Source organism: Mustela nivalis, assembly GCF_964662115.1.
Source record: "Mustela nivalis genome assembly, chromosome: 1".
NCBI lineage: Eukaryota > Metazoa > Chordata > Mammalia > Carnivora > Mustelidae > Mustela > Mustela nivalis.
Genome location: NC_139020.1, coordinates 134681975 through 134754063, shown reverse-complemented (window position 1 = coordinate 134754063; position 72089 = coordinate 134681975).

The following is a 72089-nucleotide window of genomic DNA, read 5'->3' as shown; positions in this document are numbered from 1 at the left end:
CTCGTGGGAGGAGTATGTGCTATGATATAGCAGCAATCCTTGATGCCTTTGGGAGCTCAGGGACTTCTTTTATCTCTTCTTCTTAATTTGCATTAGTATAAGGACAATGTGCTTTCTGTTTAAGCTGACATACAAGTGTTCCATGAGTCTGTTTGAAGCCTAACATGTGTGATAGCGACCCAGAAGAGACATCAGAATCTGTTGTGTTCCGATCACCATTATTCTCCTACTTAAAATTCTCCGATGTTTTCTTAACTATGGGGAAGTGCTTGTTTCTTTTCTCTCAGCTCTTCTTCTTTCTCTGCTCTGTGAACTTCTACTCTACTGAAACTCAGCTCAGGTATCAACTTCTGCTAAAGTCCTTAATGCTCTTACCGCTCCCTGAACATGCCTGGAATGCGGCACTCATCACTTCATAATGCATTTATTTACATGTATTTTCATTTCACCGAAGCTGAAATCTTCAAGGACAAAAAGGGTCTTATTTGTGGTTGACTCCCTTTCTTAGCACAACACCTGGAACAGGACAGGCACACAAATGTTCACTATAGAAGTGTGTTCTGGCAGGGCAAAGTGATCAGAGTCATAATGGACAGCCTTTATGTTTGAACCACTCCTGAATTATTTTTCTCTCCTCTACTAAGAGAGAAGAATTATTTTTAGGATCTCTAACATGTCTTTAGAAAATCATAGGGAACTTCCAGTCTTAACTGATTTACTAGCCAAAGCAGATTGAACCTGTGCAGGTCGGTCACAGCTTGGGAGGGATTTTTTAATGGCTGGTTAAATGCAAAAGAAGCACACAGGCCCTAAGGCTCTTTGCAGGCAGATATATTTTTAGAAAAGCAATCCTCTTCTGAGGGGATGGCAAGCTTAAATTATAAAAGTCAGAGTATTTGTCTGCTTTTTAGTAGTGCTATTATAGCAGATGGACCTCAGGGGCATATGGATTTATTCTAAAGGTTAGCTTAGTTGCTGACCAAGATTTAACTGATTACAAGTGCAGTACATTGTATTGTGACCACAGTCTAATAGTGAGGTCTCTGCAGCCCAGCAGCAGGGCCTCCACACCACTTTACCTCTCTGCACACCCACTCAGCCAGGCTGAACAGGGACTTGCGGGAGTCTGATGAAAAAGTAATGGGATGGCCTGTAGGCACAAGATATAAACAAGCAATTCAGAGAAAAAACTGGACCAAATAGGACCAACAAGACCAAGGAGAAATACGCATCCTTATAAATAATCAGAACTTAAAACAAGAACAATGACAATATACTATTTTCCCTATCAAAAATGTAATTACTTAGAGAATATACGCTGTAAACGGAGCCCTACCATACAGCACACACACAAGAATAAATTTGAAGGAGACGACAAGAGACTTAGATATTCATGTAACCTTTGGTTCCATAGGTCCGCTTCCCATCATCTAGCCTAAGGAAATAACCAGAGATGAGCTCCCGGGCCTACTCATAGGGTGTTAAGTGTTATTGTAATAATAAAAATTACAAATATGCTACATGCTCACCACAAAGAATTTCCCTAAATAAATGAATAGCTTACAGAAACAGTTTTATAAAAATAAGCCTAAGAAACTGTAAAAAGAAAAACCAAAACCAAATCGATTTGTGAGCAATATATGTAATAGGTTTTCATATGTATACATTCTGCGCATATGTTTTGGTCAAAAGACCTTGGAATAGGACTTCGCATTTCTCTGCATTGCCAAAAAGAAATTTTATTTCGCCAGGAATTTACTGAAACATGAATATTTCACTAAAAATTCATTAAAATGTGTGTTTTGGGGAACAGGTGTACAGTCACACAGAAAACATGATTTTCCTCTGAAGTTCTCCATTACTCACAGTGAAATCTACCTTTTGCTTATGAACCTCCATTTCTACTTTGTTTCTTCGCCCCATTTAAGGAACTGAATCTGCTCAGGCTCTTGTCCTAAGATCTGTGCAATACGGTAACTCCCAGCCACCAATGGCTATTATGCACTTGATACCAAGCTAATGTATCATTAGTATAATGAGCATAAAACACACACCACAATTTAAATATTTAGTACAAATAAAATAGCATAAAATGTCTTATTATTTTTTCTGGAAATCATATTTTTGATATATCGGTTTAAATAAAATATATTAAAATTAATTTCATTTGTTTCTTTTCCTTTGTAACACAGCTCTTAGAAAATTTTAAATTTCATATGTGGCTTGTATTATACAGATGGAAAGGCAAAAATGGAATTTAGATTTTCAGACTCAATTCCTGTTAATCCTCAGGATTATGCTAAACCACTACTACCACTACCAACAACAAAACTTCATTTCCCTTCTTATGCTCAAGATGCTTTCGTCTTTTCCTGAAAAATTCTTAACACTTTACAGGTTTACACAAACATACATGTACCAATTATGAAATACCAAATTATAAAGTATCCTTGTATCAATCATTAAAGAACTCATCTTCTGTTACCAATAATTTAGAGCACCATAAATCATGATCTATTTAGAAAGAAATGTACATGGAATCCAGAGGGATGTGATATGTATAATACACAAATTGGTGGCCACATTAGCAACTTTCAAACCTCTGAAATCTTCCTGTGGCTGAGAATTGTGCAGTATAGGAAAAAAAGCAATGTCAGGGTTAGTGGGCATTTTACAATCCTTGGAATCAAGCTTATTTGGAAAGAAAAGCAGAAGATAAGAGCAGACTCTGAGGGCCACCTGGGTGGCTCAGTGGTTTAAGCCTCTGTCTTCGGCTTAGGTCATGATCTCAGAGTCTTGGGATTGAGCCCCACATCGGGCTCTCCGCTCAACAGAAGCCTGCTTCCCCCTTTCTCTCTGCCTGCCTCTCTGCCTACTTCTGATTTCTCTCTCTCAAATAAATAAATAAAGTCTTTAAAAAAATACTTTAAAAAAAAAGAGTAGACTCTGAGTCTCACTGTGAATAGGACAATTAGCAATTTTTAAAATGCAGATTATACTACCTGGTGTAGGGGCTCTGGAAAGGAGAACACACTGCCAAGTCTTTTACTGCCCTGAAGGCACAAATGTGCAGGGACATGATAGTGCAGAGCCACTCTAACTGGTCTGTGGAGCAGTGGCAGTGTGGGAACTCTTCGTTAGCGGTCTGCAATAGGTCACATGCAGAATCTGACAATAAACATTTAGAAACTTTTACAGAAATTCGTTATTGTCTGTTGAATGTAATAATAAAAAAATAGGTTTATAGTTTTAGGACTTCATTATTTTCTCTAGGAAATCGTTTTTATTATTTTATATAAGCTTCAGACTGCAAAAATGATATCAAAAGGAAAGAAAAGTATGGAAGGAGGGAAGGAAAAGACAGAAAAAGAAAGAAGGAAACTAGTTCTATACCACAGACAGCTAGAGAAAACAGTGCTTTAGCAGACATGTGTCACCATTATCCTTGGGCAAAATGAAGCCAATTCACTCTTCAGTCCCAATCTATTTATTTTTTCTATTCTAAACTCACTAAAAAACCATGAAACATAAAACAAAACTTAAGTCCCCTACCCTTTGGGTAGTTCAACTGAATGAATGGAGGACAAATGGTAGGAGCCACTTTAAAGAGGAAGGATGACTATAAGGGAAAGCAAGCCAAAAGACAAAATAGTAATGACTCAATTAAAAAAAAAAAACTGAGGAAAACAAAACAAAACAAAAAAACCCAACAATGTCTTATTCATATGTATAATGCCAGCAGCTAGCCCAGTGTCCAGTACATAGTTAGCACACAGTAATGGCTGAGTTCTAGAAATGCTGTGTCATTACTGTTGTATTACTCTCTGCAAGTTTCTCTCCCTTTCCCTTGTCCAACCATTTCCCTCTATCACAGTTCAGAACAGAAGAGGAAAGCATAATAATTTTCATATATTTCATTAATTAGGCTACTAGATAAATTTAGGAGTTACGTGAAAGATACTACTTCTTTGTGAGGAGGACCATCTCTGAAATATATATATATCTCATGGCTCCTATCATTTCTGGATTCTTTCCTTCCTACTTCATCATACATTAGATACCCTACATTATGATCTTCTTGATTCCCCCCCGACCCCGGGACCCCTGACACTAGCTGTTGTGTGAGGCAGTTTTTTATTTTTATTGAAGTTTAGGCTAAGGCTGAAGAATTTTATAGTTAAATGATGCAGAAAACCACCTACATTAAACATCATGACCTATAGTATCACTGGTCATTCCTCCCAAAGGGAACGCTCATGCTTTTTCCTCTACTTGGACTCCATCTTACCAACACTCTCTAAGGACTTTTTTATTCCCTGAAGGTTATTTTCCTCAACATTCCTGATGCAATGCAAACCCCCAAATTCCTATTTTATGAAATAATAAAGTTCTTTCTCAACCATCCAGTTATGCCCAGAAGGCCCCACATTTCCCAAACAAAAGTGTCTATTATAGGTCATCATGACTTATCATGAGTCTAACTACCTTACTCCTTAGGATGGGAATAACACCAGCCATTCTGTTTTAAACTCTATAGTTGTCTTTCACTGTTCGGTATTTAAACATCCATCAACGGAAAAGTATGTACTGGCAAGATATGCGCTGTCTAGCACTATAGGAAGTGCTCTGAATTGTATAGCATAACATTTGGTCTTTGACATGAAGTAGAAAGGAAACCTAGATGAATTATCTCTGGCACATCATGAAGTTAAACTTTGTGGTACCTTAGATTCAATACCACTTGACATATTTTATTTTTTTTAAAGACTTAGTTATTTGAGAGAGAGTGCACACAAATACTTGCAAGTGGGGGGAGGGGTAAAGGGAGAGAGGGCCAGAGAAGTGGACTCCCTACTAAGGACGAAGCCTGACTCAGAGCTGAATCCCAGAACCCTGAGATCATGATCCAAGTTGAAACCAAGAATCAAAGGCTTGACCGACTGAGCCACCCAGGCACCCCCAGTGTATTTTAATTGAAACCATCCTATGTTCCCAGCAAGGACAATGAGTCATGGTGGTGGGCAGGGATGAGGGGAGGCATGGATTCATATTCAATTAAATCACAATGCAGCACAATATCGTAATGCAGGCATACATAAGAAACCAAAAAAATACAAAGAAGAGAGGGATTAAATATGGAGAGCAGTGCAAGGCTTATAGAGAATGTGATGATCATACAGAGCTTTAAAAGTTGAATCTTTCTCTGTGTAATTAGAAATGGGCAAAGGGTTGGCATTCCAAATAAAGTAAAGAGTGTGTGCGAAGGTACAGAGAAATAAAACAGCATATGATCAGAGAGCTACAGGAAATTGCCATGGCTGGAAGTTAAAAAATCTAGAGAAATACACAGCTAGATGAGGATCAGAAGAGAAAAAATCATTAAGCTGTGAGTGACAGTCACTGCTGGCTACATACCCAGCAGACATTTACCTCTGACAGATGCCCAATATGTCTAACAGAGGGAATAAGTACTGGTGGGACTAATCCAGTCTGGGAAATTCCATTCCTTGCTGCCAGATATTGATCTTTGGCTTTGCATATGACCCAATTTTAGCCAACAGTCATAAGAGAGAGTCGCTGGCATTTTATAACCCAGAGAAGGCCAAGAGAATGACAGAGATATTGACCCAGAGCCTTGATGGCATTGATTCTGTATGAATCTTGCTACTTCCATATTCCACTTAAATGATATGACTAAACACTGTATTGTTTAAGTCACTTCAGAAAAAATTATCTGGTATTTGCAGCCACAAGCATTTTCTCAGATGCAGCCCATGAAGGTACTAATTATTTAGTAGGGACAAATTACAGATTGCTAGAGAAAAGCCATTTGGAATTACCAAGAATGGCTTTACAAAAGTGGTGTTGCTTCAGCGAGGGTACTCATAACTAATGCCTCTGCAGTGCCTTACAGTCTCCAAAGGAATAAAATATTACATTATCTAGAAGGCAAAATTAGCATATGTGGGGAAAGACAAGTCATTTCAAATAAATAAGTTAGCAGATGGGAGGATCGATGTATACATATGTTGGGTTAGGGGAATCCAACAAGCAGAGGGATTTTTCATATGATAGCTTAAAGAAATGAAACTTAACAGGTGGAGGTGGCAGAAGCAGAAAATATGCTTTTTAGACTAGGCCAGGCTGGCTCTCGAGGTGGAATAAAGGTAATTTAGAAATGTTAACACCCATCAGAAAGTCACAGTGATGATCCAGGATTGGTATTGATGTCTTAATGCCTTTCCCTAACTAAAAAAATAACCACTTTTCTCTTAAACACTCTTGGGAAGTGATACTCTTCCCAATGTTCTACACAGTGTAACCAAACACGTCATGCTCACATTCTCTCTTTTCTTAAAACTCTTCAAATTCTTTGCATTATTCTCAGCTTAAACACAAAACAGCTTAAAACAGTCTTCAAGGCCCTATGGGTGTGGTCTTTTCTTCCAAGGATTCAATCACACTCTCTTTAACTTTGTTCTCTAGTCGCCCTGGGCCTCTTACAACTGTTGCTTATAAGCTTTAGCCCCTGTTTTATCTACTTTCTATGTTCTTTTCTCCTTTCTTTTGCGTTGTTAATCTGTATTCCTTGTTTGTATGCTTTACAGAAAAATGAAGAATAATTTCCCTAGAAAAGGCTGGCCTGAACTCACCAAATATGGCAGAGCCTCAATTACCTATTTGCATAGTAATGCAGCCTAACAAGCAACCTTGAAACTACAGTGGCACACAAGCATGAACATATATGTCTTTGTTCAAGAGCCTCTGGGTGAGCAGGTCAATTCTGCTGATCACAGAGAAGCTTGGCTAGGCACATTCATGTGTCTGTGGTCAGCTGTGTGTTAACTAGGCAGCTTTGCTGATCATCTCTGGGCTCTCTCATGTGTCCAGGGCCTTGGCTGGGACAGCTGGGCTGACTCCACTTCATTCCATGTAGTTCATCCAGCAGATGAGGTCAAGCATGTTCTCATGATGAAGGAAGAGGAACAAGAAGGGAAATCTCACAAAGCCTCTTAAAACCTGGATGAGTAACTATCACAATGTCAAATCTGTCATTGTCTATTGGCCAGAGGAAGTCACAAGCCCAGCACAGGATCAAAGAGTAGGGAAATAGATTTCACCTCTTATTGGGAAGAACTTTCGAGACACATTGCAAAGTATATGGCTATAGTATAGAGGTAGAGAATCAAGATCTTCCTTCAAATCAACCCTTCACAGCCTCAATAGCACCATCTTTCCTTCGTAGCTCTTATTGAAATATTTACGTTTTGCTTTGCTCTTTGGTTAATGTCTGTCTTCCCCACCCCACTAGATTATAAATTCCAAGAAGGCAAATGCTTGGTACTTTCACAGAGAATTTATTCCATAATTACTTTTTTGGAATAAATGAGTACACAAATGAATGAATTTATCTGCTAGGGGAAAGAAAACATCCTAGCTCTGCCACGCCTGAGACACAGCTGTCTCAAACTATCTTTGACAACCATTCAAAGCAATGGCAGACCAAGGTAGGATGAGCAACAGGTACCTCATAGAGTTTCCCCAACTCTGAGGAGGCTGGAGGTGATCTAGGCTTCTTTGGTAACTCTATCAAGAAGCAAAACACATACTTCTATTGAAAAACAAATAGATAAGAACAATAGCATTTTCTGGACCTCTGTTCAGAAAATCATTAATAAATATACTGATCATATGCATTTTACTGATAAAATGATCAGTAAAATAATCTTTTTTGGTCAGCCACAAGTAATGTAATTATTTGATTCATTGATAATTTCATTTTAGCCTCAAAGTAAATTTGAAAACTAGTAAAACTTCATTGCCAATTTGGTTCAATGAATAACAGAAAGAAGAAATAATTATAATAAAAAAAAGTCTTTGTTAAAAACTGAATTTTCCCTACATTCCTTTAAAACATTTGGCTTTATGATTAATGGATAGGCTTTCTGTTTGAAGCTGTGGAATTATAGTAGTTTTCTCATAGAATATAAAGAACCAGGGTTGTTTTGTTTTTTGTTTTTTCCTTTTTTAACAGCAATAGGTTTCAGCTATTTTTTAAAATACAGACTTTCTACCCTTGTAAGAACATTTTTTGATTTTTATTACTCATCAATTATAGGTTGTGCAAAATATGAAACATACTGCTGAACAACATTTATGACCTCTAACTCTAGCCAAGCTTTCTTTGTCATAGTTTTTCATTTCCCAGAGCGGTCACATTTTTTAAGCTCAAAAATCGACTCAATGGAAATTGTTAAATAAAAATAATGTTGCGATTAAACTAGCTTTAAACAGTTGAAAGCACCCTGAAAGATATGCAAAGTTCTTTTCAGTGCTGTGGTAGAAAGGTCTTTCTGACATGTATTTTTTTTTCCATTTTTTTTTTTTTTTTTAACTATGGCTTTTGTGGTTTAGGAATTTATATTCTGTTTTAAAGCTTATCTTTTCAGTGTTCAACTCTCTGTTGAGCTATATTACAATGTGCAATCATGTTGTAGATGGAAATGAAAGTCATTTTTAGAAAACACAGCCAATTTACCTGCCCTTCAGCTGCTTAATAACATTAGGCAGTCACTTGCTTTGCATCAAAGCCTTGTGAAAGTGATTGTGTTTAAAGCCCTTTGTGGAACCCAAAATGGAATGTCAATAGCCAAGAGAACAGCCTGTTCTTACATTTTAGGAAGTGGAATTCATTTGTAGGATGAGCTTCAAAACTAAATTAAAAAAAAAAAAGTCATCATTAACATAAGCATGAAATAAGTTCCCATCTCTCAAGTATTCTTAGATTGAAATAAGTACTATTAGAGGAGTCCGTTACAACTTTTTTAAAAGTTAAACTATCCATGAGACATCAGAAAACAACAGTGGTATAAATGTCACAAGACTCTTCAGTTCTGTCACCGGACCTGCCACAAATTTTGTGGTAGAATATGGTTTGAGCATTGGGAGTTTGGAATCAAAGGATATCGGTTCAAATCCTAACTCTATTACTTCCAGTTGTACAACTTAAATTTAAGCAAATTACTTTACATCTAAAAATCTCATATTCCTCATGTGCAATTTAGTGATAATTATAGATTTTACTTCATAAGATTATTAAGACAATGAAGATATCTGATGCCTGGCATAGCAACTGGCACACAGGACTCAGTAAGTGTTAGTTGACTAATCAGTTGTGTAAACTTGGACAACACATTAGTGTCTTGTAAGTATCAATCACTATGCTAGGTACTCTACACAAAGTATCTCATCTTAGGTGTTCCTCAAGTCTATGAAGTAGATACTAAAAAGACACAGAAAACCATGTTCAAACCCATAAATGGGCAATTCCAAACTCATGTAATAGTTTTTGTGTCTCAGGATTTATTTCAAAACTGAAGAATTCTGGTAAGATGGAATAAACATATACCAATCCAAAGCGAACTATTAAAAAAAGAAAAAAAAAAAGGTAGTCCAGTTCTGACTGAAATACCCTGATACCTTTCTTCCATACTACACAGGTCAACTCTTCCTTTTTATAAATTTGATCAAAGTTAAATCACTGATCTTACTACCTGTCATTTTTTTGCCTTAGAAATAATGAATATGGTAACACACGTCCCAATTTGTAATATCTCCTGTCAAAGTCTCAACAAGAACCTGACCATTCTTGCCAATGCCATAGTCATCAACGCTCTAGCCTGCAGCTTCTAGAAAATAGCCAAAAAATAAAACTTCGTAAGGCTCTTATCTTATCCACTGAATCCTTGCATAGAATTCATTGACTTGAAGGAAAAACAATTTTTACTAACCTGTATTTGATATAGAGCATACCCTTTAATTATAATTATGTTGACAAAATAACATTAGTGTCAAGCAGCATCTGTGTCTTTATCATCAATTAAAGTCACAAATATTCCGTATCACTTTACAATCATTGTAGATACCTCAAATATTACATTTGACTATTTCAAACGTACATTACTTAATAGATCAAGTACTAAATCTTATTACTTAATGTGTTAATAAAGAAGCATAAATATTACAAGATGACAAACTTTAAAATATTTCTACAATTATATTTGAATGATTGGTCTCTTCTATAATGTCATGCATTTTATTGTATGCAATAAAAAGTATTATTCTTAAAAAGATACTTGAGACTCCCAAAGACAATGACAACACTGAAAAAAAACAACAAAAAACAAAAACAAGAATACCCTAATCAAAGGCCAGAGCACCAACCACTGTGAAGTAACAACAATCCTCACCACAAACACTAAACAATGAAATGTTAGTCTTTCAAAAAAGTCAGCATAAGTTATTGGTATATTCTACTCACTGGCTGTATTCTACTGACTTGTTATTTATTTACCAAGCACCCAGAATTGTTCTTATAATTATTAACACTCATGAGGGGTTAAAGCTGCTAGCTATGGACTTGATTTGAGGCAGCAAATAAAATCTAGTATTCCCTTCAGCCATTAACACATTAAGGGCCATTTCATAATTTCAGAAACTAGAGGTGAGGTTGTGTTGTGGAGGAAGAACTTCCTGTGCCCTTCAAGGTCTTTCTAAACTGGACTAAGTATTATATTGACATGAGAGAAATTAATGGGAGAAAAACAAATTTAATAGCATACCCATGAGAAATCCAAACAGACGTGGAAATTCCAGAGAGAGTGAAGCAACAGGACACTTACATAGGCTAAGGAGACAGGCCTAAAGCTACATTGGGGAAAAGAGCTTTTAGCAGGAAGGTGAAAGGAGATGTTCGGAAAACAAAGTTGCTCTATTAAGCACGTAAGTTTCTTAGATAAAGGGGAATCTCTGTTAAAAGCTCTCTTTCTGGTATAAGCAGGCAATTTGGGGGTGGTGGTGGGAATTGGGAAGCTTTTCCTGAATCTGCTAGGTTTTAATTGCTTCTACCTCAAAATAATGTTCATGTCAAAGTGGCCCATCTTAGTGTGTCCTGCCCTTGGCCCCTACAATTGTCAAGAAGTTCTAGGAGATAAAGCAGTCATATCACTTATCTTTTGCTAAAGCCTATTAGGCATGACTCTCTGGCCTCAAAACAAAGACATTTACTTGGCAAAACTTTGAACCCTGAATGATCTTGCTTCTTTCTCATGTCTTGCCACTGCATAGAACAGGGTAAAAATTCATTCGTAGGATTTTTAAACAAGGCAGGAAAATACACTTTAAACTGTGAATATTTACAACCCTTTCACTTTTCCATTTCCACAAAGAGAAAGGATCCTTTGTTTGAGGCACCAAGATTTTTGTGCTACTCTGTAATTCTGAAGAACTGAAGAAATGTGTACAGGGTCCATAGAATTGGGGAGGAGGCAGTGGAGAGAGAGAAAAAAGAAAGATCATGGAACTAGAAGAGTTGACCTATGAAGGGCATTTTAAAAGAGAGAGAAAATAAACTGGAACTGCAGTTGGACTGTGTGCAACTTTGGGAAAAGATGGATGAAAAGAAGCTTCTGAGGAAGTTCTATTATCTGGAGACAAATGTAATCCTATTTGACCATCCCCTCCAGAAAACTTCAAATGGACATTGTTTTTCATTTGAAGTTATGTTTATAGGGTTGAGGGAGGCCTAAGGCAGGAACAAGGTCTAGTTTTATTTGTTTGAGGGTTCTGTAAACCTTTTAGATGTGTGCATGTATATGCCTACCAAGCATTTGAAAACCACTAGCCTATATCCATCATCTTACCAAATGTCCTTCATATCTCAAGCCATAGATTTCTCTCCCAAGCTTCTCTTTTGAACTTTCAGCTATTTCCTTGATAGCTCTATATGACATCTGATTGATATGTAAAATGCAACATGCTTAAAATTAAACTTTCCTTCCCTAAAAGCTAGTCTCTCAGAATTCCTGACTTGGCACAGATTATCATTTGTCTGAGCATTTTCTGCATCTCTCAAGGTAATATCCCAGGACCTCTTTTTGCTCACGTCATGAACTCATTTCTATTTATTATTAAACACATAATCATTGAATATAGATGTGCTGGTATTGATCTAGACACAGAAGATACAGTGATGAAAAAGACACCTAGGTTAGAATTGACCAAAAATATGGGATGATTCTCTTCTGAAATCTTTTCCAACCACCTCTGTCCATTGTTACTATCATAATCATAATTCCAGCCATTATTTATTTATGTGTGGGAAACTACTATTATCTACCATCTGGCCTCTCACTTACCTTCTAAACCTCCATAATCTCCACTAAATTTTTATTTTCTTACTCTTTGCTTGTGAAGGGAAGCAAAATAATGACCCTAAACATTCCACTTCTGCATGTGGATTATTTTGAGCTCAAGACAATCAAGACTCAAAAAAACCTTTGCTTCTCCCTTAACCTACAAGAATTAAGACAGAGAGTCGGACTGAAAAAGAGAAATATTACCTGAGATAACTCTTTATCTACAAGACCTATCCGCAGAGGGCAATCATTTAATTACCAGACATCTCCTCATTTTATTGTCCTGTGAATTGCCATTCTCCCCCTTTGAGTCTCCAGGCCCCTATTCCATTCCTTAGCTCAAGATGGCCTATAAGCCTCAACTGATCAACTTTTCCCTGTGTCTCATATTCTTACAGGGCACAGTGTACATACAGTGTATGTATATAATTAAATTTGTTTTCCTCCTGTTGGTCTACCTTATGTTAATTTGGTCATTAAAGCAGCTAAAGAATCAAAACCAAAAGAGAAATTTTTTTTCCTCCTCAGCACTTGGAAGTATCACATGATACGCATCATCTACAGTACAGAACCCAGTCTCTTTAGCTAGCTTTATTACCTTCTAGTCCAATTCTGACATTACTGGTTAACTTCATCATGTCCATGTATATACTGATGCATACCCTTCTACTTACCCTACTTTGAATAAGCCTATGATATTGTTTTGGCTATATATTTGTTTCTCAGGCATGGGATTTTTTCTTTTCTATTCTCCACATTTATCTGAATATAAAACTTACTTAAGAAAAGAACTGTGACCCATATTGATGAATACCTTAAAATCCTTGGAATACACTCTAATTATCTCATTCATTACTATTTCTGATTCTCACAGAGTTACCGGAGGAAGGGCTCATTTTAGTTTGGTCAATTTATAGATAAGGAAACTGAGTCAAAAATCAGGTTATGAATGACTGAGATGGTTGGGTAAAAAGGAACTTATCTAGAAATTCTGAGTCTTACTTTTTTTTTTTTTTTTTTTTTTTTAGAGAGAGAGTGGGGAGAGAGCAAGCACAGGCAGACAGAATGGCAGGCAGAGGCAGAGGGAGAAGCAGGCTCCCTGCCGATCAAGGAGCCCGATATGGGACTCGATCCCAGGACGCTGGGATCATGACCTGAGCCAAAGGCAGCTGCTTAACCAACTGAGCCACCCAGGCGTCCCGAGTCTTACTTTTTTTGAGCATTTTCTACCATGCCAAGTATTTAACCAACTGAAACTTGAGTTCAGAATTACACTGAGAAGGTTAGAATTCCGGCAATTTAACAAACAGCAAATGTATCCTCCTAATGGAAACTTGTCTCTCCCCCAAGGGTAAATAACTTGGTCAATTAAGATTCTATGTGACACAAATGCTCTGTTGTGGCGCTGAATGTATCTTTTTGAAAAGCGCACAGCCCTTCAGCTTTCATTCCATCTCCATCTCCCTGACTGGGTGAAAATTATTGTTGATTTAACATTCCCAGCCTCCTTTTAATTCTTGGATTGATCTGGATGATGTTAAACCAGACTTGTCAAACTCAGGTTATGTATTGGGATACAGAGGGAACCCCTGGGACTCCACAGAACAGTTGATGTCAACTGGAATATGATGAAATCCTGTAAAAGCTAAATGGGCTATAAAAACACTGCAGTGAGGTCACCACAGCGGGACAAACTGAAAAAAAATTTTTAAAGGCAAAGGAGAAAAAGAAAAGAAATTGCTGTGGAGATACAACCAAAAATTGGTGTTTGCTTTATTCATCCCTCTAACTGAAAGATATCTCTATATGGAACAAAAAAATTGCTCTCGCTTAGCTTTTTTAAGTCAGTTTTGCTATTCGTGTGCTAACATGGATATTTTTTTATATTTTGTGTATTTAATGTGAATGGTTACTTTTTGACATAATTGCAGAGAATTACATTTCCATAGAAAAACTCAATTGTTTTGAAAATGTATCATTCTTGTCTGACTGGAAAGAACCATGTATATTTGTAGAAAAGTCAGAAAAAAAGGTTTATCTCTTGAAATGCACAGAAGTTATATTCCTTCTGCTTTTATTAGAACACATTTGGCAATGAAAAAAATATTAAGTTGATTAAACCTCAAAAACTACATGTTTATTTTCTCAACCAACAGAGACATGAAAGTTGGCTGTGAAGGGGAGCAGAACTGCCACCCCAAAATATGTATTTTGGCATTAAGATTATTTTAAACTATCTATTTTAAGAAACAGCAAATATGGGGTGTCTGGGTGACTCAGTCATTAAGTGTCTACCTTTGGCTCATGTTAAGATCCCAGAGTGCTGCGATGAAGTCCCACACTGGGATCCCTGCTCAGTGGGAAGCCTGTTTCTCCCTCTCCCACTCTCCCACTCCCCCTGCTTGTGTTCCCTCTCTTGCTGTGTGTCTCTGTCAAATAAATAATTAAAATCTTAAAAAAGAAAAAGAAAAATAAAAGAAACAGCAAACATAGGAGAAGCTCTGTTAAAGGCTAGTAGAAGCTACTCTCTTACAAGGGTACTTACATTATAAATATAATACATTTACTTATATAAAGGAAGTCTTGACTGTAAAGGTACCTTTTTCCTTTTTGTATCAGGAAGAGAAGCATGACTCTAAGTCTCCAGAAACTGTTATCAAGGAGAAAGCAATGGCTTAAATCTGCATAAAAATTATACCTTTGTTTACTGTGCCTTTCTGGGTAATCTGCTATAAACGCATGTCCCCAGCACATTCTTTTGTCTTTAGCTGGTGAGGTTATTAAGGTGATGGTGTGGGCCATTTTGGAGAGTTACTCAGGTTTTTTGGGGTCTCTCCTATGTATATGGGAGGTATATATATATATTATTAAACTTCTGTTTGTTTTTTTCCTGCTAACTTTTATTACCGGAGGTTTGCCTTAGCCAAGACTCTGGAAGGGTAGAAGGAAAATTATTTTTCTTCCCTTACAGAAGTATAAGACATGAAAGTGAATAGCACTTTCCATCATCTTTCAAAAGAGGTTGCCCTTCACTGATTGGAGAATGACAACATTAATAAAAAACCTAAAACATTCTCTCCTGTCTCTTTTAAATGCTAGTATCTTAGCAGTCAATCTTCATGCCAACAGAACTAGCACTATGGACAAATTGGCTTACTCCTTTGAATGAAACCTGTGGCAGCTTAGCCAGTCGTAACTTTAGAGCTTGGGTTTCTTCCATTTATTTCTAACCCTAATGATGTTATTGAAAGACGTATTTCTTTGTTTCAGTCCTAAAACAGCCCCTGGTTATGTTATATTTCACCACTGAATGGCTTTTTCCCCCCCTGAATGACATTTGATTTCCAGGGATAAAGGTCTACAACATTATACATAGTCTAAATATTTTGCTGGAGCTGGGATTAGGCAAATTTCTTCTGTTGCTGCTTTATATAGTGATTAAAATGTCAGGTTTTGCATTTGGACCCATGAGAGTCAAATTCTAGTCCTCTAGTATATTAATTGTGAATTAGCACAAATTACTTTAACTTTTTATGCCTCAGCTTCCTCATCTTTGAAATGGGACCAGGAATAACAGTATCAATATAATTTACATATGGTATTATTTAATCCTTGAATACGATTTATAAAGCACTTAATTCAGGCTTGGCAAATGATACTCACCAATGCACCATAATTTATTTTTATTAGTTTTCATTCAGTTATCCATTAAAACACTCAGAAGAGCTTAGGAAAAGAGATATATTAAACTACTTTGGAAATTGATTAGTGTCTCTGTGGGAAAACTAGACTCTTGTCCTTCTTATGCCCTACCTGAATAAGTCTAGTATGTGTGTGTTTCTCAACGCAATTCATTCCCAATGAAATTAGTTCCCAAGAGTATGGAAGGATATTCACCAATTTCATTTCAGACGAAATTAAATGGAGTAGCACAAGTGATGACACACACTGTAAATGGGCTAAGGATTCTGCATATTAATACAGACTCCAACTTCTGCATGAGAAAGGAGCATTGAACTTACTCAAGGTCAATTAATCTCCATGTAATGCTTAGTCTCCTATCCCACAACATTATTGCTACAGGATAAAAATTATAAGGTTAAAAGGAGCATTATTCAGAGAATTCAGACAAAACACCATACAGTTAGCTCCAGAAGCTGGCAAGTCCAATATCAAGGTGAGAGCTGACTCCTGGTGAGTTTTCTATTCCTGGCTATAACTCTGGTGTCTCTTCCTTTACTTTTAAGGGTCCCCGTTCAGTGAAATTAGGGTACCACCATTATGACCTCATTTAACTGCCCCTCCCAAAAGCTCTATGCCCAAATACCAACTTCAATAAATGTTGAAGGGAACAAAATGCAGTCCATCGCAAGGACATAGCTCTAAAAATGTTTTCATTACTAAAACAAGAAAAAGAACCATATTTGAGAAGTCAGATGCATATGATCCTGAAGTGAATAGAAAAAAATGAAGAATTTATGACACTGGAGTGGGTTGCAAAAAGCAGACCAGCAGAGATAAGCAAAGTGTAACAGGAAATGGAAAATGAAGTGGCAATATGAAAATTTTAAACTCAGAGACTTTTAATTACCCTACTAAATCACTCAGATAGAACAGTTACTCCTAAAGTCTTCACTCTAACAGAGAAGTTACTGTAACTAATGCATTTTCCTTAACATCTAGTAGTTGGGGTTAAATTGCATATTTTCATGAAGAGAATTTTAGGAATATTTTTTAAATGAATTGTAAATTACAGTATTTAGTCTAAGGAGGAGCATGGAAAGAAAGCGATACAAAGAGAAAAAGTAGATAAACAAAAAAGAATTGGGGCAATAGGGTGGCTTAGTAGGTTATGCATCAGACTCTTGATCTCTGGGTCATGAAATTGAGGTCGATGTCAGGCTCCACACTCAGCCTAGAGTTTGCTTGAGATTCTCTCTTTCCCTCTCCCTTTGGCCCCCTCCCTACTTACACTCTCTAAATAAATAAATAAGAATTAAAATTAAAAGAATTAAATAAATTATTATGAGAAATGATAAATAATTAGTTAAGGTAATTAATAAGGTAAGGACAAGTCAGGAAGAATTCAAGGTGGAATAAAATAAAGTAGTAAATTCCTCAAGAAAAGAGTAGAAATTAAAGTAAATGACAGGAAAACAAAAAAAGCAAAATGCTACTTTGGGATAGCACTTACACCATTACCAAATATTAAGAGATGATCTAAATAATCCAAGCCAGGAGCATAACAAAAATACTAAAACCAAAAGGGGTTCAAATACGTGTTCCCTAGTCTTTTAATAAAATTTCGGTGATGTCTTATTTTGTAAGTTACTTTAGGGAGTTGTCCCTGTCTTGCACTGCCTTTTATCCTGACAGTAACTTTAACTTGTGAGCAAATTGCATTGCAGAAGCATTTGTGGATTGAATTCAATAAATATTGATGTTCTTACTACGTACCAGACAGTGTGCTAGTTGCTGAGGATGTAAAGATAAATGTGCCTTGGTTTCTGACCTCAAAGAGTTATCAGCCTAGTTAAAGAGAAATATATTATAGATATCCAATATTTACTCCTGAAATAGAAGCAAAAATAATCTGTAAACAAGGAGAAGTGTTGAAGAAGGACTAAAGTTCTAATTGTGGAAAAAAGTTTAATATTTAAAGTGAGAAGAGAAAATTTAGTGCCTGTTATAATTTGTTAACCTGAGACATCCTTCTCCATATTGGTATCAAATACAGTTCACCTTGAACAACACAGGGATTAGGGGTGCCCCCACATGCAGTCAAAAACCCACAGAGCACTTTTGATTCCAATAAACTATTAATAGCCTACTTATTGATCAGAAACCTTACCATAAACATAGAGTTGATTAACACATATTTGGTATAGCATACATGTTACATACTGTACTCATACAACAAAGTAAGCTAGAGAAAAGTTTATTAAGAACAATGCAAGGAAGAGAAAATAGATCTATAGTACTATAAAAACAAAATTATGTATAAGTAGACCCATACAGTTCAAACCCATGCTGTTCAAGGTTCAAGGACTAGTCTCTAAATCTTCATATTTCAGGCTAAACTTTTTCTTCTAATTATTCTACGTATTGGATTCTCTCTTCATACCATGAACTTCATATATGGCATATAAGAATTCCAAAGCAGTAACATATCTTTAAATCCAGCCATCTCCCTTTTCAATTTCACTCCTGAATGGACTAACCAAAAATCTAAGTCAGTTTTAGGGCTATGATAAGAGCTGGAAACAAACAAACAAAAAAGTATGGTTATCTAGTTTAAGGAATTATCAAGCCACTTCTTAAAGCAATCCAATTTCTAGCAAGTCCTATCAAATAAATTCTGCCCAAAAGAGTCCAGCAAAATATGAACTAGCTGCCAGAGTCCTCTGACATGCTTCAGGTTTGTGACTCTTCAGAATTTTGACTGAAGCTTTTCAGCAGCCTTGGCTAAATCACCAGATGGGTTTGAAAGAATGTCATTACAAAGTCCTTATGTGAGTTGGCAAATAGATGTCAACAAAAGCTCTGTGCTTTATCCAGACCAGCCCATGCTGAGAAGACCAAAGCTGATTCTCAGTGCTGAAATATTTTCATCTAAAAAATATTTTCCCACCGAGCTCTATAGCTTTGTGCTCATGCACTTTCTTTCCTTCCCTCCTTCCCCTTTTTTTTTTTTAAGAAAAAAACACAAGATATTTAAACTTAGACCTCATGAGAACAAAATATTTTAAATGAGTACCAATTTCAAAAGGCACACTAAAAAACAGAGGTTAAATCCAAGAGACTGGAGAATAGCAGCACTTCAAGGAGATCAAAACCTCGGGGTACCTAAAGCAATACATGTATGTGTATATATACACGTATATTTTTTTTCTTTTTGTGTACTATCTTCTTGTCTTAAGTGTGTTACATGAAACAGATGATGGGTCATTCCTCTGAGAAAAGAAAGAGAAATCAACATGACCAGTTACCATTGCTTTCAGAAGTTCTATCTTCTAGATTGTAGCAGTTCCCCATCTGAAACTTTTACGGAAAGCAATGCATAAGCATTTCCAGGCCCTGTGTAGGACAGGCCACCTGGGTTGTAGAATGGCCCATCTGTTCACACTGGCAGTCTCCATGAGAGGCAGGAATGGCTACTGCTAAATTGAATGTTCTACACAGCCTCCATGATCATTGAGAGGGGAAGCATCAAATGGCTCACCCATGCTGTGGCCCATCCATGTGAAAACACTGATGCCGAGGCAGATGTCCATGTGCCAGGCAAACCTGGCAGATGTCCTCAACAGGGAAGAGCAAGCAACATATTTGCAAACTATGCTTCTGGTCATATTTGCCTCATGAGGGGTGGGGGTAAACAAGTATACAGTGTTGACTGAGCTGAGAGGGGGCAGAGAAGCATGCTATTTCCAAACAATATCACTGTATTCGTTAAATTTCAATATGTATTAAGTCATGACTCTTTTTTTTTTTTTTTAAAGATTTGAGAGTGAGAGAGCAAGCCCGTGAGAGAAAGAGAGAAAACGCACACACATGTGAGCAGGAGGAGGGAAGAGGGAGAGGATCTCAAGCAGACTCCCTCCTGAGTGTAGAGCCTGACTCGGGGCTCAATCTCAGGACCCTGGGATCATGACTAGAGCAGAAATCAAGAGTCAGATGCTTAACCGACTAAACTACCCAGGAGCTCCTAGTTGTAACATTTATGAAGGGTCCCTCACCGCCTCAGTTCAAAGAGAAATTCTAAATTCCACCTTGAGTAGGAGGTAAGTTTTTTCCTTTCATGTCCCAATTTTTCAAGAAAATTTCTAGTCTGCCACCCTCGAGAAGGTTTAGGGGGGGTTTTCAGATGTCCGGGACTGCTAGATGACAGAATTGTCTACAGGAAATGGTAGGGGTGGGGATCCCACACTAAAGATAGCTCTGGGGCTCTGATTTCCTTCCAGTTTCCTTTATAGAGATCATTCTCCCCTTTCTCTCATCAAGGACTCTGCTTCCTCAGTTCCATTCTTAGAACCCATCTGCCTTCCCCACCCTTTTCACAGTCTATTACCTAGATTTGTGAAAGAAAAATTTACTTTGCAACCTTACTTGCATTTCAAATCTTTCTTTTTAGCCCTTGGGGAAAATGTTTCTTTGAATATCTGTTCTACCTTTGGATGAGCTTAAAAAGAAAAATGGCTCACAAGATAAGATACCACTGGCATAGCAGAAAAGGAGGAAAATACACAGAACACCTATATATTTGTGCAAGGAATAACCCTAAGTTTTTAAACACATTATCATATATTTTCCTCGGAATAACACTCCCCACAGACATGGTTCGCCATTCTAAACAGAGGCTTAGAGGGGGGCGAAGTTTGCTCAGCTGAGTAATGGGAGCATGAGTCCATGTCACAGGTGAAGTCTTAAGATGACAGAAGTGTGAACAGCAGAATGTATCACCCCAAAATATGTCTTTGGCATAAAGGTAGTTTGTGCTGATTATTTTGAGAAACAGCAGACACCAAAGAAAATCTAGAAACCAAGCTGAAGTTATCCTTTCATAGAGAAAATTAACATTTATAAAGGAAATCTCCCTTTGTACGTCTCCCTTTCTGTACCCTGAGGAAAAGGATGACCCTCAAAAGAAAGTTATCAATGGGGAAGGCACTGACTTAAATCTGCATAACAAAGTTTATCCTTGTTTATAGTGCTTTTCCTGGCAACCTCCCACACACAGCCCTCCTCTTTCCTCTTTAGCAGAAGGTGGTATTTAAGGTGGTGGGTTGGACCATCTCAAGGAGTTGACTCATTTTTCCTGGGTATCTGTTAATATATACGTAAAGTACATATGTAATTAAACTGTTTTGTTTTCTCTTTGATGATCTGTCTTAAGACAGGGGTTCTTAGCCAACAACTCAGAAGGTTGGAGGACACATTACTTTTCCTCACTTACGAGTGATATTGAAATTAGAAAATACTTCCATTTTTTCTTGGCCTGTTAGAGCTCTAATAAGGTTATAATATATTAAAGTGAGACATTAGCCATTGCTATAAGCGTCCCAACAATAGTTCTTCTGCTCAGTATGGAAATTGCCAACACTTAGCACACTGCCTAGCACATAAATGTTCAATAAAACTTTGTTGGTATGGCTAAGGCATAGAAATAGAGCTATAATTAATGTGTTTCCTAATTTTTCTTTTCTAGTGTGGATGAAGCCCTATGTTATTCCTTAGCCTTAGGATATAGAGTTGTATAGATTAATATATTTACTCACACCTGCATAGGTATTTCAGTGTTTTCTTAGTAATGTAGTATATTAGCTCTTTGTGGCCTTACTTCTGTAAGTAACCCACCGAGAAGTAATGGGAGTATGTAAGGAATAAATATCTCATTATTTACCTGTTTGCATGCAGGCCGAACCCACTTTACTTCACACAGCATACAAAGTCTGTGGCTCTCTCTTACTCTTCTCATGTCATCAAAAGGTTTATTTCCTACCTCTGTGTATTTTATATACTTTTATAACAACACTTTTCTTTAAAAAAGATTTTTTTTATTTATTTGACAGAGAGGGAGATCACAAGTAAGCAGAGAGGCAGGCAGAGAGAGAGGGGGAAGCAGGCTCCTCGCTGAGCAGAGAGCCCCATGTGGGGCTTGATCCCAGGACCCTGAGATCATGTCCCTAGCCAAAGGCAGAGGCTTAACCCACTGAGCCACCCAGGCGCCCCTATAACAACACTTTTATGAAGATTTTTACTGATGCAGGCACTGTAGAAATGTTGACTCGTATTATTGAAGGAGGAGGTAATTCTTGCCAGAACAAAATTTCAACTAGCCTAAGAAAAATTTGGTTTAGGAAAAAATACCAATCAGGGTCTAATCAGAAAAGAAAATGAAAAAGGAAAGGGAAAAAGAAAAGGAAAAGGAAAAGAAAAAGAAAAAAAAACCTATGCCTCAATTCAAAGCATCTTCAAAGACTCTCTCTTGGTGAGGAGAAAATACAATGTGCTCAAAACCCAGTTACCTTCCAAGCATCTTCTCATTGATTTTATTGTTATTTTCATTTGATCTGCCAGCAATGTAGTACATTCCCCATGTACATTACTCATTGACTTTCAGAACATGTTGTCATTTTAGTGGAGTTCCAAGGCAGAAATGGAATGTTACTAAGCAAAAATGGTGATGCTTACTGATAACATTCTAGATAGATGTTTTATATATATTACAGAATATGGATTTTATAGATATAATTTTAAATCAGGTTCACATACACATTACTGACATACATGTATTTTGAGTAGGGTGGAACTTTCATGCATACAATAACTGCATAACTTAAGGGTTGACAATGTATATATGTGTATAACTAATTCCATAATGACCCAGTTATGCCCATCATATCTAGAACCTACTGGAAGGGAGATCTGTCAAATTCATGAGGGATAAACAGGCATATATTATTAAGGGCAAGGTAAAAATCATTGAGGGGTGAAAAAATTTCAATCTTTGTCCCTATATATACAAACAGACTGTGTCTCTATTATAAGTTCCTTTTTCCGAGTAATTCTGAAGACAACAGACCTGATTCATTCACTCTTCAATTGACTATATATTCAGATGTTTAGGATGAGGATTTATGTTAAGAACAGACCCTTATAAACAGCCCTCTCCTCTCATATATGAAAGATAAACACACAGAATCAAAACAATGACATTAGTATACACTCACACCTACTCATAAGCATATTCTAAATGATTAAAAAAGCAATTGCAGCTTGTCCCTTAGTAGACCATGGTGCTAAGAATTAATCATACGTGCAGTGGATGCTGGGGTGTGTCTCCAAGATCGCTCTCTTTAGGATCAAGCCTCTTACTACTTGTCAGGAGTTTTGAGTGTGGCCACTTAGATATATGTCCCTCTCTGCAGGAGAGAGTTGCTTTGCCAAGACCACATTCTTCCCTGTGGACCGGGCCAGCCAACTGGCAGAGAGGGGGCACTAAGACTTTCATTCTTGCTTCAGTTTGGGATCTTTCTGAAAGTCCATTCCAGGTCCAGAGCACTCCATAGGATTGGCCGTGACCCCTGTTGCTAAGGTGTTACATAGTTCAATTTCTCCCTTTGTATCTGTTATTCTTTTCACAGGTATTGTTTTTGAGTGTAGCCCTGATAAACCTCATACACACACACCTCCATCTCAGAGTCCATTTCTTGACAGTCCAATTAATGGCAATGTGATTTTTTAAAAAAAAAGAATTTGCTGGGGCTATCTCTGGTGCATATTATCTAATACAATACACAAACTGATCCTGAACTACCACCACCAATTTCCACCCCCAACAACTCTACCTTCACAAGGAAGAATGTCCTAAATTTATTGTTCTTCATCCCCTCTTGCTGGCTTGGCCCAATAAGGGAAAGATAAAGGGTCATATTTATCTTCATAAATGGTTTTTTCTACTTGCCAGATCTGGTCTGGGCCAGATGTAAAGAGGTCATTACTCTGCAAAAATGGAAATCACCTTTCTCTCTTTCCTTATGGTGATGAGGGTACACAATATACATACCAACTGGTGTGAAAAAATCTTGAGTCCTTGCTTATTTTCTGCTTCAATAATCTTTATTGAACAGCCATGCTGCTCCACATGAATAATATTTGCTTTATTTGGGGGACCCTACAATTCTTTATCTCAAATTCATTGTGTCCCTGGTCTCTTCTATACATCTCCTTAGTTGTTTATAAGAATAAGCTTGCTTATTCTTATAGAGAGAAACATGGACTATAACACTAATATTTAGAGGTTTTTGTAAGTTGCTTATACATTTTTCTAAGTTGTTTATAAGAATAAGCTTGCTTATTCTTATAGAGAGAAACATGGAATATAATACTAATATTTAGAGTTTTTCTGTGACATAAAATAAACACTCAAAGACCCCCTTCTCCAAAGGGTATCTTCCTAGATGACCTAATATAAACCTGTGATAGGATTCCCTGAAATTCACTCCCCACCATCTCCAAATCAGCAATATCATCCTAATAGGAAAAGGAAACTATCCTAAGAGCAAACTCTACCTACTCTTAGGTAGTCTTGTTGTCATATTATGTCACATTACATTATTTCATTTCATTTAAAAAGAACTAAGGAGTAAATAGGAAATAATTATATATTATTATTATTATTATTACATATTATTTATTTTATGCTCATATTATGAGCAGGATTTCAGGTTAGGTTTTCTAAAACAGCAAGAATATGTAGCCATCTCATTTCTGCCTATAAAACAACAATCAGCTAGGATAAATATTAATAAAAATGTCTAGTATTGAAACCAAATATTGAAAAAGAGACACAACCACACTTTTCCCACCAAATCCCACTGAATTTTCCGTATCTGTGTCTCTAATGATGCTAATCGAGGCAAAACTGCAACTTATATAGAACCATTCAATTATAGCTGACACTTACTGCAAGCTACATTAGGTCAGTTGCAAAGCTCTGCAAAAGTGACAGCAGTGAACCAAAGGAGAAAATCCAAATGCAAACAGCAATGGCTTAACAAGAAATCTTTGTTTTGGCAAAGATTCCAGAAGCAAAACAGAATCCAGTCTTCCTGAGAGGGAACTCTGGTATGGGAGAAAATAAATTTTATGGCAAAGATTCTGTCAGATAATACTATGAATGCAAATAGAGAAAAGAGAGAGAGAGAGGTAAAATCTTACAGCATCATCCCTAAGAACCAAAGGTCTCACCATCATCCACTACACCTTACCATGAAACTCTCAAGAGAATTCATGACCCTAAGATTAGGCAGTTTTAAGCTACTTTTAAATTATTTCAATCAAAACATTTGATAATGCCATGCTGCTATTCTTCTTTTTCCTAGGAAATATTTTAGAATATGAACAATAGTTATTATTCTAAAGAGTATCAGCAAATGCCAAGAAACTGCCAAAAGGGATATGGAATCAAAGAATTCCTCTATTCCCAGAAGCCCCTTAACCCACAAAACTAAATGCCTTATAAGCAGTTTTCCATATTTTTTCATTGTATAAGAAAATAGGTGATTTCCCAAATGGTAGATATCAGAAGCATCAGAAATCTCCTTTCCTCCTAACATCTTTTTTCTTTATTGCTATAATTTCTAAAGAAGAAAGGGGAAAAAAGCATTCATTTAAAAAGAACTAAGGAGTAAATAGGAAAGAAAACATCTTTTGAACTCTTATTATGCACTAAAATTATAACTCTTTAAAATTATCTCATTTAAGGGGCACCTGGGTGGCTCAATGTGTTAAGCCTCTGCCTTCGGCTCAGGTCATGATCTCAGGGTCCTGGGATCAAGCCCTGCATCGGGCTCTCTGCTCTGCGGGGAGCCTGCTTCTCCCTCTCTCTCTGCCTGCCTCTCTGTCTACTTGTGATTTCTCTCTCTGCCAAATAAATAAATAAAATCTTTAAAAAAATTATCTCATTTAACCATTAAAAGTAACAGATATCAGTTAATTTTTTCATGGCTTCTGCCACTCCCAATAACTCATTGTTTTATTCATTTATTTATTTAGCAAATGTTTATGAAATGGCTATTCTGGGGTAGGGGCAATGTAAAACCCAGAAAACACAGAACTGAGAAAAAATTGTGATCAGAAATCCCAGATGGCAATATGGTCATTAACTCATTCAATAATGTTAGCTTCCTCTGGAATTCAGCCAGAACACTCTGCAGAGATAATTAGAAGGTAGAGAGAAAAAAAAAATTAGAAGAAGAAAAAGAAACAGTGGTAAACAACGATAATATCAAATGAAGTCTTTGAAGGATGCAAGAAAGAGATGTTATTTCCAGCTGAATGTCAGTCCCATTCACATAACAGCCTTATAGTAATACCCTCTTTTTATAAGATGATCTGATAAATATTTCTATTATCAATAAACTAAATCAGAATTAAGAAAATTCATTGGAGATAGAATTTGCCATTCCTACTTCAGATGAAAAATGAGACGTCAAGAGAAGAAAGATTTGCTGAAGACCATATAACTGTGGGTATAGCAAAACCAGAATTTTAACCCAGCTCTGAGTACAAAGTACCCTATAAGCGCTGCCTTTTTTTTTTTTTTTAAGATTATTTATTTATTTACTTGACAGAGAGAGATCACAAATAGGCAGAGAGGCAGGCAGAGAGAGAGAGAGGAGGAAGCAGGCTCCCTGCTGAGCAGAGAGCCCGACTCGGGACTCCATCCCAGGACCCTGAGATCATGACCTGAGCCGAAGGCAGCGGCTTAACCCACTGAGCCACCCAGGCGCCCTAAACCCTGCCTTTTTAAAGATAGTAAGAAGCAACACATTCTTTTTAAGGGTAGATGGAACATTTTCTAGGATAGGTCACATGTTAGGCTACAAAACAAATCTTAAAGTCAAGAATCTTGACTGAAATCATATCAAGCTGCTTTTTGACCACAGCAGTATAAAACCAGAAATAAATTACAAGAAAAATCTAGAAAAAACACAAATATATGGAAGCTAAACAATATGATACTAAATAATGAACAGGTCTATTAAGAAATCAAAGAGGAAATTTAAAAAGACAAATGAAAATGGAAAAAATCTTTGGGCTGTAGCAAAAGCAGTTACAAGAGCAAAGTTACAGCAATATAGGCCTCAACAAACAAGAAACAAGAAAAATCTCAAACAGCTAAAGCTTATACCTAAGGAACTAAAATAGAAAAAGAGGAAAAAAGTCCAAAGCTAGTAGAAGGAAATAATAATAATGTTTATAACAGAAATAAATAACTAGAGATTCAAAAAACACTAGAACAGATAATGCAACTAAGTATTAGTTTGTCAAAAAGATAGTTATTGATCAACTTCAAGCAAAGCTTATCTAGAAAAAAAAAAGATTTAAATGAACAAAATCAGAAACAAAGGAGAAATAACAACCAACAGCACAGAAATACAAAGGATTATAAAAAATATTATGAAAAATTATACAGCAACAAACTGGACAACCTAGAAAAAAAATAATAAATTCTTAGAAAAAGAAAATTTAAACAGATTACCAACAATGAAACTGAATCAGTAATCAAAAACCTCTCAACAAGCAGATCTCCAGGACAAGATGGATTCACAGGTCAATTCTACCAAACATTTAAAGAGTTAATACCTATTCTACTCAAACTATCACAAAAACTGGAGGAGGAAGCAAAGACTCCAAATTCATTCTATAAGGCCATTATTACCCTGAAACCAAGATAGACAGACACCCCAAAAATAAGAACTACACACCAATATCTCTGATAAACATTGATGCAAAAATTCTTGACAAAAAAATCAGCAAATTGAATTCAACGATACATCAAAAAAATTATTCACATGATCAAATAGGATTTATTCCAGGGACGCAAGTTCAGTGTTCAAAACTAATCAGTGTGATAAGACGAAATCACAGTATACAAAATTAATATACAGAAATCTGTGAAATCTTTTTTAATTTTTTATTTATTTTATTTATTTGACACAGAGAGAGAGATCACAAGTAGGTAGAAAGGCAGGTAGGAGGGGTGGGGAAGCAGGCTCCCTGCTGAGCAGAGAGGCCAATGTGAGGCTTGATCCCAGGACCCTGAGATCATGACCTAAGCCGAAGGCAGAGGCCTAACCCACTGAGCCACCCAGGCATGCCTGGGAAATCTGTTAAATCTTACAAACTAATAATAAAGTAACAGAAAGAGAAGTTAAGAAAACAAACCCACTTATAATCACACACACAAAAAATAAAATACCTAAGAATAAACTTAACCACAGAGGTAAAATACCTATATTCTGAAAACTATAAAATATTGATGATTTTTGGGTGGCTCAGTTGCTTGAGCATCCAACTCTTGATTTTGACTCAGGTTGTGATCTCAGAGTTGTAAGATTAAGTCCTGTGTTGGCCTCCTCACCCAGCAGGGAGTCTGCTGGAGCCTCTGCCCTTTCCTCACCCTCTCTAAAAAAAACAAACAAACAAAAAAAACAAAACAAAAAACCACCTCTTTAAAAAAGAGTGATGTGGAGGGGGTAGGAGGGATGGGGTGGCTAAGTGATGGACACTGGGGCAGGTATGTATTGTGGGGAGCGCTGTGTTTTGTGTAAGACTGATGAATCACAGACCTGTACCCCTGAAACAAATAATATATGTTAGTAATAATAATAAAAATGTTCCCATTAAAAAAAAAAAAAACTAATGAAAGAAATTAAAGAGAACACAAATGAAAAGATATCCCATGATTGTAGATTGCAAGAATATTGTTAAAATAGACATGGTACCCAAAGCATTCTACAGATTTAATGCAATCCCTAGCATTTTTCACAAAACTAGAACAAATAATCCTAAAATTTGTATGGCACCACAAAAGATCCAAAAGAGCCAAAGTAATCTCAAGAAAGAACAAAGCCAGAGTATCACAATCCCAGATTTCAAGATATACTATAAAGCTGTAGTAATCAAAACAAACAAACAAACAAATAGACAATAGATCAATGGAACAGAGTAGAGAGCCCAGAAATAAACTCAGGCTTATAAGGTCAAGTAATCTATGATAAAGAAAGCAAGAACATACAATGGGGAAAAGAGAGTCTTTTCAACAAATGGTGCTGGGAAAACTGGACAGCTACATGCAAAAGAATGAAATTGAAGCACTTCCTTACACCAGTCATAAAAATAAACTCAAAATTGATTAAAGACCTAAATGTGAGAACTTAAACATAAAAATCTTAGAAGAAATGTGTACACATACACTTACATTCACAAGAATATTACTCAGCCATAAAAAAGAATGAATTCTTGTCCTTTGCACCAACATAGATAGACTAGAGAGTATTATGCTAAGTGAAGTAAGTGAAAGACAAGTTCCATGATTTCACTTACATGTGGAATCTAAAAAACAAAGAAACAAAGAAAAAATTAAAAACAAAGAATATACTCAAATACAGAGAACAAACTGGTGTTTGCCAGAGGAGAGGTAGGTAGAAGAGTGAGTAAAATTGAATAAAGGTGATTAGGAGGTTCAAACTTCCAGTTATAAAGTAAATTAAGTCATGGAGATAAAAAGAACAACATAGGGAATGCAGTCAAAAACATGTAATAATGTTGTATGGTGACAGTGAGCTCTAAATAATACATAGAATTTTTGAATAATTTTTATGTTGGATACCTGAAACTAATATTGTATGTTAATTAACCTGAATAAGAAGTATAAAAATAGTAAGAAGCAAACATGCCTGGAATAAAGAAGTTGAGTCAAAACCTACCAAGACATGAAAGACTGATATTCTAGCCTTCAGAGTACTAAGCTTGATAGGAGAAAGAGAATAGAATTATTTTTGGCCACATATAATAATTTTCAATTACCAAATTTATCTCTTACTATACAAAAAAACACGATTTCATATATTTGCTTATAGATGAATGATCTTTGGGTTGTGATGTTCTGGGTCTACACAGAGTATTGGGATTATTGTGAGAAAATGTTTATAAAACTTAAGAGAACAATTTCCACTATAATTCATTACAGTTTTGGCCAATTGATATATCAGTGATGAATATAGGCCTCAAGACCTAATGGCCATCTATTCTGATATTTCTACAGAAAATCAACTTTTCTTAGAGAATCTTAGAATTGGAAGTAACTTAAAAGATCATCTAATTTAGGTCTTTGGAGAGCAGTGTTCAATAATATGTTCTGTGAGATTTAGTGAGAAGGATTAGGTTTAACCTGAAGCTATTGATTAGACCCAGAATGGACACAGCTGGAACTGCATAACAACCTCAAAATGCAGTGGCTTAAAATAATAATTTGCCATTATGTTCCATGGTTCTCTGGATCGATTTGTCTCATTTTGGCAGTTATTGCTCAGGATTTTAAACGTGTTTTTTGTCAAAAGGCAGTAGATCCTGGAGTCATATAAAAGCTCCACTGACACAGCTGGATGCTGGCTGTTGGCTGGGAGGAGTTCAGCTGAGCTCTCCGTTAGAGAAGCTGAACATGGCTTCCACATGTGGCATAGGTTCCTGAGAACATAGTGTGTAAGTTCCAGAGGGAACACCCATGAGCTAAGAGATAGAAGGCAGAAATTTCAAGGCATCATATGACTTGAACTGGTAAGTCCCAGAACATCACTACCATCGGCTGTTCAAACAAGTCACTGAATCTACCCTACATCCAAGTGAAGGAAAATTAGATTCCATCTTTTAATGTGTAGGGCAACACATGCACACAAGGAGGAAAGGGATTGATGGTGGTCATCTTTGGAGAATATCTACCAAAATGTTTTTCCTTCATATGTAGTTAGATCAGGAGAAACTTTACCTCGCAGTTTTACTGTCTTGACTTCCCTGCTTTTTGCCTTCTCCTGTGGTCATAAGAGTAATGTTTTGGGGTAGGAAATAATATATCAAGAGTGATCTTCTTCCAGGAATGTCAATTCTGGGCCTAATCAATAATGAGATTAAATAAAATTAGCCTAATCCTTCTCACTGAATCTCATAGAATCTACTGAACTGTGCCATCTAAAACACTCAAGTAAATGACCTTTAAAATCTTTTTTCAATTCTAACACTTTATAAGATGACTTTCTATGGAAATATTTATCTTTACATAGCCAATTATTAGATAATTACATAAACTTTCCTGATAGAAAGAAGTAGGAAATTTCTACTATTTTCCTAACAGAATTCCAGTACCTATCTGCTGGTTGAGTTTTTGTTACCCTTAACTGTGCCTGAAATGTAGGTACTACTCAGTTAATGTTGGTTAAGCCTTGAATGGTTGAGAGAATGTTTGTGTGTGCATGATACCTCTACCAGTGTCTGAAATAGCACATTGATATAATACCCAAATCCCAGGAAAGGACAAATATATTCTACTTGCATGGATGCAAAAATAGATAATCTGGGTGACATTTCCATAGCATAGTGCAAGTAGAATCATAATTTCTGTCCTTTATAGCATAGAGCTGAATGTTATACCCATAAGTCAAATCCTAGTAGCCATTTCCTCATTGTACTCCAGGAGTTAAACAACACTCTAGAGGAACCTGGGTGGCTCAGTCAGTTAAGTGTCTGCCTTTGGCTCAGGTCATAATCTCAGGGTCCTGCATTGGGCTCTCTGCTCAGTGGGGAGTCTGCTTCTCCCTCTCCCTCTGCCTCTGCTCATACTATCTCTATTTCAAACAAATAAATAAAATCTTTAAGCCAAACAAAACAAAACAAAAACCTCTGGATACTCTGAGTTGGGTAATGAAGTTACAAACTCAGTAGATAATAGAAAATCAAGTTTCTAATAAAACCTCTTCAATAATAATAACCCCTTCTAATAAAAACCCTTCAGGTTTCTAATATACATCCTTCAAAGATCTATCTAAGATATAATTTCCATTTTAATCCTGTTTCTGGATAGAAGTCAGCCAAGCTCCCTTGGGACCACAGGCCAATGCATGCAGAGTCTGCCTCTGCATCTGTAAGAGAGCGGACACAAAGGCAATGTAATTTGAATTGGTCAGGTGCCCCAGCATCTGTGCTTCCAAGGTGATTGTGAAGGTTTCAGGTAATGGGGAGTTCGGTGGTTCTGGCTCAAGTCCATCTGGCCTGGAGGGCCATGTGCTTCAACATTTTTTTGAAACAGTGTTTCTAAATCCCTGACACTCCTTTTCCTCATCACTGATTAAGAAAATGCAATTGATTCAAATATGGTATTATGATTTCACAAGTCCCTCTATTAGCCTTAGAACAGATGTACTGCTACATATTGCCAGAATCTGAGTAGTTTGGCTTTGGTCCAAGCTCTGCTCTACACATATAGCAATTTTGTAGAGAAAAGCTTTGTATACAAGGAAGAATTAGGCAAATTCCTTAGGTTACAGATCTTTTCTAACTTCTCTATGTAAGGAAAACCTTGCAACAAATCATTTTCTCAAAAATAATAATGTGCTTTTTTTATCATTATATTTCCTTATACGTGACTTGTTTTTTCCCTCTTCATCTCAAAATATGTATCTACTTCAAGTGCAAGGGTTGGAGAAGCAGCTGAGTTTTGGCTTCTGCCATTTCAATTGAATTTGAAAAACAATACATAATGAAAAGTAGGATTTGTCTCTTAAAAAAAGATTTATGCTAATCTTCTTGTCATCTTTCTCCCATTTACTTTTTTTTAAGACTTATTTATTGGGGAAGGGGTGCATGGTGGGGAAGGAAGGGCCAAGGGAGAGAGAGAGAGAGAGACTCCCAAGCGATTCCCCACTGGTTCTGCAGTCCAATGCGGCTCAATCCCATGATCCTGAGACTGTGTGACCTGAGCTGAAATCAAGAGTTGGATACCTAACTGAGTCAACCAGGCACCCCTCTTTCTCCCATTAAAATATCACGAAATAATCCTTGTTAATTTGGTCACAGAATTTTACAAAATGGAATTATTTCCCAAACAGGAAGAAAAAAAAAGAAGGAAAGCTATATCCAGTCTAAACAAATTGAAAAGAGGAGTTGAGGAAAAGAAAGAATAAGAAACATGCCCAAGCCTTGCTTGACCAGGCCAAAGTCATAAAGAAAAAAGTGAAATATGTCAGTTGGGTAGAAAAGAATCCTCAGAGTAGACAGACCTCTATTTCACTGCTTATTTGAATGCGAAGAAGAGACCCCTAGGAAGGGTACCCCTAGAACTTCATAATTCCAAAGAGTAAACAAAAAGGGGGTCATAGCATACTCAGACTGAAAGGAAAATTAGGTAGCACTCAAGAGTTGCTATTGGCCATTAGCTCCAAAGTTCCAAACCTGAAATTCAGGCATGCCTCCTAAGATTCAGGAAGCGTGGTAGCTCCTAAAATGGGCCCAAAGAACACTACCTTCTGGTATTCACAGCCTTTGGAATCTGGTCCTTTAAGTATCCTGAGAGGGATGTCAATTCTGTGATTGACAGAATATATAGGAAAGCTGAGCTTTCCTATATTGTGACTTCTGTCTTACCAACAGATTGATTCTATTACTTTCCCAGCTTGCACACTTTAAAGAAGCAAACTACCATGGTGAAGAGACCCACATGGCAGAAAGCTAAGAGTGCTATAATAGTCTGCCCAGGCTGCCATAAAAGAATGCTACAAATTGAGTGCCTTGAGTAACAGAAAATTATTTTCTTATAGTTGTGGAGACTGGAAGTCTAAGATCAAGGTGCCATCACATCAGGGTTGGTTTCTGGCTACCATCTCACTGTGTACTCAAATGGCTTTTTCCTCTATGCACACATGGGAACAGAGAGAATTATGGGATCTCTTGCTCTTTTTATAAGGACCTCAGCCCTATTGGGTAAGGGATGACCTCATTTAACCTTAATTACCTCCGTAGAGGTCTCACCTCCAAATGCACACTGGGGGTTTGGGCTTCAAATTCATATGAATTGGGAGGGTAAGGAAGGAAACAATTCAGCACATAACAGTGGCCTCCAAGCCCCAGTGAGGATCTGTGGTCGTCAGGCCAACAGCTAAGGAAAAACTGAATGCTGCCAACAACTGAGGGAGTTTCAAAGCAGATCCTTCCCTAGTTGAGCCCTTAGGTGAAACTGCCAAAGTTGACTGCAGGCTTGTGAGATACTATAACACCAAGGATACAGATGAGTCATGCCGAGATTCTTAACCAACAGAAACTACAAGATAATAAATATATGTTGTTTTAAATCACTCAGTTTTGTGGTAATTTATGTTAGACACCGATAGAAAGTGAATACAGGACAACAGATGTTGTGAGAGCCCATAGGTCACCTAGGGAGGCCAGAAATCAAGCAAACACATTGTGTCAGAATCAAGAGAGTAGTTTTCTGACTGAAGCAAACCTGCCGTCCCTCCTCAGTTCATTATGAAAGCAGAGAAGTTTAAATGTGGTTAAGAATATGGGTTCCAAAGTCAGGAAAACCTGCCTTCTAATCACTCTGAAACTTACTAACAGTACATTCTTAGACAAGTCACTGTACAGTAGAGAGGGATGTAAAGTGGAGAATGAAAAGCAAAGTGTCTTAATACCTAAAATGGATATAAGAGATGTGCTATGAAATAAGAATTATTTGACACTTAAGTGTCTGATTATCAGCTTTTACTGTTAGGAAGCAAGCAGAGACACAAAGTAGGGGTGGGGTTTACAACATGTACTGAACTCCTGGTAAGTGCCAAGAAATTGACCATGTTCTATGTATGTGAAATCTTGCATTCTCAGCACAATTCTCCTTAGTGGTTACCATGATACTATGGTCCTCATTTTCAAACAAGAATCTCAGGGAATCTAAGGAACATGGCCAGCTTCATCCAGGTTCCATGGGAATTTAAATCTAGGAACATGGGTCTTGGGAACACAGACTCGGATGTACCATATTTCCAAAATAATAATAAAACCCTGACAAAAATCTGTAGGAGTTACTCAATATACTACGGAGCTGAGTGCCAGTCTCTTGCAAAACGGAAAATTTAATGACAGTAAAATACTCACTGCTTCAGATTGTTTTCAATTTAGATTGAATCCCTTTTCCTATTATTTCTGCTAATGTCACGGCCACATCAGTAAGAGATTATCACTGGCTAATTTAAAATGACTTTATTCAATTTATTCGATTTACTTCACAAAAGAGAGAAGTCAGTTTATATTTCCCATTGCTTCTGAACAAAATAGGGTCATCACCCTTTGCATGGCATTGATTTGATTTTTGTTCACATCATTCTCACACACTCCATTAGTTGCAGCTGGATTAGTATGGCTTCCTGAAACTGATCAAGTTTACATTGGGAAAGATGACTTTTGAAGGTGAAATCAGAAACATAAAAATCTTTCTTTCACATTAATAAGACAGAAGTGGCTATGTAAACTGGCACATTAACCTTCTATTTCCATGCACTCTTGGGAAAAAACCACACTGCTGTGTGCATATGTGTTTTTATGACTTTTCAATATGCTTTAAATGTTGCATCTGGAAAATACGACAGTCAGGTTCTATAAAAACATCAATGAACTGTCAGGCCCATCCCACAAAGAGTGACAGGAAGACAAGAAAATGAGACCAGGGAGAAAAACACTAGATAAATAATGTCAGAAGCTAGGAACAAACAAGGGAAATGACAAACTACCCCACTAAAGACACTTTCAGATGCTGTGTTTCCATTAAATGCAGAAAATTACCTGCTAAAATGACTACGAAAGGAAAAAAATAAATAAAAGTGAAGGAAACATAAGGTATGTTTTATTTCTCCGTCATTTGTTACATACTCCAAAATCCAGGAAATATATTCAAGAATGTATTGACCATGAATTTAGCTTTTAGATCCCTTGGGAGGAAAACTGGTATTTGATACATAAAATGATCTATTAAGGTGAATGCAAAGCACAGTGGCTTCAGCAATTCTCTGGTGTTCTGCCGGTTTCCTTCAATCTTTTCAGGCTGTTTGGCTATTGTGGAGTTTTGTTGTTGTTACCATTGTTTTTTTCTACTCTGCATCTTTTCTCTTTCCTTGTTCTTTATTGAGTTTAATTACAGTTATTGTTCATGGGCTGTTGGGCTTCAAAATCATTTGCTGTCTTGTATGTTTACCCTGTACTTGATTCATTCACAGCTGTTCGTCAGTGCCATGCTATTCAGACTGGGGAGTGAAACTGCTTATCTTCACAGAGCAAAGAAAGCAGTTTCATTTACACAGGGGCTATAAAGGGAGAATAATAAAATGATACAATGGTAATTCTTTAGTTCAATTTATTTAAATTTTCTTTTATGTACCAATATTGTGGTATACTTTTTACGACATCCTATTAACTATGGTCACTAATTTTTGGAGATAGCTGAAAAAATGCAGCTGCACTTTTTCTAGAGTAAGTAGGTCAACATCTATTGACCCCAAATGAAGACATATTGGCATCGCTGCCTCAATACTGATAGTGATATATTGGTTTTACTCTGTAGGCATAATCTGAATAATATCAAGTAAGGTTTCTTTGCATCAAAGTTTTGCTGAAGTGCCTGGCATTTTCACATTTTTACTGTCTGCTTTGTGTCAAAGTATTTTCTGGAAGTGAGTTCTTTTAATATGTAATGTTACCTGGGTGAAGCAACACATTAGCTATCACCAGCATCTGGAATTTGTTTATGAGATGACAGCTGCAAGTCATCCCATGGAGTATACATCCTCATTTCAGGATGAAGCAATGTTCTCAAGCATTGAACATTACTAGCCAGTGAATACAGCCCCCTAACTGAAGTCCCCCAGAGCACTCTTCACAAAGTATGGTATGTTGACATCCTCTCTTTACCATTAAGGCCACCAGTTAATTCATCCCTAAAATAGACAGTTTGAAAAACCCACTTCAAGATATTGAAAGAGTCGTAACAGAAGAGATCACCTACTCTTACTGCTAACTGCTTCATTTAAAGGTGAAAAAGCATGACCTTTCTAAGTTTTAAGTGAACTGATGGCCTGGTCAAATTTTGAGAGAAAAATCTGCAGAAGCAAGTAACTACCTCTCTGGTATTTACCTTGGAGGCATGTGTCAATCCAAGGTGGCCTACACACTAAGACTTAAAGGGCTTAGTTGGGACAAATGTCAAAATCTGGGGTCTTGAGGAACATGGAAGTTTGAATCAAACGTACTCACACAAAGACATAAAACCGGGACCCCCCAAAAGTTATACCATCAGCATCTTGTGTGTCTGGTGCACTGTTTGAAGAAGGAGAAGGAAATGGGACTGCCAGCCTACTTCAGCTTCTAATCAAAAAGAAAAAATCTTCCCTGAAAATACTAGCTACATGTTCATAAAAGGCCAGTATTCATCCTACCTGGAGGTCTCCAAGTACCCAAAGAAGAATACTAATTTAGTTGAAGTGGTTCTCAGTAGTACTGCCTCTAGGAAACTTGCTGGAACAAAGGATAACTCTCCCTATAGCAACATTCTGCAACCAGCCTTCAAAATTATCATACTAATAGCATACGAAGGAAATAATACTACAATGAAAAATAATCAAGGAACACACTTCATGGGCACCTGGGTGGCTCAGTGGGTTAAGCCTCTGCCTTCAGCTCACATCATGGTCTCAGGGTCCTTGGACTGAGCCCCGCATCCAGCTCTCTGCTCAGCAGGGAGCCTGCTCCTCCCCACCGACCTGCCCGCTTCTCTGCCTACTTGTGATCTCTCTGTGTCAAATAAATAAATAAAATCCTTTTAAAAATTAAAAAAAAAAGGAACACACTTTAACCAGGCCTTAAAATTATTATCCTGAGAGCATGCAAAGAAAATAATTTTGCAATGAAAAATAATTAAGTACCCAAAGACACAAATCAGATCACATAGAGTATAAACATAAAATTAGCAGATATAAAACAATAAATATGTTTATATTATTCTTAAAAATGAGGTTATAAAAAAAAACCTAAAAAGGCAATCAAAAACAAATGGGCAATTTCAAAAAGAAACAAAAAGAATTTTTTGAAATGAGAAGAGTGTAAAAACTAAATGAATTGGATAAAGAGCAAATAAGATGCAAATTAAGAGGTTATTAGTGAACTGGAATATAGAAGAAAGCATTTTGAAAGAATGTACCAGAAGGCAGAATGATGGAAAACAGGGAAGGTGAACAACATGGAGGAAAGAATGGGCTAGTTTATCACAAAACTAACTAAAATTAACAGAGAGAAGGAAGAGAGAAAACGAGAGGTAGGAAATGTCTGAAGAAATGAATGAAGAGAGTTTTTCTAAGCTACTGCAAGACACAAATATTCAAATCAAGGAAGCCCAAAGAATGTCTAATATTATAAATACAATGTCTAATATTGTAAATAAAAAAAAAACTACATATCTACATGTATTTACACCATAACAAAACTGAGAAACACCTTAAAAGAGATAAAATAGTAAACCAAATAATATCTGGCAATTTGACCATTGACTTCATATTGGATAAGAGAAAACAGTGGAATATAGCTTCAAATGAAATCCAGAACTATATACTCATCAAGTCATGATCCCAGGGTTCTGGGAAGGAGCCCTATGTAGGGTTCCCTCCTCAGCAGGGAATCTGCTTCTCCCTCTGCCTCTGCCTGCCACCCCTAACCCCGCCCACTTGCTCCCTCTCTCTCTCTTTCTCTCAAAGAAATAAATAAAATCTTAAAAAAAAAAAAAGCAAAAGGCATGGAAATAAAGACAAAACATACTAATATAAGGTTTAATCCAATGAAGGATTAAAAGGAAGGAGGGATATACTCATCAAAATTTTCTTTCAAAAATAAGAAGGGGCACCTGGGTGGCTCAGTGGGTTAAGCCCCTGCCTTTGGCTCAGGTCATGATCCCTGGGGATCAAGCCCTGCATCGGGCTCTCTGCTTGGAGGGAAGCCTGCTTCCCCCTCTCTCTCTTTGTCTGCCTCTCTTTCTACTTGTGATCTCTCTCTGTCAAATAAATAAAACCTATTAAAAAAAATCATTTTAAACATAAACAAAAAAAAAAATCACTGGAAAATATTTTCACCAATAGATCTTTACTAAATGATGAAGTATACTTCAGGCAGAAGGAAAATGACCTCAGAAGATCTCTCGTTTATAAGTTAAATATGCATGTTAAAATCTTCAGGGTGAGTATCAAAAAAGTGTATGTATAGACAAAACATTAAGTGATAATCACAACTACGATTTTAACAATAACCTCAACCAATCTTAAAATTCAAGATAAAACAATCAAAAAAATCAGAAGAAACAGAAAGCACAAAAACCATTTTAGAAATATTCCTTAAATCCATAATCAAAATAAACACAAAATGATCTAACATCTCTCATTAAAATACAAATATTTTTGCCTAAAATTAAAAAAATAATCTACATGTTCTTTATAAAAGTACATGTAACCTTTAAGAATACAGAGGACTGAAAGTAAAATGATGGAAAAGATATTTTGGGTAAATAATAAGATTTATTTTTGCTCTACTAGCATAAGAGAAAATAGATATTAAAGCAATAGGTAGGGGTGCCTGCTCAACTGGTTAAGGGTTTCCTTTGGCTCAAGTCATGATCCCAGGGTTCTGGGAAGGAGCCCTATGTAGGGTTCCCTCCTCAGCAGGGAATCTGCTTCTCCCTCTGCCTCTGCCTGCCACCCCTAACCCCGCCCACTTGCTCCCTCTCTCTCTCTTTCTCTCAAAGAAATAAATAAAATCTTAAAAAAAAAAAAAAAAGCAAAAGGCACGGAAATAAAGACAAAACATACTAATATAAGGTTTAATCCAATGAAGGATTAAAAGGAAGGAGGGATATTCTAAACTTATATGAGCATAATAACGTAGTCAAAATAAATGAAGTAAAACACAACACAAGCACAAGAAGAAAGAAATCAAACATCAAAATAAGAGACATCAAACAAGAAAAAGTTTAGAACATTAAAACAACACAAGGAACAAGGTCGAACTAAACAACATATGTAACATCAGGTCTAACCACTGACTAAAGTAGATCATATTCCATCCATTTACCTTGCCACAAAGGGTCAGAAAATTTTTAAAACTTGAAATAATTAAGACTACTCTCTAAGTACAATGTAATACATTCTGTAAAATTATTAAACTTATTTTCATAATTCTAATAATTATTAATCATGATTATAATTAACTAATTTTTTGAATTCTAAAGTAATTTTTTACAGATTTACTTATTTATTTTACAGAGTGAGCGTGCACACAAGGGAGTGGGGTAAGAGAGGGAGAGAGAGAAACTCAAGCAAACTCCCCACTGAGCATGGAGCCCAGATGCAGGACTTGACTTCAGAACCCTGATATCACGACCTAAACCAAAATCAAGTCCATCACTTAACCAGCTAAGCCACCCAGTCACCACCTAAAGTAATTTTTTAAAACAACAGCTAAATAATGAGTTTAATGTTGAAGAATAAATTTGTAAATAAGAAAATATTTAGCACTGAACATAAGAAAAATACTATATATTAATCTTATGTGATATAGTCTTTAAAAGGAAATATACAGGCTTACCATATATAAGAAAATATTCTGAAAGTCAATGAGCCAAGCCTCCAACTTAAGATAGCAGACAAACAAAATATCCAGAAAAAAAAAAAAAAGAAATTAAAAATAAATCCAAAAAATTTGCATTTTCTTAATAGAAAGGATAAACAAAGATAAGTACTGGTTGTTTGAAAATGGCTAATAGGGGCGCCTGGGTGGCTCAGTGGGTTAAGCCACTGCCTTCGGCTCGGGTCATGGGATCGAGTCCCGCATCAGGCTCTCTGCTCGGCAGGGAGCCTGCTTCCCTCTCTTTCTCTCTCTCTCTGCCAGCCTCCCTGCCTACCTGTGATCTCTCTCTGTCAAATAAATAAAATAAAAAAAAATCTTTAAAAAAAAAAGAAAATGGCTAATAAAATAAATGAGCCTCCTGTCTAATTTGAAGTGTAGGAATAAAAATATATGAGAATAAATATTAAGAATATTATGAAACACATGCAAATAAACCCCAAAATGTTTATGAAATTAATTTCCAGGAAAATACAAATTACAAAAACTGACTCAAGATGTAATAGAGAACCTAAAATAATCTTATAGCCATGAAAGTAACTGAATCTATCCCAAATAACTATGGCAAACTACCCAAGTAACCCCAGACCTATATGATTTTAGAGGCAAAATTAATTAAACATTGAAGGAAGAAAAAATTCCTTTCTTTTAGGTAGAAAAAAACTTTCCAACTTACTTTATGAATTTAACACAACAGACACCAAATCAGGAAAAGATATAAAAATAGAAGTACTTTGTCCAAAGTTATATATTCTGGGGTACCTGGGTGGCACCCTGAACAATTACATTCATGAACCTGATTACAAACATCCCAAAAGAGGGAGGGAAAATATATAAACATATATTGTATAAATATAAAAATAATTTATATAATATAAATTCATATTCATAATATAATTTCACATATATGAAATGTTTTTAATAGAAGGAAATTTTAAAGGAAAATTACAAAATAATTTTGTTCATGGGTCTGAATATAAACATTCTGAAAGAGGGAAAAATACATATAAAATGAAATATATGTACTTTTTTCAAAATTTTATTTATTTGAGAGAGAGACAAATAGTGACAGAGATAGCAAGAGAGAGCACAAGCAGCAAGGAGAGGGAGAAGTAGGCTCCCACTAAGCAGGGCTCCATCCCAGGACTCTGGGATCATGATCCAAGCCGAAGGCAGACATTTAACCACCTGAGCCACCCAGGCACCCCTGAATATATAAATTTTAATGGACTTTTTTAACAATAAAAATAAATTAGCTATAGCTACTACATGGCTGAATTCCGGAAACATAACATTGAGAATAAAGAGTTAGGAAAAAACACAGTTAATGTTTTTATACAAACACCCCGAACATGAAAAACCTAAATAATACATTATTTAAAAATTCATGCTTATATATTTGAAACTTAAAGTGTAGAACACCTGGGTTGCTCAGTGGGTTATACGTCTGCCTTCAGCTTGGGTCATGGTCCCAGGGTCCTGGGATCGAGCCCCACATCATGTTCCCTGCTCAGCAAGGAGTCTGCTTCTCCCTTTCCTGCTCCCTCTGCTTGTGTGCACGCTCTCTCTCTGGCAAATAAATAAATAAAATCTTTTTTAAAAAAATGAAATCAATCGACAGACACAGAAAATATAAAACAGTAAAAAAGTAAGTAAGTAGGTAGGTAAGACTTTAAGTGTGACAATAGAATAATAAACATAAAACTCAGGTTAGTGATTACATTTAAGGTAGGAGGAAATGAATTACAATCTGAGTGAGGCCTGCAGGGTCCTGAACAATGTTGATGATGATCTAATGTTTGAGTAATATGATTGATATATAGAATTTTGCTTTTTTATTTTTTTATTTTTTAAAGATTTTATTTATTTATTTGAGAGACATAGATTGTGAGAGCACAAGTGGGAGGAGAGGGAGAAGCACGCTCTCTGCTGAGCAGGGAGCCTGATGTGGGGTTCGATCCTAGGACCCTGAGATCATGACCTGAGTCGAAGGCAGACACTTAACAGACTGAGCCACCCAGGTGCCCCTGCTTCATTATTTTTGTTTTAAAATGTGCCTATATGTTATGCATACTCTTACATATTATATGTGTCATTAAAAAAAATAAAAGAATGAAGGATACTATGACCATATCACCCTCCGAGAATAGTAAGTAGTATGACAGGTGGAGGGCCAGAGTTAATGGTGATGGTTATCATGTCAGATCAGCTACTTCAGTAATTTTTATGGTATGTCAGGAATTAGTGGAATATGAATAAGATTTGGAAAGTAGAATCATAATAGATTAATTCTGAATTCCAGTTTAAAACGTAGATGATTTTAGTATGGTAGGTAAAATTCTAGTATAGTATCCATTGAATTCGGAGGTTACAATCAAGTGTAAAGTGTAAGGACTCTGCTTACACTTATTCACTTGACAAATATTTATTGGCTACTAAACTGAACACTGAAGAAAGGGCAGAAAGGTATACTCCCTGGACTCAAGGAATTCAAAATCTGGAAGAGGTATAGATGAGTAAGTAGGACATTACAATATAGCATGAGACAAACAACACAGAGTTCATGTAGAGGAACTGCTACGCTCATCAGAGATCAGAGAGATGACACATAGCTAAGGACTGAAGCAAGATTAGGAACTAATCGGGCAAAGACTGTGAGGAATAGAGGAGAAAAAGTGAATGATTCAGGAACAGGAAGGACCATGCACAATGCACCAGAAATGAGAATGGCTGGAAATTTTAAAGAAATTCAGAGTGACTGAATTTTCCAGGGAGGAATAAGCAAAAGACCAGACAGAAAATTAAACTGCAAATAGAAAGTAAGAGCTTGCAGTCAATGTCAGAAATCTTAAATGTGGGGGTGATGGGGATCTACCGAAGGGTTTGAAGCACGAAAACCATACATTCTAAATTTGTGTGTAAATAAGATCATTCAGCATATTTTAAGTTTGGCCAAGACTGAAGGCAAAATATTCAAGAGACTGTTACAGAAATCCAGGTGAAAGATGATATGTTAGGCAAAGGGAAGAAATGGGAGGATTCAAGACAGAGTTATGAGGTACAGAACTAACAGAATATAAAGTAATGGGTGTTCAAGTTAAAGAGAGAAGAGCTGATAGATGACATTTGGGTCTTGGGAAATTGAGTAGAGCATGGAACCCGTCACTTTGCTATGGAACTGAGAAAATTAGCAAAATGGGGAAAAGATGACAGGTCTGCTTTTGAACAAAATGAGTTTGAGATGTCAGAGCACAAGCCAAATGAATCTGATCATATGCCAGTCTGAAGGTCAGGAATGGATATGACTTGGAGATAAATATTTAGGAGACATCAGTCTCCTAAGAACAACTGAAGGCATGGGATTGTAGGAGCTTTCTCAGGGACACTGTAGTTTGAGAAGAGAGAAACGAAGATTCTTGAAGAACTACAATATTTTAAGTTTGCAAAAAATAGATCTTCCTATATAAGAAGACAAAAATTATAAGAATAAATGGGAGGAAAATCAAAAGCATGTAGGTATGGAAGCCAGAGGGTCTGGTAAGAATGACAAACAAAGGTAAATGGTGTACGAAAGTTAGGTAAGATAAGCAAAGGCAGATGGTTCTTCTTAGTTTAGTTTTGTTTTTTTGAGCAATGGCAGCTTCTGATCAATAGTGACAAAAAGGAGGTTGATGACTTTGATAAAGATAAAAATCACAAGGTTAAGGATAACAACAGAAGGAATAATCAGAGAACATTTAACAACAACCATAAAAGAACAGATAGAAATTAGTTGACTAGTTAATTGTATAGGGTAAACAAACCGAAACCAAAACCAAACCAAACAAAACAAAAAACTAGGAAGCATGTCACTCCACATATTTGGAGTATGAGAGAATAAGACATAAAAGGGTACATGTTCTTTTTAAAATTAGTAATAAATGGGCTCTATAAGTTTATGACCACTGAATGATATTAGTGTATTTACTTCAAAACACTCTAGAATTTTAGGTATGAGACATAATCTATGAATGGCTGTATCAGGCTCTCAACCTAGTTTTCATTCAACACCTTTTTTATTTTTCATTCCTTTATCCTACCAAGACCTTCTTCTCCCTCTCTCTCTACTTTTTAGGTAAATCTAATAAAAATTGAATTTACAATAAAGAAAAGTTAGGTCCCACTTCCAAAATCATTGAAATAGATTTTTCTTGGCTTTTCTGGGAATTACATCAATGAATCAACCTAGTTTAAGTTCCATGTAACAGCAGTTAGCAATTAGACTGCAGTCAAAGGCGACAACTCAAAACACAGATAACCTGCTGACTTCTGTAGCAAATATAGACACGTACATTACTGATCTGATCTGATCATGGCATAATAATTTAGTGCAACATATTTTTTTCAAATAGCTCACAATCAACGTTCTATATAGATAATAAAAAAAGACGTATGGGTTTGCCGTCACACTTTATCCTGCACAAATGATTTTCTCTCAATTAAAGATTCATGGCATACTTTAAGTCATATCTCCTAGAGTTTATACATAATGTAGAAACCTCTTTACCAGTAACCAATTGCCAGCGGCAATCTCTTTTATACTATTTAGCATGGGCAATTCCTCCCTTGTGGTATGTTTCAGCATATCCTATTAATTTACAAGTAGGTAATATTCTCATTTTTACCATCTTCTGTGATAACATTAATTAGCATTGAGGAACAGGCCCTTGTAGCCTATGCAATTTGACTCAGGTTTCTGCTGCTTGATTAGCATTTTTGACCTTGCCTTCACAATAGAACTGCTCAATAAAAGGAAAGCAGCCTTATCTTCTCAGACCCACTGCCCTTATGGTATCTGTTCTGAGCACAGCTGTGTGTACCAAGGAGATCAACAGACTATCCCATTTTGCCTCCTTTCTGTCCAGGTTTCGGGTATTCTTTAAAGTATATTGTTCTTCATTCCCAACTGACTGAATTATGCTGTTCACAAAACCTCTTTGAATTTACCTTGTGCCAGAAACCATGTGCTCGCCAAGTGTTGTAGGTCATTTGTATCTTTCTAAAGGGAAAAAAAAAAAAAAGGAAGAAGAAAAAAGAGAGAAAGAAATTCTTCTCCTGCTTATGTGCTTAGGAAATGATTTGTCTCAAAGTATTGGCAAAGTCCCCAGGACAAAAAGAAGCTATAAAGGCAAATAAAAGACATCCACAGAGTTAGGCTTACCTATATGTTGAGTATAGAATCATGGAAAGAAGTTGAATGGCGTCTTAATATCCATCTAGTCCAAATGCTCATAAATTCAACAATCATTCCTCTAAAATCAAGCTCTATAGTCATAAAACTCCTGCTTGAATAAGTCCCAAAAGAACATCTTGCCACTTAATGCTTGATCAGGAATTTGAACAGTTCCTTTTCTCCTTTTCCCACTCAGATGGAGTCCTTGAGGCTAAAAATACACAGACCCCATCCAACCCTAACCAAGAGAGCCAACATCCTAAGAGCACCATCCCTATTAGTAGGAAGTCTGAGATTAGCTGCACTACTCCGAGCTTAATATATGGTGGTCTTTGGTAAGAGCCCTAGCAGCTGAGTCCTATCAGAAGTTCTGGTTTCCCCTAATCTCTGACACACTTTTCCAGAATCATGACTAGTTTGATCCCTGATTACTCACAAAGAGCTCCAATTTCATACAAGGGCTGAAGCCTTTCACGAAGTCCAGGCTCACTGAAATGGGATCCTAAAATTTTAGTTTTTGATAGATACTTGACTCAAAAAAGCTAAATGTTGTCTTTATGCCACAAGATTAACATAATCCTTGTATTTTTTTCTAATATGGAAGCAAACAATTTATCTTGTTCCTCTTAATACAGAATGCCTCTAAGTGACAGAATTCTGTTTTCTTCTAAGAACAGAAAACTAAATTATACCTTTATCCTTATGCTATCTTAATTTGCCAATAAAATCTAATAATTGTGTCTTCTATATACTCATTTAAATTATTGGTTAAAAAAATGGTTAAATTTAGGATGAATTTTTAAAAATCTAATTATCACTTCAAAATCGTAACTCAAGAATCTGTAGATTACAAATCTATGTATCTGACAATTTTCCCACCTTATTTAAAGGATACAATAAGATATTTTACTAAATATCTAGGGCCTTTTGAAGACTCATCCCTATTTTATAAGTAAAGGATTGAAGCTCCGTGAAATTAAGAGTTAATACTTGCTTATCTCCTTCCAGAGATCCTCTGTTCTTCTTTTTTTTTTTAATATTTTATTTATTTTATTTGCAGACAGAGATCACAGTAGGCAGAGAGGCAGGCAGAGAGAGGGGGAAGCAGGCTCCCTGCTAAGCAGAGAGCCCGATGCGGGGCTCGATCCCAGGACCCTGATATCATGACCTGAACCTAACGCAGAGGCTTTAACCCACTGAGCCACCCAGGCACCCCAGAGGTCCTCTGTTCTTAAAAATTTCTTAAATAATCAACAATGATCCAATTCCTTATTCATTCAACATAAAGCTAGTGTTATGTTAAAGGTTAAAGTGTTATGTTATGTTAAAAGGTCTGTTCAATTTCACTTAGTATCCTAGGACTATAATTTCTTTGAAAACAGCAATAGGCTATTCTGTGAAGTGCCCATAGGACTGTGCGACTGTGAGATCAAGGGCTTGTTCTGCTCTATTCACCCCTTCATCCCCAGCTTCTCACAGACTCCAGCAAATAGTAGGCATTAAGTAAATCTTTGCCAAAAGTAAAGTCATTATGTCTTCACAAGCATTAGACTTCAAGTCTGTCTTAACTATCCCTGCTTTGCCCTTCTGAACATAAAGCTAACTCTCTTTGTCAGAAGAGAGATACTAAGTAAGAATCAAGCAGCCAGATAGACTCCATTTTATTCCCCCCACCCCCATTTCCTACTTCAAGCTAAAGGCCTGGTCTTTCATGACACTAAAATAGTTAAGAGGTCCTACTGACTGGTCCATGCAATTATATTATGAAATTGGAGCTTTTGTTTTAGTCACATTATATTTATCTTACATAATAACAGTTTGTGCTTCTTCTTTATTTATCAAGCTTACCAATAATGTTCCTGTTATAATTTGACTGATATTATGCTCATCTTATAATGATGAAAATTGGACTCTGAGAGGTGATATACTTTTCTCAAAAGTATACTGATGGCCATGTTTCTGAGTCAGGACCCAAATCCACCAAATCCATGACTTGTCTCTTGAAGAACTGTGACCTTCCACTGTCTTTCACAACTCTTGCAGCCACCTCTCCTTACATATTCCCTCCTTCCATCGACTCAAAGTGCCCTTAAAAAAAGTAAAGTTCAATTGAAACTGTGTCTATGAAAACAAATTGATTTCTATGGATACATTCTGGTTTGCTTTATCATTTAGAACATTTATAAATTCAGCAGTTTATTTTTGCACACTCTGTCCATTATCAATTTTTCTTAGAGTCTTAACCCATGAGTGCACTAAATTTCTTCAAACAGGGCTTATGAAATTTCCCTATATCTAGCAGTCCTCCTTGACAGTCTCAAATTCCAAAGAGTCAGCAAATCTCTCCTAAGATTTTTATCATATCTCATTCTTTAATACACTTTCTCCACAGAGCCTGTCCTTACAATGATTGTGTAAGTCTCTACTCCTCTATATTAAACTCCTACATTATTTTGAAAGACTTCTGATTTCCTGATGGAACCCTGACTAAACAATAACCTAGAGAAAAAACTAGCACATGAATTCTGGGAAGCATGTGCAAAAATGTTTACAGCAGTAATACAATAGCAAGGGGCATCTGGATGGCTCAGTCTTGAAGTGTCTGCCTTCAGCTCAGGTCATGATTCAGGGAGCCTGGGATCCAGCCCCATGCATGGCTCTTAGCTCAGCAGAAGCCTGCTTCTCCCTCTCCCTCTGCTGGCCGGTCCCCCCACTTTTGCGCTCGCTCGCGCTCTCTCTCTCTGTCAAATAAATAAATAATATCTTAAAAAAAAAAAACAGCAATAAGAGGGTGAAAAGAGGGGTGGCTCATAGGACTGTTGTTTTCTTTATCACAAGAGAGAATGAAGTGAACTGAACAAAAATTAAGACCTCCCAATATATACTGTTGTTGTAACTTGTTTTATCCCTATTAAACAGAAATTTTAAATACTTCAAATATTTTAATCTTCACAAAAAATTTTATGATGCAGTATTATTCTAACTAATGTTGCTTTTGTGATTATTAGTAGTAGTGACATTTTCCCTCTGTAGATTCAGAGAGCTTAAGAGACTTGCCCGAGATCACAAAACCTGAAAACAGTAAGTTAAGATTCAAAATCTAAATTTTCTGTCTCCAAATATAGCCTCTTTTAGTTGAGATTTTAAGGCCATTAAAGCAGTTTCCTTTCTCACTTCCTCTGTCCTCTAAAAGTTAAACATATGTGCTTCCCATATCCAAAGATTCTAGAACTTTCAGGAAAAAGATCTCTGCTGCCAAATTCCTGCCCCATGCAGGCTCCCCCAAACCTAAATGTTGCTCTCTTTACTCCTTTGATGAGGAAATAACAGGTTCATATGCCGTCTAAAAATGAATGTTAAAGCCATTCCACACACTAAGCTCTTAGTAGAATTATTTCACATGCCCACTGAAAGAATATCCCCAAATGTGAGTATCCAGGAAAGCAACATATTAAGTATGAGAGCCCTCCAGGCTACCTGTTGCATTTATCACACCTCAAGGTGAAATACCTCTCAGGAAGCTAAGCTAGAAAACTTTCCACATACTTTTGTAGAAACATTCTGTGAACGTGAATAACAGTATCTACCATGGGCTAATTGTTCAATATGCAATTTTACAAATGGATTTTATTTCTCATTTTGAATAGTGAGGAAACAGAGGCTGAAGGAGATTAAGTAGCATGCCTTAAGATCACATAGTAAGCTGGTACCTAGTAGAGATAATCTTCAAACCAGGTCTGTGTGGTTCTAAGGCTTATGGTCTTTCCACAATAAGAGGTGATCTCCCATACTTGCATTTTCCTGTGCCTTCATGTGAATTCTTGTTGACTATGTCATTGCCTACCCAGGATGTACAGATCCTCACCTCCTCAGGCTAAGAGTTACAGAACTCACCCAACTGAAAATGGAAAGGGCCATGTTCTCGGATCTTTCTGGTCTGATCAGGAATGAGAAGGTGCTTAAAGGGTATAACTCACAGGAACTACAGGATGGGTCCTTGTTGCCAATTAGAAGAAGGCCAAGTACTAAATAGAAAATAAAACCTGTCAGTTTAAAATTGTCAGTATTTTTTCATGATTAAAAAGAATTTTCCTGGGGCACCTGGGTGGCTCAGTGGGTTAAAGCCTCTGCCTTCGGCTCAGGTCATGATCTTAGGGATCCTGGATGGAGCCCCACATCGGGCTCTCGGCTCGGCAGGGAGCCTGCTTCTTCCTTTCTCTCTCTGCCTGCTTCTCTGTCTACTTGTCATTTCTGTCTGTCAAATAAATAAATAAAATCTTGTAAAAAAAAAAAAAAGCAATTTTCTTTAAAAAAAAAAAAAGGCAGTTTTATATGATTCCTCAGAGCTATCTTGCAAGTTAGTTAGGTATCACTATCATTGTTGTTTTCTTTTTATAAATGAGATTGAAGGAGTTCAGATGACTCATTCAAGATCACACAGCGACTATAAGCGATAATCCAGACCCAAGTTTGATAATTTCTAACCCCAAATCTGACCTCTTTCCACAGTATTATACAGTTTATACCTAACTAATCATCAGTGAGTTACACAATTCTATTTGTATACCAATAGACCTATTGAAACCCAATTTGAACAAATGGGATCAGAAAATAGGTGGTGTGATCTCTGGTATTTGGAAGTAAAGAATCAAAGAATCGGGGAGTTTCATTACAAAACTGCTACACACACTTGACCCATGATTCAATACAACCCACTTTGGCTCAGACTTCCTGATGAGCTTTCTAAGGAAATACATTTGCATTTTTTTGGGTTGGCTGCTCTTCCCAGGAAATGACCCCAGCATGGGGAATTGGCCTAATGGAGACGATGAGGTCTAATACAATAACAACAGTTATCAGCTTTAAGAGAATAAGAGAACAAGAGAAAGCTGTGGTCAGGAGATAATCTCAGGGATCAGGACCCACGGAATCCAGAAACAAACCAGAAAATAAAATGTACAGTGAGATAACACTCAAGAGGCAGATCATGTTTGATACCAGAGAAGAATTCTTACAGTTTAATAACCATATGGCTATTGGGCTGCCCTAAGGATGAACAACAAAGTAAGGTATGATTAAGGAAATAAAAATTTAAAGATTATTTCTCTAGAAGAAAAACTTAACTAAATATCTAACTATTTCAAAAGTTGGAAGTGGAGATTTAAAAAAAGACCATTTACTTGATGCTACTCAACCCCATACCTGCCTGGTCTGCAGCAGTGACAAAAGACGTCAAAACCTCCACGAAGAAACTTTCCTAGTCCTAATGCAAGGATAGGTACCTAGGACTTTCACATTCTCAATAAAATAGGACTAACGGCGAAAAATCATTCCCATTTTTCCTTTTTCACACTGTGAAGGGCACTGTATTCTTCCCCCAGATCTTCTAAGATGTATTTTCTTTTTTGTACAAGGGAAAGTAAGAATGCACAGGTAATGACTCTCAGGAGGAAAAATCATGGGATAAGCATTCTCATAAAAGTGACTGAAAATATCAAAAGAGATTTTCATTTTTTTAAACGAGAATGTATCTAATAGTCATCTTGCATTTGGATATATGGCCCTAATGCACTGTATAAAATATTAACTACTAAAAATTACTTCTACATAGCATTGTACAATTAAAACATTATCCAGTTATGAATATGATCCAACGGAATACCCATTCTTTAATCTACTCTGATAATTTTCTAGAAAAGGAAACTGGCCAAGCTTTAGAAAAACTCAGTCCCTACATAATGAATAATTATTCACACCATATATTCATCAGAAGTTAGACCCAAATGCAATGTAGCTGCCAAAAGTGATTGACACATTTGGTAATTATAATATAATTTTGAAGAGAATATATTACCAGTTTGACATCTGGAAATCAGAAATCTAAATACTTATGCAAGTCTCTAGTGAAGATGTGTCTCAATCTGCATTGTGTCATGCCTTCTCTATGCCATTTTTAAAGTCACTTTTCATTTTTAAAAGCAACCCTACTAAATCTGCTGTCACTGCAGTTTGGTTCCTACGGGTTCATAAATGGTGTTTTCCCAACTGGCTTAGGGTGCAGCAGATCCCATTGTTTAAGAAGAAGATAAACTAGGTTTACTCATGGGAACAAAAAAGTAAAGAAAATATTTGATGCTACTGTTCTAATGTCTTTTAATTAAGAGATGCTATGTAACTTCTCATAAATATGTAAGCCTACATGTGGCCCCATTTTCCTGCCAGAAATGCTGGTTGGGTGTGGCTAAGTTTGTTTAGTAAGAAAATACCAACAGAATAGAAGATTTTTAAATGAATAGGTGCTATAAAAATATATATAACTGTAGAACTCTCAATCACTAAGGCCATCTATCTAAGAGGACATGATATTATTTCTGCTCCATGTAAGCACCTTATTGCGGTTTTAACAATGGCACTATTAGTGGTAGAAGGAATTAGGTATTAGCAATTAGCCTTTATGCTAATGAACATTTTGACTAAGCTCCTGATTTTTAAAAGGATTATATTTGAGCTTGCTCGGTCTTGTATTTTGAGATGCCCAATGACCACCCTCTACCAGGAGAGACAAAAATAGAGCTGTCAAAATGCAAATGTCTGTTACAGAGACCTGACTCAGAAAAACTTTGGAGATACTCTATTAGGAATCCTATCTCAGTAAAATCCCAAAGAGATTCCCCTATATATTAGGGATATTTTTCTTTATGAAATTCTAACAGGAGAAGATCTTTTTTTTTTTTTTAAGATTTTATTTATTTGTTAGAGAGAGAGAAATAAAGAGAGAGACAGCACAAGCACAGGCAGACAGAGTGGCAGGCTAGAGGCAGAGGGAGAAGCAGGCTCCCCACCGAGCAAGGAGCCTGATGTGGGACTCGATCCCAGGACGCTGGGATCATGACCTGAGCTGAAGGCAGCTGCTTAACCAACTGAGCCACCCAGGCGTCCCCCCCCCTCTTTTTTTTTTAAGATTTTATTAACAGGAGAATATCTTGAAGACATCAAAGTTTTAGTTGAAGCACTTTCAATTTTATTTCATTAAAAAGTAATGTAAAACCCTTGTTTGTCAAGGCACTGAAGAAGACAGTAGAAGAAAACTTGGGGAACATATTAGTTCTTAATTTTTAAGATAAAGTTGGTAAGGACATTTCATTCACTAGAATACTAAATGGGAATACTCCTGTGTTTGGGGGAAAAATAAAAACAAAAACACTTGAACAAACTAAATGGGGTTGAGATCCTAAAGAGCTTGCTCAATTAAACAAAGAGAACTATTAAATTGCTACCTGTATCATGGAACATCGTAGTAACTAGAGGTGCTTCTAGTTTTGTCTGTGTACATAGGCGGATCAGAGGATAAAAATCTGATGTAGGAGCAAGAGAGAGCAGAATTTGCAACGTGTACAAGGAAGATACCTAGAGCCTTCTAGGAGGATCTGAGAGAAGAAGAAATGGAAAAATGGAAGAGAAGGGTGAAGAATTCCCCCTTTGAGGACACCAACTAAAAGTCCTGGCATAATAAAAATGTTTGCTGGGGGCAGGTTTGCATGATAAAAACCTGCCCCCTGTCTATTCTACAGATTCTTCAGTAAATAGTATATTCCTTTCTAACACTATTCTTCTATGCAAATGGGGGGCCATAGGGAGCAAGAACAGGACCAGCAGAAGCAGGACATGAGTGAAGGGAGTAATGACCTCTGGTCAAATAAGCAGGACAAACATAGTGCAGTGGGAAAGCAAGATGCCACTGCAAGAAAATTCTTCAGTGATTGTTTCTCACTTCTCCTGCTCTGTTTTTCATTAAACCATTTTCCTAATCATTTGCAGCCACCAAATTGTGTTTACAGAGCTCAAACTTTAAACACATTGGGTTTTTTGTTTCTAAAGAAAACTCCCAATCCATTCTTTGCTCTGGAAATGGTTTCCTAAAATATATGCACAGAAAATGAGTCCTGTGGAATGTGAATGGTTTTTAGATGAATAAAATGTTCTGTAGTCAAATAAATTCGGGAAGTACTAGTTTAAGTGGTTTCTTCACTGTAGGACTTTCTAGAACCTCTTTTGTGTTCATATGTGTATTATGAATATTATGGAAGAGGTTATTGTGTATACAGCACTTTCCTAATTTATTTGACCCCAGAATCCTTTTCTCTCTATCTCTTGGAACTGATACTGAGAGCAATCCCTTCTGCAAAACATCCCTAAAAGAAAAAAAGTCCTACTTTCTGTATCTCGTAATGCTTGAACAAAAATGCATCAAAAGCTTACATCTTTTAACAACAGCTAACACTTCTTTGTCCTATTTATTTATAAGGACTTTGTAGACAGGTATGTAAAGTAGCTTGACCAAGATAATAAAAATATTCTTTGGCTTATAAGGAACAGTAAGTTTTAAACCCTGTTTGTGAGGTTTGCATTGTTTGCTCTCAATACACAAGTTTATAGCAGGACCCAATTGTGACAGAACATACTGAATCTAGACACATTCAGAAGACTTCACTCCCACAACTTGGTCCTTTTTGGACTTTATGGCTACCACCACCCCTTTGATTTTCACACCTCTTTGGCCTGCAGGCTCTCAAATACCTGCAGTTTCCTTAAATCAGAAGGCAGAGGTATTGCAAAGACTCTTCAACAGTGGGTATGAAATTTGAAATTGACAAGGTCAAGTGGTCTGGTGGAAATGATCTTCTCAATGCAACCCAGCTACCATCCACAAAAACAGGAACATCTCTGGGTTCACCACTAGTGTTTTCATGAGTAGAAAAAATGATTTATGATACATCCTATCCCACCTGCCCACCCACCTCCTCACCACAACCACCCCTGAGCAGCAGGAAAGTCTGGGAGGGGTTGCTAAAACACGGCTTCTCTAGGAGCATCTGTGGTTGGTTCTGTTTATTGCACTGTTATCCACAAACACATCCTAGATACTCTTCCTCAGAGTCCACTGACATGGGAGCCACTGCAAAGTATTAAAGACACAGCTGATGAATTGATCTATCACTATGGGCAAAGAAGACACAGTCTTTAACAGAACTTAAGAGACTGACTGCCCGGGTTTGAATTTTGTCTGTGTCATTTTCTAATTTTGTATCCTGAACATATTACTGAACTTCTCTATACCTTGGTGTCCTCATCTGTAAAATGAAGATACTCTTTATTGTAAGTAATAAATAAAATACTCTTTATTGTAAGTAATAAAGGGGCTGACACATGTTGTCTGGATGTGTTCCACCATAAATTGACCGTGAGTAAAATATGCAAGTGATTTTAGGAAACATAGTGAGGGAGTGGGAGAATAAATCTGGGAAGAGAAGGACATAGATCAATGGCATGATATCAAGTAAGCTACAGATGTCATCAACTAGAACTTCACTCCAATGGGAGACAATATAGAACACAGCTGATAGTTATTCCCACCAAAGCCAAGGATTATGGAGGATTATCTCCCTTATTTATTTATTTATTTGTTTATTTATTTGCCATTGTCTGAGGTCTGCTTCCAGGATCATTAACTATCCAGAATTTCTGTCTTGTCCTTGTTTTTGTCTTTATTCTGTGTGATTTGTGGGTTCCTGCACCCAGAAGGAAATAGTTCAAGTACAGACAGGTGTTCTGTACTTGAGGTACAGAACATGTACCTCAAATGTTCTTGAGGTATTCTCAGAAAGCAGCCTTTGTTGGAAATTGGTGAAGGTTTACTAAAAGCCTCTGTTACACATATCAAATATATGGAATAGTGCCTTGTACATACTAAGTTCCATTAAAACTTAGATATGATAATATCTCTAGTTCAAATATTTAAATAATTACACTATTTAAAAATTATTGTCCTTGTCATTAGTTCCCTTCATGCTCTCAGAAGCTCCTGACCCTTATTTCAAACTAATTCCCAAGGATAATTTAAGCTTCTTAAAACTGAATTTACTCATGGGTCCCTAAAGACACTGCCTGGTTTAACACTGCTATGTTTTATTTATTTTTTTGCCTCACTTAAAAACCTAACCTCTCTGTCACTGTATTTTCTAGCATTGCATTTTCTACTAGACTCAATCAAAAATTTCCTTCCTCTCTGTCTTCTATGATTTTTTCATGGAATGTCTTCCCTCTGTCCTGTGAAAGAAAGTATTTTACCTGCAATTCTCTTATAACATTTATCATTTTTGCCCTCTGTAAGAAGGCATTCTCTTTCCCTAGTAAGAGAGGAGTTTTGTTTTTTTTTTAAGATTATTTATTAAAGAGAGAGAGGGAGTGCAGAAGCAGGGAGGAGAGGGAGAAGCAGGCACCCCACTGAGAAGGGAGCTTGATACAGGGCTCAATTCCATGATCCTGGGATCACAACCTGAGCTGAAAGCAGATGCCTAATCCACTGAGTTACCCAAGTGCCCCCAAAGATGAGTTTTAAAGGGAAGTTATGTTCTGCATTTTATTATAGGTTCTCCCTCAATGCTATTAACTGAACACTGCTATGTGTCAGAAGTTTCATTAGAAGTTTGTTTGGTATAAGGAAATGGTCCAATTTCATTTTTCTGCATGTGGCTGTCCAATTTTCCCAACAGATTTATTGAAGAGGTTGTCTTTTTTCCACTGGACATTCTTTCCTGCTTTGTTGAAGATTAGTTGACCACAGAGCTGAGGGTCTATTTCTGGGCTCTCTATTCTGTTCCATTTATCTACGTGTCTGTTTTTGTGCCAGTACCATGCTGTCTTGATGATGACAGCTTTGTAATAGAGCTTGAAGTCCGGAATTGTGATGCCACCAACGTTGGCTTTCTTTTCCATTATTCCTTTGGCTATTCAAGATCTTTTCTGGTTCCATATAAATTTTAGGATTATTTGTTCCATTTCTTTGAAGAAACTGGATGGTACTCTGATAGGAATTGCATTAAATGTGTAGATTGCTTTAGGTAGCATAGACATTTTCACAATATTTATTCTTCCAATCCAGGAGCATGGAACATTTTTCCATTTCTTTGTGTCTTCCTCAATTTCTTTCATGAGTACCTTATAGTTTTCTGAGTATAGATTCTTAGCCTCTTTGGTTAGGTTTATTCCTAGGTATCTTATAGTTTTGGTTGCAATTGTAAATGGGATTGACTCCTTAATTTCTTTTTCTTCTGTCTTGTTGTTGGTGTAGAGAAATGCAGCTGATTTCTGTGCATTGATTTTATATCCTGACACTTTACTGAATTCCTGTACAAGTTCTAGCAGTTTTGGAGTGGAGTCTTTTGGGTTTTCCACATATAGTATCATATCATCTGCAAAGAGTGATAGTTTGGCTTCTTCTTTGCCAGTTTGGATGTCTTTAATTTCCTTTCATTGTCTGATTGCTGAGGCTAGGACTTCTAGTACTATGTTGAATAGCAGTAGTGATAATGGACATCCCTGCCGTGTTCCTGCCCTTAGCAGGAAAGCTCTCAGTTTTTCTCCATTGAGAATGATATTTGCAGTGGGTTTTTCATAGATGGCTTTGATAATACTGAGGTATGTGCCCTCTATCTCTACACTTGAAAATAGACTCAAAAATGGATGAAGGACCTCAATTTGAGAAAGGAATCCATCAAAATCCTTGAGGAGAACACAGGCAGCAACCTCTTTGACCTCAGCCGCAGCAACATCTTCCTAGGAACATCGCCAAAGGCAAGGGAAGCAAGGGCAAAAATGAACTATTGGGATTTCATCAAGATCAAGAGCTTTTGCACAGCAAAGGAAACAGTTAATAAAACCAAGACAACTGACAGAATGGGAGAAGATATTTGCAAACGACCTATCAGATAAAGGGCTAATGTTCAAAATCTATAAAGAACTTATCAAACTCAACACCCAAAGAACAAATAATCCAATCAAGAAATGGGCAGAAGACACGAACAGACATTTCTGCAAGGAAGACATCCAGATGGCCAACAGACACATGAAAAAGTGCTCCATATCACTCGGCATCAGGGAAATACAAATCAAAACCACAATGCGATACCACCTCACACCAGTCAGAATGGCTAAAATCAACAAGTCAGGAAATGACAGATGCTGGCGAGGATGCGGAGAAAGGGGAACCCTCCTACACTGTGGGTGGGAATGCAAGCTGGTGCAGCCACTCTGGAAAACAGCCTGGAGGTTCCTCAAAATGTTGAAAATAGAACTGCCCTATGACCCAGCAATTGCACTATTGGGTATTTACCCTAAAGATACAAACGTAGTGATCCAAAGAGGCACGTGCACCTGAATGTTTATAGCAGCAATGTCCACAATAGCCAAACTATGGAAAGAACCTAGATGTCCATCTACAGATGAATGGATCAAGAAGATGTGGTATATATGCACAATGGAATACTATGCAGCCATCAAAAGAAATGAAATCTTGCCATTTGCGACAACATGGATGGAACTAGAGCGTATCATGCTTAGCGAAATAAGTCAAACAGAGAAAGACAACTATCATATGATCTCCCTGATATGAGGAAGTGGTGATGCAACATGGGGGCTTAAGTGGGTAGAAGAAGAATCAATGAAACAAGATGGAATTGGGAGGGAGACAAACCATAAGTGACTCTTAATTTCACAAAACAAACTGAGGGTTGCTGGGGGGAGGGGGTTTGGCAGAAGGGTGTGGGATTATGGACATTGGGGAGGGTATGTGCTTTGGTGAGTGCTGTGAAGTGTGTAAACCTGGTGATTCACAGACCTGTACCCCTGGGGATAAAAATATATGTTTATAAAAAATAAAAATTTTTTAAAAAAAGACTAAAAACAATGATTGAAAGAAATTAAAGATAACCTAAGTAAATTTAAAGATATCCCATGTTCATAGGTTGGAAGACTTACTATTATTAAAATGGGAATACTCTATATTGCTTCTTTGCAGAAATTGACCAGCTGAGCCCAAGATTCATTGGGAAATATAAGAGTTCTATAATAAACAAAATAATCTTAAAAAGGAAGAACGAAGTTTGTGGACTCACACTCCCCAGTTTAAAAACTAAGCTATGGAAATGAAGACTGTGTTGATGGCCTAAGTGTAAACAAACAGATCAAGGAAATAAAATTGAGATTCCAGAAATCACCTCATAGATCCACAGTAAATTTATTTTCAACTCAGGTGACAAGAGAATTCAATGAGGAAAGAATGGTCTTTTCACTAATTGGTACATGTTGATAAGCCTTAGAAATTAAGTTAAGTAAACCATACCTAAAATGCCACATATTGTATCATTCCATTAATATGAAATCCAAATCCATATAAGTAGAAGATTAGTAATAGCCAGGGGGGTAAGGGAGGAGAGGAAAATAAGGAGTGACTGCTACAGATACAGGGTTTCTTTCTGGGCTTATAAAGGTGTTTTGGAATAGGTGGTGGGGATGTTTGTATGACCTCATAAATATACTAAAACCTACCAAATCACACTTTTTAAAAGTGACTTTTATATTACATAAATATCTCATTTAAAAAAATCTTTTAAAGATCATTGTTCTTTTAAAAAGGAAAACTCTAGTATATAGAAGAAGTTGACACAACAAGTTGACACAAGTCAAGGAAACTTTTTGTCTCTTCAGTTCCTGAATTCTATCTTTTGCTTAATTGATTTCTTAGACACATTTCTAATTTATGCCAAATAATCTCTTATATGATGGGCCTATAGAAGTATAGAACCAGATACAGTTCCTGCACTTGCAGAATTTACAATCCCAACTCTAAAGAGAAGTCACTCAGTTCTATGGCAGAGTAGGGGAAAAAGGAAAAAAAAAAAGTGGAATGATTCACAGCAAGACTTGAGCATCAGAGCCAGGGGTCAAGCTTATCCTATGCCTTCTGAAATTTCTCAACTGGTTTAGCAATCTGAGAGATTGTCCACTGCTTCCTCTAGCCAACAGTGAGGACCAACCTTATTGAGGTGACCAGCATGCAGACTGCCTACGAGATAGAGATGCCACGTTTATATCACCCCTATTTATTTTCTGACTCTAGAGATATACCAATATATAATAGATTCCCATGAGAAACAGTTAAATTTCTTAGCCCAGTTGAAAAACCCAGACACATAGCAGCAAATACTCACACTGAGTATCTTGGTCATTGTCTCTGGTTCCTTGAGAGAAGGGATGTGGCCTTCAATGACAACTACTTTAAAAATTGTATACTCTGGTTACTGCATGTAACCTCCATTTATCTATTCCACATATGATTTTGAAATCCCATTCTTAATATTTTTTCCTTAAAATTTAGGCCATGTTTATAGAAGGAAAGAAGCAATGTAATTCTCAGCATCAACCATACAAACTAGATAAGGTATGGTCAGCACAAGCCTTGCATATACATAGAAAATCCGTGCAATAAAAAAGAGAGAACAGTGAGGGCTCCTAAATATTGGACTAAGGGTTGCAAAGAAGGCTGTAGGGTCTTTTCTTCCAGGTAATTTTAATTTAGTCTGCAAGTTGGCCTAGGTAATTTCTTGCCTAAAGATAGGAAGAGTCATTCCTCAGAGTTCTGTTCTCCCTATAATTCATGTATGGCTTTGCATGGGAATTATGTCTCTCTGTAACTCTCAGTCACATGGAAGAGATCAAAATCATTCTACATGAGTGCTTTTCTTATATTCTATAGTTCTGCTGAATCATCTGTTTTGCACATTACTTTAGAAAGGGTAACTGAATTTTGTCATAGTCTCTGATTTCTTTTACTTTTCTGAACTTTTCATGGCTCAAAAAAAGAACTGGCATTTAACATTTCAGTAAAGAATGGTTATATTGGGAGATATACTATTTTTTTTAAAGTTCATCATCCATAATAACTTAAACTCAAAAATAAATAATTCCACATTAAGCCACAATATTTCCAGCATGACACATGTGTTGCAAAAATATTTCAATGTCTGTGCTCTCAAGCACAATCATAAAATAAACTAGAAATTTGGCTCAGAGAAGGCAGAACAGGAAACAAATGGATGTTAGCCCTAGGAAAGGAACACATGATTAAAGAGCTGAAATAACATCCTAATTTGTAAAGGAAATTGCATCTTGAGTTCCAGATGCAAAGTAGATTCATATCTTTTAAAGGTTTTTGACCAAATGACAAGGGAGGATCAATCAATGCTTACAAAGACTGAGCAGTTCCAAAAAGAATAGGAGATTAGAGTCCTTCACTGTGAGAGAGATCAGGAATATGAAAACTAAGAGGAGAGGAGAAGTTGTGTGTGTATATAAAGATCTACTGCAGTTATAAAATATGCCTGAGTGGCTACTGGAATTGGGCAACACGTGTTTATTTCTATGAGTTAAGTCTTGACTGTATAGGAGAGGGAATAACGGGACAACTCTAGCATTTAAAATCACCATGTGGATTTTTACTACTAAATAAAGGTTAATGAATATGCTATTGGTATATTTCAGGGAAGCATTACCCTATCACTGAATATCAACACTTGCCTACCCATGTGCCAAATCCTAAATTAAGAATTTAGGTCAGTGTAAAAATAGTCATGTCACGGTGTCACAATATAACAATCTGAAAAATAAAGATGTTATTTCTAGCCACTTAAGATGCTCATGAAGAAACTTTGAAATAATGGTTGATTTATTTCCATTTTTAAGTGGAAAATGTTACTGAAATGACATTTTGGCTGACATATTTATCCATAACTAAATAAATAAATGAACATCTACCCTATGTCAACATTTAAGTTTGTGTGTTGGTGGAGGAAAGGAGGAGATGCTGCTGTGGTGAGGGTGGGTGATATTATATGCTTCGGATATTTTAATATCTGCCATATTCTAGTGATCAGAAGATCCTCTGATAGAATAGCTGAATGACTCACGGGATAAGTAAATGCCTACATTTAAATGCTAGAACAGTACTACTCCAGTACCTTCTATGGGCCAGCTATTATCAGCAATACCTGGGCCTCATTAAAATGCAGAGCCTGCAGTTCCATCCAAAACTTTGTAAAACCAAATTTCAGAAGTGGAGCCCAGGATTCTGTGCTGGCATTTACTGTTCTTCCTACTGCTCTCTTTTCTACCAGGTAAGTTACATAAATATTCTTCCTCCTATAAACCCAGATTCTTCCCTCAGCCTTGGAGGCATCTCTTGTAAGTCTTGGGTCTCTTCCATTCAGGATGTCCCGTTTTGGTTTTTTGGTTTTTTTTTTTGCTTTTGTTTTTTTAAAGATTTTATTTACTCATTTGACAGAGATCACAAGTAGGCAGAGAGGCAGGCAGAAAGAGAGGAGGAAGCAGGCTCCCTGTGAGCAGAAAGCCCCATGGGGGGCTTGATCCCAGGACCCTGAGATCATGACCTGAGCCGAAGGCAGAGGCTTTAACCCACTGAGTCACCCAGGCGCACCAGGATGTCCAGTTTTATGCCTGATCACTTCTATCCTGTTGCACCAAACAAATCCCTACAGTTCCAGCTATTACTGGTAACCAAGACCTTTGAAGTACAATACCACTTACTCCTGTTGTGCCTGTAGTCTGTAAAGGGTGTTTGTTTTCCTACTAATGCTGATCTCGGAGTTAGGGAACTATTCACTTTTCCGCTTGGCTGTACCATCACTTGCACAACTTGTTTCCCATATTAAAATATGCCATTTTACATTTTAAATACTTAGAGTGATGTTTCTTTTCAAGGTCAAACACTAAGTTATACATGTGCTTAATGATTTTCTTCCTTATTCTAGCTCTTTTCCTCGTGTCCCTTCTTCTGGATCAGTATTTTTTTAAAAAATCTGGACTTCTGGGTCAATCGTTTTGTATCCTAGCTTCCTATCTCTGTGACCTTGAGTCGGTTACCTTCCTGATCCAATTTCTTCAGCTGTGAAATAGGAATACAGTTTCCTACATTTTAAGAACTAATGGAAAAGACAGTGGTTAAGCTCACTGAATTTAGAGACAGATTGTAGAACTAAAATTCTGATTCCATACCTTTCTAACTCTGTGATTTAAGCAAGTGGCGTGATATATGTAAGCCTCAGTTTCCTCCATAAAATATGATTACTGTGAAATTCTCACAGAACTGCTCTGAGGACTAAATAAGATCACACACATGAAACATTTAGTAGAGTGCTTGGTACCCTCCAAATGCCCAATAGTTATAACTGTCATGACCACACTGATTGTTATGACAATTACCATAATAATTATGAATCAGGGAGAACATCATCATTAGTACCCCCATTTTTTTCTCCTTCTCTTTCCACTTCTTTTATCACCTCCCTTTCTATTCCTACTTCTGAAGTACTTGTAAAAAATGTAAAAAAGTTCATTTACATTTTTTAAACTTACCTCATAAAGCTCTTTGTATAAAATTTTAAAATTAGGTAAAACAAAAGTTAGTACTATAAGGTTCCTAATGTCATTATTCATAGTCCAACAAAAATGCTCCTCACAGTAGGAAGAGAAATAACTTGTAATATATTCATGCAATGGTGTATTAAGCAGCAATGAGAAGGCATGAAGTACAGCTACATGCAACAATGAAAATTAATCTTACACACAATGCTGAGCAAAAGAAACTAGATACAGGAAGGCACAGGGAATGATCCCATTACATAAAGTTCAAAAACAGGTAAACTATGAGAAGTCAGAAAAATGATTATGACTTGGGGACAAGAATGGGCCACTTCTGAGGTTGTCAGTCATGTTTTGTTTCTTGATCACACCACTTATCACACAGGTATCCTCACTTAATGAAGATTCATGAAATTGAAACATGTCTGTGGGTGTTTCCCTACTTATGTTTTAATTCAATAAAGACACGAGATAACACAGAAAACTACCTGTCCTCTAGTACTATGTCTAGAATCCACTGTTTATGTTTATGGCCACCAAATTATGTTCCCTTCAATATTCTCAGTGGGAACAGAATAACCTTCTATTGGACTTCAAAGCTACTTGCTGCTTTTCTACTTCACTTTGTAGCATGTGAAAGGGATTAGTAGCAATTGCCATTAACTGTATCTCACAGTTCCTGGGGGGAAGAAGCAAACTGAATACGGGGGGGGGGGGGGGCGTTGAAGTATGCAACAAAGCACCCAACTTCAAGATGGCAAAGAGTACTGTTTCTAGGCCCAGTTCTTTTGCTTGTTTACTAAAGCCTTGTGAGGAGTCACAAAATCTCCCTGCACCTCACTTTTTTCATCTATAAAATATTAATGATATTGGTGATGATAAAATAATCCATTGGCCACCTGCCCAGAGCACTACACAGAAACAAATGAGGTAGTCTATTTGAAACCCTTTTGAAAGGTGGATGTGTTGTATGGACCAGATGTTAATATAAGAAATAAAAGACCTTCCATGACATGTTCACATGCAGTTTTTTAAAAGGTACACAACTTTGTGCTAACATTCCTACTGTTTATCTTACAGTAAGATTATGTAATCTTACAGTAAGATTACTTACATAAGATTACTTGTCTAATTCAAACGTCACTTTCTCTGATTTTATCCCTCCTCCAAAGAATAATTTTCTATATACATGTTTCAATGGATCTTAGGCACACTCCCATCCAGAATGAATAAGTTACTACAGTTCATTTTGCATGATCTGTTTCTGTGTATTTTCCTTGCATAAGGATTATGGCTTTCTCATCCTAATAAATGCCTAACAAAGCACAGAACGGGGCTCAAGACACGCTATATTGAGGTGATGTCGGGATTCCTTAAAGGTTTTACACTTAACTTATTCACTACATTCTGCTTGTTCTTGTACACTGTCTGTGGTATGCAGCTTTTGAATTCATACAAACATCCTATTTACTTCCCTTGCATGGAATTAGGAACAGTTTGCACCACCTCAATAAACTGTCCCACTGAGATCACAGTGCAACAAACCCAGTAGTTCCCATTGCACAAGCTTTCTATTGTAGGGTAGAAAATGCTTGAAAACCCAGTTAGTGGAAATGCCATCGAAGTTATAATGACCTTTGTAACAAAAAGAGTGAATCCAGTGGCATTTTGGAGCTTTCTCATATTGTAAATGAATAGTTTTTTTTCTTTCCTTTTTTTTTTTTTGTAGTATTTTGACCTTTGTCTCCCCCCACTGTATGCATATTTAGGTTTAAATGGTTCAGAGAAACTGTAATTTCCTTGAAATTTGACCTACAAAATCAGAGATTCAGAATTCTGGTCACTTTGCTAAAATGCGAGCTGAGATATAAATAGAGACCAGATGTCAGCACAAAAAGCGAGCTGGAACAAAAGTATTTACCATGGATGTCTTAGGTATGAAACGGGCTATACTGTATAATGTAAGTGACATGGCAGGCTAGTGGCTAGTGTTTGAGAACCTGATTATATAATGATGAAGAGAAGAAGACTTAGAAACCCATCCAACTGTGAAGCAAAGCCAAAAGATATATTCACTTTGGTCCAGTGAAAATTCTGATTATCACTTTCTGGAAGGATAAGACATGCACTTTAACTGACTTTATGCAGATATGACAGTCCAATCTGAAAATATTCCTGATTGGTTCTTCTACATAATACTGGGCTCTTCAGATCTGTCTCCCTGACTCATCCTTGACATGCTTCTTTGTCTAAAGTGCCCCCAAAGTGACAAAGGTAGAAAACTTACAATAAATAAATGGACTGAATTAAACTAGAGTTTATTTTCAAAGAAATGAATTCTGTAAGTCCTGATTTCCAATACTATGTTTTGTTGTCAGATGTGTTTTATTATGAATCTGAAAATTTGGTAGCCACATACCTAACGTGGAATGAGAATATAAGCAGTCCTAGGACTCCTACTAATTCCACAACATTCTGTTTCAGGTAAAATGCTCAGCATTCAAGGAAAAATTGAGAGAAGATATTTTCTTATAATCATAATCCAGAATACATTTCTTACAATGGTTTAAAGATATACTCATTAGAAAAGCTGTCTTACTCATTTTGCTCTATCTTGAAAGAGTATATATAGCCCTGTGTCTTATACACAGTAAGCACTCAAAATTTATTTGCTTACTTTAAAAGCACTCCAGATTTTCTGTTTATAGCAATTTAATATAGATTTCCTGATTGCAATATAAAAAAAAAACAAATTAAGATAAACCAATTTGTTCAACAATTGAATTGTATCTTTATATTCCAGAGACTGTGTACTATCTATCAGCAATTACTTTTTTTACAACATAGCTGATGGACAGATATGCCTTATGTTTGAATGACTCCACTGGCATCATCATACTATTTTCAATATATGACTAGAATATAATCATGGATATTTCATCGAGTTCAAAAGTTAAGGAAAGAATTTCAATAACAGGAGAGAAGTGGTAAAAAAAAAAAGTGCTCTTTTATTTCTTGTTATTTTTTTAAGTTTATTTATGTATTTTGGGGTGGGGGGTAATCTCTATACCCAGTATGGAGTTCAAACTTATAGCACCAGATCAAGAGTTGCATGCTTTGGGGCGCCTGGGTGGCTCAGTGGGTTAAGCCACTGCCTTCGGCTCAGGTCATGATCTCAGGGTCCTGGGATCGAGTCCCACATCAGGCTCTCTGCTCAGCGGGGAGCCTGCTTCTCTCTCTCTCTCTCTCTCTCTCTCTCTCTGCCAGTCTCTCTACCTACCTGTGATCTCTCTCTGTCAAATAAATAAATAAATAAAATCTTAAAAAAAAAAAAAAGAGTTGCATGCTTTTCCAACTGAGCCAGGCGGGCACCCCTGTCCTAATATTCACATATTTGTAAAATATGTATTCTCTTCTGCCTATATGATAAAGCATTCAAAATCTTTCCTCCACTCATACTTTGAATCTTCTCATGTCTTGACTCTTTCCATGGTCTACACAAGTAAGATGACTGTAAATTCAGAAATATGTTTGAAGAAGAAAGGAAGAAAAAGAAGAAGAAAAGATTCCTACACAATATCTTTCCCTGAGTGTGTTTTCTTGCCAGGTTTAACTTTCTTGTGTTGTTCACTTTTATGCAAGGTAAAAGGAATGAGATCTTTCATAAGAGATTTCAACCCTAATTCAGTTAAATGCAGAGAACATTTGTCTCCTTACACAGTAAACTATGACATCTACTTTCAAATATGTATATGAAAAGGGATTAGGAAAGTTCTGGTCTATATTAATTCTAGCTCATGAGCTAGAATGTTAAGCAAATGAAGTTATTTTCGTTTCGGTTATGCACTTTATGATTTGCTATATATTTGGTTCAAAGACAAATTCAGCATTATATGTATATCCTCCCTAGTTAATGTCATGCACCTGGAAAGAGTAAATTTAATCTTTGAGGGAAAGAATTCTGAGAGGTTTTGTCTCCATTATACTTGATTTCATTTTTTCAATGTGGAATATGATAGGATATAATGATTGTTACATATGACCAATAATAAATAATAAATTTCCAATGAAGACAAATAAATACTATTACCTACTTATATGACCAAGTAGAATTTTATTCCTTACTTTCTATTAAGGTCAAGTTAAGTGTGATATCATGGCCTACATGTGTATTTTAAGATACTCCATGCTGCTAGTAAGACCTATGGCATCAGAAAACAAGAGCTTTAACAGTTAGGGTTCTTGCAGCTGTATGACCTTGGCGGAGTTCGTCAGCCTTTCTAAGACTGCATTCTTTCATCAGTTGAATAAAGAATTTGGGCAATAATTCCAAATTTTTCTCTCTTGGGATCTAGTCAAGGGTAGATTGATGATGAGTTTCTTAAATCTTTTTAAATCTTCAGATTTCCTTCTAACTTTTTTTGTTCCTCCTTGCAATTTATTTGTTGAATAAACAAGTTCCAGACTTTTCTAATTGCATTCCTGTAGTGTTAACATGTCCCCTTGTCCCTGCATTTCTTGGATAAATGTTAGTTAAATGTAGGTTCGATCAAAATAAAATATAATTTTGGGGAAAAAAAGTATTTTAGGTAGTATTGTGTTCAGGCACACAATGTCTGGCTGCTTTTCTTTATGTGATGTAAGCAACTGTTGATAATCATAGTAAGAAGTTATTTGTGTTCAATTTGTTCATACTTCCTCTTCTATTAAATAAAAACTATAAATTTCCATTTGCTTCTCAAGATCCTTGCTCAATAGAAATGATGAGCAGAAATGAAATGGATAGAAACACACAATTTTGCTTGAGTAATTTGAAATGAAAAATAATTTCCCAGGCCATGGAAAGGAAAGAGAAAGGCAAGTAAGAAAATAAAACTGTAGCACATACTCAAAATACTTAATTTTGTTGTGGCCTTGGTAAAGCACCCTCACCTGATGCTTTCCATTCTTGGAAACCAATACAAATAGGTGAGTAGAAATAAGTCAACATTCCCGCATACTTTCCTAAGAAATTCAGTCCAATAGCCTTTCCAAGAAAGCTTTGAAAATGTTTTATACTGTACTGCAAATCTGAGTGACAATTTCTACCTTCAACCCTAACAGAAAGGAAAGAATTTATCAGATGTAGCCAAGACATTAATGAGAAGACACCCTCCTAGTTAGGCTGCACCAGAAAAATTCTCCAGAGGACAGAGCACACGGAAATGAAGTGATACCCCACCACACTGTTGGCACCAGGGGCAAAGGAGAAGCCTCATTATAAGCTGTCCTCATTATAGTGAGAGGGAACTGTGTGTCTGCATTGTGGAAAGGAGTGATAGGGCTGGAGCCACAGCATAAGATGCTAAGTCTGTGGGGTGAAATGAAGCCTCTGTTGTCATCCTCCAAAGCCATCTGTGCAGCACATAATTGCCTACGATTCTTCTCTTAGACCATGCCTAGCTGATCCTTTGGCATGTAGGGTAGCACATCAGGCATAGTCCCAGAAGGAGTAGTTTCAGCTGGAGAGTAAAAGTAAGCCTATTTCTGAAGGGTAAGGTCCTGGGATGAGTAATTACAAATCAGGTAGGAAGAGAAGATATAAGTCAGGTCTCAACAAGGGAATCCTAGAAAGCTCTACCAGGAAGATTCTGATATGGAATAGGGCTGTACACCAGTTTGTGTTCTGAAAGTTATTTGTAACTCCACATTTCTCCACAGAAAGAAAATGTCACACAATGATCAAGTTTCCAGGCAGCCTAGAAATTGGGCAATGTTAGAGATAGCTATGTTTTTTAATCATTCAACCATCCATCCATCAACCCAAAACATGAGCTCCTAGAATATTTAAACACTGGAGATGTGGAAGTAAGTATAAATTCCTAATTATTTAGCACTAAGACAACTGGCACACTCTCAGGTAAACATACATTTTCTATCTATACTTCAGTGAAAATGTAATATAATACAAATGACGAAACAATGTTACAGGTAACTAATGGTTAAAAATCACTCTTAGGAAAGCACTTTTTAATGCTTACCTGTAAATGGAAGAGTTTCTCTAGTAAAGTTTGGTGGCAAAAAGAGGGCCTTGGAAGCTGTGGTCTAGTTTGTTGTTTGCTGGAGAAGGAGAGGAGTAAAAATGAGTTGCTACAGGACTCAGTAAGACAGTAAATTGCCAGCGTTCTGAATCTAAGGAAGAAGGAATCTTCTCCTCCTCTGTTCTTGGGACTCTAAAAGTGAATGATCATGAATCTTTGATTAAAGCCACTTGACAATCCAATGGGCTAAAGACATCAACAAAAACTTCAAAGCAGGCATGGTGGGTCTCCATTTGCTACTGATAATGCACAATAATAGCAACTTTTTTATATGTTGTTTTTAATCAGGACACAATCACACTCACTTGCCACAAAAACTATTTTCTATAAACTTCCAAAATTTGTTTTGAAATTTCAAAATTGAATCAGAATTGCCCTTCCTCTTTGCTGGAGCAATGATGAACCCACCAAATTGATGGATTTTCTAAAGAGTAGTTCTTCACTATTTGATGATAACAGTTCTTCAGCATTTTCACTGCTCACTTCACTAAATCCCAACTCTTTAGCAAGACCAAAGATTTTTTTATCTGGGTTTAATCACTTTTAGATTCAAACTTCTCCCATCAGCTCTTATTTTTAATTTTCCTTTTGATCTGTGGGCCATTTTAGGTCTTTAAGCTCACCTACTTTCTTCAGGAGCATTTCTAGCTGCTCAGAAGATATAGTCACATGAATATTAGAGAATAACATTTTATAACATATAGTACATTGAACAACGAGAGGAAGATATTGAGTCCTTTCAAAAAAACAGCTAAATTTAAGACTTCAATATACTCTACATCCTCTTAGCTGGAACTCATGTGTAACTTAGATGATTTTAGTAGTATACACATGTATATTTGTTACAGCAGATGATTTTGTGAGTAAATGTGTGTAGTGATTGAATTCCTGGTAAAAAAATTTTTTGCAAGTCATAGCAAATATTCAGAGAGAATCCAGACTGCAAGGGACATCAGTCCTTAAAGTCATGCACACAGTAAAATTTTAGCTTACCCTAAACAGCTCAGAATCTGACTTTTTAATTGTTATTATTATATTATTTCTTTAAAAGTTACAATAGTAGCTCATATGCCACTACCAAAACCCATCCTTCTCACAAAGCAACACAAACCAAAAAAATGAAAAAAAAAAAAAAAAAAAAAACAACCTTCCCTCATCACGAAAAAACCTGTGTTCAAAATAACAGGCAACTACATGGAATGCGCGCTAGTGACTAGACTACACTTAACAGATAAGCTCAATGACACATGATTTGGACCTATAATCTATTAAATCATTAATCTGAATCATTTGTTTTTCCCAGGGTAGAAAATGGCATTACTTCTCATCATGACTACTGAAAGTTTAAGGATGTTTAGTCTAGTGATATGTTAAAATGCTTTATAAACAGTAAGTTAGGAAGCCTGTCATGGGCTGAATTGTGTACCCCAAAATTTATATGTTGAAACCCTAAACCCCAGTACCTCAAAAAGTGACTATATTTTGAGATAGAGCCCTTAAATGGGCAATTAAGTCACAATGAGACCATCAGGCTGGGTCCTAATCCAATCTCGCTAGGATCTTTATAAATAGACTAGGACATTAGGACCTGGAAATGCACAAGAGGTGTGCATGCCCATTCCATCACCCTGTGATCAGGCAGCAAGGGCATGATGTTTTCCAAGTCAAGGAGAGAGGCCAAAAAGGAAACCAACCTTGCTGGCAACTTGATCTTGGACTCCCAGCCACCAGAACTGAGAAAAGATAAATTTCTGCTGTTTACACAGTCTGCAGTATTTTGTACAGCAACCCTAGCAAACAAACACAGTTGCTACCATTATTGTTATTTGAAGTTAAAATAGCAATAGAGGTTAAAGTCGCCATAAATCCTATCAAGCCAAAACAAATTTTTAATGAAATAGCCCATCATAAATCTAGTTGTCCCAAAAGGAGAAAGTTCTCCTAAAGGAGAAAACTCTACAAGCACAATTTCTTTTATATATAACAAGAGAGAGGTAATTTCTATGGTAACCAAGTCTCTCATCATGTAAAATTTCATAAATATGCTTGCATTAATTCCATAATCTAACTTAGCAAAACTCTTAAGCTTCAAGTTATCAAAAAGATTTTGTAATCTATATTTAAATGCACATACCATAAAATATAATTATTGCTAAAAAGTTTACCTAAAAATTCTGGTCCCATCACACCAATTGAAATTATTTGCTTCTAACAATTATGTTTAGATCACTCATGACAACTTTGTCAGCCATCATTCCAAAGTATTTTTCTTGCTAGAAATTTTTTAAGAGATTTAACATGAACTTATTTGACTAGCAAACTAGGCAGAATAAAATTATGTCCACATTATATTCAATGTTGATAACTCTAAAGAGATGGCTTTTTAAATTAAACCAATGAACTTAGAATACCTTTATTAATATTAATTTATTATTATTAATTATTAATTAATATTAATTAATACCAAATATTTTTCCAGATCATGTAAACCTGAAATATACTTGGGTTAGTGTCTGTTATATTTCTGAGAACTCCAGGAATACTTACTAAGTGCTCAATTTTTTTTTTTCTCAACATCTTAATTTTATTTTTTCAGTGTTCCAAGATTCATTTTTTATGCACCGCACCCACTGCTCCATGCAATACGTGCCCTCCTAAATACCCATCATCAGGCTCACCCATACCCCGACCCTCTCCCTTCCAAAACCTTCAGTTTGTTTCTCAGAGTCCACAGTCCCTCATATTTCATTCCCCAGTTCACTTTTCCTTTCCTTCTCCTAATGTCCATCATGTTTAAGCCAATTAAGAAGGATGCTTTACAAGTTAATTTCAGCAATACCATCTGGAGACAAAAAATATCACAAATCTAGAAAATGCACATATGAACACACATAAATATACAGATGGACACAGGTATTATAGCTTTAGTCTTAAAATTTTAGCCATGAGACAAGCATGATTATGCAAAACTCACTAGTTTATAAAAGAGCAATGGATTCCAAACTGTGTTTCTGGAAGATGTACTAAATCAAGCTTACCTGCTTAGATACCTAAAGCTATTTCTACTAACATTTGTGGAAAAGTTATTTGAAATTCACTAGCCCAGTTTCCAAATACCATTTTTCTCCCCTGAGGAAAAATATACCCTAAAGTTTGCATTTCAAAGAATGGCTTTTAGCTCCTAGAGAGGATGGGATCAGGAAATAGACATCACAAAGGCATAGAGAACATATCCAAATTTCCTCCAGGGTGTATTGGAGTATTTGCCTATTATCAGAGGTC